Source organism: Gymnogyps californianus, chromosome 27 (assembly GCF_018139145.2).
Source record: "Gymnogyps californianus isolate 813 chromosome 27, ASM1813914v2, whole genome shotgun sequence".
In the NCBI taxonomy this organism is placed as follows: domain Eukaryota; kingdom Metazoa; phylum Chordata; class Aves; order Accipitriformes; family Cathartidae; genus Gymnogyps; species Gymnogyps californianus.
The window spans coordinates 5,201,456-5,270,975 of NC_059497.1; the positions used below are offsets into that span (position 1 = coordinate 5,201,456).

Sequence of the window (69,520 nt, forward strand, 5' to 3'; positions counted from 1 at the left end):
ACACACTCCATCCCTAGGGCACAGTTTCTCCCTCTTTTTACAGAGGCGATAAATCAAGGTCTTCCACAGATGAGTTTAAGAGCCATTTTGTTCATTAGCTTTTCATACCCAGTACAAGCTTTTGAAGCCTTAGCTGTTTCTGACATCTTTGAGCACAATCACCTCTTTTCAAGGCAAGGTAATACAAGAAGCAAAACTAACAAGAAGCTACAGTTTGCAAATTGAAGGCATTAAAACCCCCAGCACGCCAAGAAGCAGTTACTTTTTAGATGCAGGCAGTGGTGACTTTCAGCTGTTCTCTCCTGTTATTTGGACTTCAATGATGACTCACAGCAGCAGAGGACAGGGTCCCACTCTGTTACGCTGCGTAGAGAAAGAGAAGGGTTTTGACACAGGAAGCCAAATGTTTTCAAAGCAGGCTTCCATATCCCATTCAGAATGTGTCTGTCTTGCACAGTACTGCTAACGAGACTCATCTTCCTCAAGTTTGAGATCAAAAGGTAAGTGGCCTTAAACACAAACCCCTAATGCTATTTATTTGCTGTGACATTCTGTACTTACTAGCTGGTGAAGACACCATGGGCTCTACTCCAAAACATGCTTAACTTGCAGCACTTAATGTCTTGAGTCTTAGGCAGGTACTTGAAAGCAAGCACATATGTATCTTTGATATTGCAAGGCCTATTACAGTATTAAGAAGTAGTTTATTCTCCGAACACATACAGAAAGATCAGGACACTGGGAAATCTGGACAGTGAGAACTTAGCTCTCCCCATCACTCCTGGCTTGAAGCCCCTGGAAGGGAACAAAGTATCCATAGGAAGTTTACAACAGCAATTAATACTGGCTGGTAAGACTTCAGAAGCACTAGAGCTACAGTTACCCTGAGATACACCATGGCAGGCTGTTACTCACCAGTGACCCTGACAGGTTACCCTGGGCCTGCAGAGGTGCTGTCTTAGGTATGTTTTTTTCGTCTATTTTCCTTTTGTTTTTTTACTTAAAGCACACCCTAAGGGGGACTGCGCAGGAAAGCCAAGCAGGGTTCATGAAAAGGCGAAAGAAGGGCAGCAATGCCCGAATTTTAGCTTATTTGCACCGGAGGTTTATACCGGGGCCCTCCAACCCGTGAAATACCCGCCAAGGCGCTACCCCACGCTGCGCTCCCCGGAGGCCCCGCCCCCGCGCCGTCCCAGGCCCCGCCCCTTCGCCGGCCCCTCCGCCCCCTCCCCGCGGGGCCGCTCTCGCGAGAGGCCGCCGCGCTGGTTCCATATTGGGTCATCTCTGCCCTCGGCGCCTCAGCTCTCGCGAGAGCGGGCGTGACGAGCGATTGGGCTCCGCCGTCGCGGCGGCGGCGGCGGCGGTGGGGGGGAGTGGGGGGTGGGGCCGTTGCGCGGGCCCAGCCCGGGCGGGCGGGAGGGGTGGAGGCAGCGGCTGTGGTGTCGCTTGTGCCGCCCTACCTGCGACGGGAGTGTCCCGTTCCCCCCCCCGCCACTGCCGCCCCGCCCGTCAGCTCTCCGCCCCGCTCGCTGCCGGCTGGACGGCCCCCGCCGCACTTCGCTTCACCTCGCCTCACCTCACGGGGCTATCCCGCCCCTCGCGGTCCGGGGGAGGGACGGAGGGAGCCGGGAGAGAAGGCGGGGGGGGGGGGGGGGGAATAGGCGGTGACGGAGCCCCGAGCACCCGGCTGTCACCGCGCCCGCCCCCTGAGGTGAGGTGAAGGCGGGAGGGGGGGAGCGCAACCGCCCGCGTGAGGGGGCGCGCGCGAGCGGGCGGGGCGGCGGCGGGGAGGGCGTTGCTGTTGCAGGGCCGCCCCCGCCCGCGGGAGAAGCGAGGCGGGGAGAGGAGGAAGGAAGAAGCCGCGGCTGCTGGAGGAGGTGGCGGCGGCGGCGGCGGCGGTGGTGGTGGTGCTGCAGCCGCGGGCAGAGCCTCCCCCTCCCGCCGGGCCGGGCGGGGCGGGCTCCGGAGCCGAGATGTCTCAGGAGCGGCCCAAGTTCTACCGGCAGGAGCTGAACAAGACGGTGTGGGAGGTGCCCGAGCGCTACCAGAACCTTTCCCCGGTCGGCTCCGGGGCCTACGGCTCCGTGTGGTGAGTGCTGGGAGGGGACCGGGTGTGTGTGCGGGGGGGGGTCGCGTCAGGTTGCTGCCCACCCCCTCGGCTGCTGCCCGGGCTCTCCGCCTGGAAACCTGCCCCGGCTTGCAGGGACCCGCGGCGGGATGCGTGCAGGGCGGTCGCCGCGGGAAGCCGAGCGAGGAGAGCGGGGCTTGCTTGTCCTCTCCCCCAGCTTTTTACCAGTCTACTGCAAGAAACACTTTTCCTCCCGGTTTAAGAGCGATACTGCCGGGAAGCCGCAGTCTTGTCTTTGGAATGCGTCGGGGATTGCACCACATGGCAGGTGGCACTAAAACATTTTTGCAGGGGAAGATAATCATGTCCCAACCCCCCCACCCCCCCCCCGAATGATCTCATATAGACATATTTCACCGTGCCTTCTTGCAGTTAGTAGGTGGGGGATGGAGAGGGATGGAGGCTGGCAAGTCCCCCGTAGCTGGCTTTGCAGAGCTGAGGGCCTGGCAGCTCTTGTCCCAGTTTCTTTCTGGACCTGAAGGTTAGATTGTATTTGAGGCAATTATACTTCTAACTGGAATCTGTTGATAGGCAGGGAGGGTAGAGGAAAGGCTATGAGGGCTGTTTTTGCATCCCTGACTTGTAACAGTGGGTTTACAAGTATTGATATTTTCTTGGCAATAGTAGATCAACACAGGAAAACTTGTTTTATTGCTGTAGAATGAGAGAATTACTGCAGTGTGCACTGCCTGGGAGAGTAAAGTCCTGGTATGAGACCTGCAGAAATACAGAGAGCTTGAAGATAAGAGTTTAGTTTTTAATGCTTACCTAATGGGAACAAAACATCTGACAGGTTACACGTGCGAAATACATACTTCCCTAATTTGTAGTTTCTCTGCTGAAGTATGTTGGATCATTAAACATAAATTAACTGGGTTGCATACATTGTTTAATCTTAAAGACAAGGTTATATTCGAATCAATTTTACATCTAGACTTTAGCAGTCATATAGTAGAGCTGTGTAAAAGTGTTCACAGATTACTGTGTCCTTTTATTAAGAAATGTCTTCCACATGAACATTCTGGTTTTTATTCTCTGTTCTTTGGCTCTGTCAAAGTGTGATCAGAATTTTCAAATATGGGTGCATAATGATTACACATCTGCTCTGCTGCTGTATTTGAGCAGGCATGCATATTTTTTCATTAACATAATATGCAAATTTGTATCATGAATATCATGTTGTCATAAGGAGGGATGCATACTGCACTCTACTAGTACAGAAAAGGAGTTGCTTTGCATACACTGCAGTTTTAAAGATAAAGTTCTCAGCTTTTCTTAAACTATTGTTATAAAATTGTTAGTAAGTTCAGCTTAAATAACATACATTTCTTAAAACTGCTGTGCCTCAAGTATGCAAATGCTTCGGTTTCGTAAAAGACAAAGGCTGGTCAAGTCTAGTAGCATGATTAACCAATGTACTTGCCGATTTTTTTTTAAATAGAAGGATATAGTTCTGGTGAAAGAAGGGCCTCGCTGCCGTAGCTGATAAATACCCCTGTGAGTGCCACAGAGTTACGTAACTCCCCGAATGTAATAGGAAATGAATTTGCTCAATGCCTTGTCCCATTGTATTTTTAAGGTTGACCCTACACTGTCTAGCCCATTCCTCTTCTGTTTTCCCCCTCCCCACAATCTCCATTGTGCGTGTAACACTTCCAAAGTTTGTTTTCACAACCAATAACTAAAGAGTTTGCATCATGAATTTCCTGTTTTGCTGTGTCAAACTTTCAAAGATTGTGCAACTGTGTTCAGACCAGATGAAACAGTTTTGATTTGGAAGCAATTTCAGACATGTGGCACATGAGTCTTTTTACAGTCCATGTTAATGGTTTTCTGTATGTTCTTCTAAAAGCATGTTTCAGAAAAGATACAGTTCAGCAAGACTAGTGATATGGAAAGTATGCCAGAATTAAAAAAAAAAACCTACAAAAACAACAAACAAAAAACCTTGCATACATATGTAATGCTATTAAGCTGCAAATGGTGATGCATAGTATTCAGGATATTCCTAAAATGACTTGTTCCGCTCTCTGTCCCTTTAGAGATTTTTCTCTCCAGTAAAAAGTTACCTAGCTTCATTTGAGAGTTTGAGTTTGGTGTACCTCTGTGTTGGGATAGTAAATTGCAGGGGGTTTAACCCCCCTTAAACTGAGGGGTTAAATATACTTCCGTGTATGTCTACCCCATTATTATATTAGAATGTAATAAAATGCTCTGTTGCTTATTTAGTTGTCAAGATGAGGCATTTAAAAATGAAGAATTTCTAGGAAGTGGGGGAAAAATTAATAAAAAAGAAGGAATTAAGCCAGCAGATGAATCATTTAGACAATGGGGCTGTCTGCTGTAGGCTACTTTAAATGTCTAATGTGACTATGACTCGGAACACCCTAATATAAGAACCTGACTTTATTTTGTAGTCAGTGGATGGAGAGAGGGAGGCATTTTCTGCAGGCAGCTTAAGGCACCCAAGGTATGTGCTTAAACTTAGAGCAAATATTCCAGTGTTTTCTGAAGTGTTGTGTGCAGTATTGGAAGAAGGGAGTTCAAACGGCCAACTCAGGTATTTTTCAGGATCTGTTTTTTAAAAACTGGAAGTATGTGGAGATGCAAGTAGGGATTCAGTTCCAAAACTTCGAGAAACATCGATATGTATCCTCAGATTGATCATTACTAAGTCACGTAACAATTGCTGTGACATCTGTTGCGTGAAATGATATTTCATTTATTCTTGCAACAGTTTTGTACATTCATACAACATAGTCTTTTGCATGAAAAGGATTTTGTAACCAGGTCTACACTAAAACACACGTGGGTTCATGAAGTATCGGTCTTGTAATACTTCATGTAAGGAGGAGAGGGGCCTAGATAGTGCAGCATCTTGCAGTGGGAAGTTGCTGAATGGAGATGGGATCGATCGGTGACTGACAGTTTAGCTGGAGGATCGCTTCATTTCTTGTGTGTGCTGGAGGGAAGTCTCAGCAAATGGCATTAGTTCAGCCGTCTCTAAGCTAAGCAAAGAGGTGTTTTGACAATCTTTGCCATCAGTTTCTAAAATGCTGTGAAGGCAGACTCAGTATACTATTAGGAGTTTACTTCATTGTTATATTTTTTGCAGCAGTTCTTTGTGTGTTGTATTGATAGCTTTGTAAAAGAAGGAGTTTGGTTTAATTGCTTAAAGGCTATCTGTATTGCCTTATTTAATTTGGAAAAGAATTGGACAGCCAAGACTTACTCTTCCTCGGAATCTTGCATAAGAGTTTTTTAGCTTTTTTTTTTTTGTTTGTAGACTGTCAGGTTATATAGCCCCTCCAAAACCTGTGGTTTCTTCCCATTTCAACCCACAGTTGTACCATCACTGACTCTGAATTTCCTGGGTATTATGAAGACACTGAGATAATTCCCCTCTCTTTAAACTAACAGAGAAACACTATGGATTTAAGAAATTTTAAAACATTAGGCTCCAGACGAAATGAAGTAACAACCCTAAATACCACCTTTGTAGTAACAGTTCCTCCGTGGATTTTTTTTTAACCAATGTGCGCCTTTAGGCTTACTAATCCCTTATCAAAGTGTGCAAGTGCCTGCAAGGTATGTATGCACTTGGAGGGACAGGTGCCTGCTTCTCCAGTAAGGTGTGGTAGATATGTGAGGAGTGGTATGAAAAGAACTATAAAACTGAGTGGGATGAAGCAGCCGTACAGGTAGGATTAGCAGAACGCATGTGAGGAAGGGGGATCGAATAGGAGATGGGCGTCCACAGAAGAGCGGTGAGCAGAGCTCTGAAAGCGAAGACAAGTAGTTTGAACTTCACAGGAACTTTGTATGTTAAGAAATGGAATTAGTGTGAGCACATCTGTCCTATAGGGAGATTTTTATTGCAACTTTCTTAGAAGCAGAAGCCAACGTAGCAGAGGAGAAGACAGACAACTTTTTATAGTGTGTTGGGAGGGTAACTGATTGAAATGCATGTATAGAATGAACTCAGAAGTGACTGGTGTTAATGATAAACTGTCAGGTATTAAGAACTGTGGTTTTTCTGTCTATAATTAGGGGTGTGGAAATTAACTCCAAAGGTACCACTGAAGAGATTCAGTTAGCTTGGGTATTTGCATAGGCGCTAGCGATGAGCAGCATACTATTTAGCAAAATAGTCTTTGCACAGAAATTAACATTCTGATTATCTAATGTTTAAATAAATTGCACTCAAGTAATTTTGTGAGTATTTCAGTTCCTCAGACTACTTCAGATGTTACTTCTAAGAAGATGTAAGTTGAATCAGTGGATAAGTTCTCTAAAATAATTGTTTTATTCTAGCTCTTATGTTCTGGATTCAATTCAGGTTAGCTCAGAATTGTAATTTTAGCTGACTTAGGGTGAGGTGGATGCAGTTCGTGTGCCATAGTGCAATACTATGTAAGAGGTTAAAAAACGTGGCAGCTGTAATAAATTCTGAATTTGTGCTGATCTTGTTTTAAAAGGCATTTAAAACTGTGGATCATGCAATTTTTTCCCAATTGGCCTTTTTTAGCTGAAATATGATCAGTGTAATGCAGCTGTTTTAAGTCTGTGATGAAAGCCAGCTTAGTGTTCTTTAAAACGTTCTCCAACATGACAGCTGTTCTGTAGCTCTGTGTTCTGTACTTGTGAAAACCATTAGGCAGTTATCTATATTGGCAGAAAATTACTCAGCATGTCTTTATCTGTAGGGAAATAGTCTTTAGGCCTCAAATATGACCGAACTTAGAATTCTTCTGACTTCAGGAGTAACTCTAGATTGCGAATGTGCAGTAACACAAAATTTTCTTTCCTGGGCTTGTGCACAATGTCATTGTGCTGGTTAAACAGTTTCTCAGTTCTGCTGATTGCAATTCTCCTTGGAGGTTGTACATCTACTACAGCAGAATGATGACTTGATACGACCCCAAAAATGTCACTAAAAATAAGGTGAAACTGAATTTCCTTTGGAGTCTGAAATAGCTTATGTTATGTCTGGTGGCTCCGAAATCTTCTCGAAAGAGAATCTTGTGGAAACCAAGAGAGAAGTCTTACTATGTAGCTGTGAAGGTGGTTAATGTGCAGGGATCCCCTTCCTTTCAAGATGAAAGACATACTGGTATATGCTGCCTTTTGTACCTGAAATGTTTGAAAGCTGGTAAAGGTTCATGACTAATTCACAACAGCATGTCTTGAATTATGATGACTAATCTTACTTTTGCTCTGAGTCCTAGAAAACACCTTGAGTATCGTTAAAATATTGTCATATAATTACAGCCTGAATTAGGTGTGTTTGTATATTGCAAAATAGTGTACGTGAAGCTTAAAAAAAATGGAATTCTACGTTTCATGAAGTGTTGCAGCTTAAATATTGATATTCTAGTGGTGTGTGAAAACTGGCCAATTTGAAATCAAGATTAAAAAATGAATGCTTAATGGCTTCTTTTGTCTGCTCAGGCTGAGTGAGGTGTAAAGGATAACTCGTATGGAAGTGGTTGATAACGGGCATTCTTTGAGACGGTATAGTGTAGCTTGAGTAATTCAACTATGGCAGTTTGGTGCTCCTGTGATCTTCTGTCTAGCAGTATTTTTGTATCTTTTCCAGAGAGCTCTTTCCACTGTGTGTATGCAGGTGCCCCTTTATAGAGAAGGAGATACTCTTCTTCCATCGTGCATAGTGGGTTTTTCCATTCTCTTGCAGGACCGAGGGGAAGGATCGCTGTTCGTAGAAACAAGCTTGTAGTTGGTTTTCTGTTTCTCATAAACCTTGTATAGCAAGTTCCTTGGAAACTGAGCAACTTTGAGATAAGGAGTCTTTTTGCAAGTTAATTCCAGTTAGTTACTTTAAAAATAAATGACAACTACATTTATTTCAGATAGCTTCTTTGGCGGGGGTGAAGGGTAAGAGTTGTGTAAGCAATTGTGGGTTTGTTCTAGGACTACTTTTGTGATTGGTTTTGAACTTTCTGTTTGTTAAGCTGCTTCACACTTTACATTTATAAATGTATAGCTTTCCTTTTCACTTGATGTTTATTGGGAACTAGTGCATACTCACTTTTAAATGGAATCAGGAGTTCGCCCTGAATCAAAATGCAGCAGGAAAATAAACAAATATTGTCCTTCTCTGACTTTCTCCATTCCGTACTTTCCCCTTGTTTGTTATCTTGAATCAAGCATAACCTTGATTTCACATCCTCTCTTTCTCCTCCTCCTTCCTTTTTGACAAACCAGAGCTGCTTTAGATAAGAACATCAAAGAAGAGAAGAAAGAAGAGTAATTTATTTCACAGCTAAATACCTACATTTCTTTAGTTCCTCACATATAAGCCCTAAGCTCTGGAAGACTTTATGCAGTGTATCAGAAATTTAACATAGTTCTTCACGTGTTAAATTTTTGGTTGTTTCAAAAGTATCAGGCTTTTGCTTCTTAATATTATAAATAAATAGGTTGTAATAGGACTTACTTCAAAAGATGGTTTTACAGTACAAAATATCAACTCTTTATATATATGAAGTTACCAAATAGGATGGAGTTAGTCTTCATGGGTTCTAAGAAGAAACACTATTTATATGTACAGGTTTTATGTATAAGTTTCTGCTAAAGGGATAGGTTTTAGTAATGTACAGCTAAATATCACTTACATGCATTTTTGTATAACAGGAGTTTAGGATTAGATGCGATTTACCAAAGAGGTTTGATTTCAGCTTCAATTGTGATTAACAACCGGCATAGTTGATTTTATTAGGCACAGGCCTTGGATTTTTGTATGGACTTAAACCATAAAAGATAGTGTCTTGAGTATAGCATATTGTGATGAAGTGTGGTGTATGAAAATATGTTTAGGAATACAGATAATATATCTACAAGTAGTCTTCCTCTCTCCAGGCTTTTATTGCCATATTTGTGTTTAAGAGCACAACCGTTTTTAGACAGAAAAATCATAAACATTTCTTTTTTTCTACAAAATTTCCCTTTAACGTGTGAACAAGACTCATCTTTTAAACATTTTCTGTAGAAACCAACAGTTGTGTAAATATGTGGGGATTTTGGGTGGGGGTGCAGGTTGTGGACCAGGATACCTAGAAATTATTTTCATTGCAGAAATGGAGAAATGGCTTTGACTGTGACTCAGTGTCCAGATAGCTGCTATCTGGAGTTGCTAAGTGTGGATTTGAAGGTGTTTATAAATAATTAACTTTGATAATTTGATTACTCTTTATTGTAGTTCTGCCTTTGACACAAAAACTGGGTTGCGTGTGGCTGTAAAGAAGCTGTCCCGGCCATTTCAGTCTATCATTCATGCCAAAAGGACCTACCGAGAGCTACGGCTACTTAAGCACATGAAACACGAAAATGTAAGTTGAAGGTGATGGTATGAAAAGTTGGTCTAAAGTTGGACTATACAGTGAGCATCCATCGTGATTGCATTTAAGGATCTTGTTGCATGCTTTTTTTTCTAATACTAAATACAAAGCTTGCAGTAGTCCAAGGGATTATAATTGTAGAAAAGCATGCAGATAAAAAACCCCCAAAACAAAAAAATACATAACCAATTTTGTATTAAAAAAATCTTAATATTTCCTAGAATAATCTGGAAATTACTGCTTAGCAGGTTCATGCTGTCTTAAGGATTTAGGGGACAGGTGCTGTTGCTTACATTGTCCTGCTCGCTTGCTGTAGTAAGCTGTAGTTTTTGTTATGTTAAGAATTTATTTTAGAAAAGAAAATCTCAAAGTTTGTTTTGAGTGTCTTCTGGAGAGTTTTTCATATTTGTTTGTTTTGGCTTGCCTGGATCAGAAGGGTGTGGAGTAGGTGTTCACTAGATTCCTGTAGGTAAAATAGGGAGGAAAAAAGGGGGTGGTGAGGGGGTGGAAATCAGATGGCTTTTCATACAAGCCATCCACTTAAATCATCAATGGGGAAACAAAATAGGATGTGACAAATGTTATGTTGAACTGTTTTTTGATGTAACCTCCATTTGGTATAGAAAACAGTTGGTTGACCAGTTCTGTGTGTTTGTGGCATTAACACACCAACACATTTATATTGCATGCTCTTTGGAGCAAAAGTTACGTGCAGCGGAGCAAAAAGTCTCATAACCTGCCCTCTGTAGTGCTGTCAGAATGTCAAGAGGAAAGGAAGGCTCTTGATTTCTTTTGTCCAAGTAAACCCCAACTTAGCAGAAGGGAAATACTGTTTTGGAAGTGAGCTGAGGAAACCTAGGACCTTTAGCGCAAAAAGCCAAACAAGTGTAATTTCGTTGGAAGGTTCTCCTTGGATGGTCTGTTCAGAACTTCTTCTGTTGTGACAGTGGTGGTTGTGTGTTGTGGCTTCTGCCCACCGCAGTCAGCAGCTGGTATCCCGTAAATCTTGGCGTTTTTAGTGTGGCTAACATAATTGGAACTTTTGATGCATATATGTACTATTGTCAATAGTTCTTCCTCAGTGCCTCTGTACGATACCATTGTCTCAACAGTAGAGGTAGCATTCGATCCTGCTTAATATCCATCCCCTGCAGTTTTTTCTGGACCTTTTCTCATAGCTGAGATATTCTCCAAACAGGAAAGCTTTGAATATCTGTTACCAAAAAAAAAAACCAAACAAACCCAAACCAAAAAACCAGCATATCAATCCATTTTTTCTAAGCTAATAAGGTTAAGCAATGAAAATCAGATTGTGACTGGTGTTACAACAGTTCTGCGTCTGGCATTCATTAATATTTTTGGATTAATATTGCAAAGAGCCTATGTACCTTTAAGAGTAAGGGATAAAAGGAAGTTAAGTTGTTTATATATAGAAATATTCATTATCAGTTCATCATACCGTCATCTATCTGTGGGAAGTTTATCTAGGTTGTGGTTTAAAAATCCTGCAGATGCAGAGATGTTCAGAGCCAGTTCAGGCAGGCTTATTAGTGCTAGTGTCTTGACTACTCAAATCTCAGTTCAGAAATAAAACACTTGGTTTTACGTGGCACAGAACGCACCAGCAAATCTGGAAGGTATGGCGGTTTAAGGGGCTTGAGCACAGGATGGTTTTCTATATCCTGTATCTTGTCTAGTTCGTGATGATCTTGAGCAAATAAATGGACCTGCGGAGCACTCGAGTGTGTCTGCATTACATTTTCAAGTTCCAGGAGGCCTTGTTAGCTTGCATAGAGCACAACGCTGAGCAGATGGGAGAGCAAATGGATTTGTTGTCATATGAAGAAATTAATAAGCTCTGTGACGTCCTAAAATGCTGGGAGGGGAAAGCAAAAGGTTAGGAGTTGGATTCTGAATTTACTGGTGTTCACGATTCCTTAGAAGTGAGTCAGTGATGCGCTGCAGAATAACTGTATTTAAGTGTTTGTGAAACTCGATGATAGATATGGATAGTTTGATACTGTGCTTTACAGTGTAGCAAGATAAAAGTGATAAATGAAAAAAACCTGAAGTCTAGATAGCAGAGTCAGTTTTTGTCTTTCCATGCTAAACTGGGTGGATAATGTTGAATTTTTCCATCAAAACTGATATGGAAGAGTCCACTGGAGGAAGAAACTGTAAGCAGAAGAATTATTATACAGGATGGATGTGAATGTTACAGTTTGAAGATGATGTCTGTCTAGAAATGGAGTTGCTGTGATGTATATCAAGAGAGGCAGGAAAGTGTTTTTTCTCTTCAGTTTCCTCAATAAAACGTAATCTATAATGTATAATATAGATTGGACAGAGGCTTTTATTTCCTACCCGCTTGCTCTCTTTTCCAAAAACATAGTCTAGGTTCCCCAAAGATTTTGTCTTTAATTCTCTGCTTAAAGGTAACTCGATTGATTCTGACATCCTTGACAAGTGTAAACAATGGCATAAAAAGGATGGTGCAAAGGGGAACACGGGGATGCAACTCTTGGTTTCGTATGCGCGCTTGAACCATTACTGAAGCTGCTGAAATGTGCGTGATCCTTGTGTATCCAAGACAAGTGAGATGCTGACTTGAAAAGGGAAGAGGAGTTTTTTGGAGGTGGATGAAGAGAACCTGTCTCTTTATCTCATATATTCATAAAATAAAATACTGCTTGCTATTAAGAGAAGGAAAATAAGGTTTAAAAGCACATTTCGGTGAAAAATAGAATAAGCTTTATCAACCAGATGGTTTGGTTTTGTTTTTTTTTAAATGCTGTAAATGACCTAGAAGATAATTATGGGATAATAAGGTATAGTTCTTTTCCACAAAGTAACACATGCATATCCTTTTACTCTCTACTGACAGAACAGTTTAGCTGTAAAATGAAAGGTGGAGTAGCTGCTCTTTGGGCAGAAAATACAAATGACAGTGTGAAGCTGTCAGCTGTTTGTGAAAACTGGGTCCTCAGTGCATTGCACTGTTTTCCTGACTTATTTTCTAGTGTAGTCATTATTATTCATTGCTTGTGCTGCAGATCCTTGAATATTTCTAGCCATTACTCAGTACAAGTGAAACAAATACAGTTTCCCAATTCTGATTTTAGTATGCAGTCAACAGTATAACTAAGAATTGAGCAGGAAGCAAACAGTTCTGTCTGGTGGTTGGTTTTTTGCTTCTCTCATCCATTTATTTCCTGAACAAACTTCAGGTCGTTTTTGAAATAAGGTATTCTAAACCAGTGTTTACACTTGCCTTTTGTTATGGCTCCCATTTGATGCTTTAAGTGGATGGCTGGTGTGAAAAGACAGCTGTGTGTTTTTAACCTTAATTATTTTTTTTACACAAGAATTGAACGTTTGTTTCTGATCTTGTATGAATACTAATTTGTCTACATCCAAATAATTCATGTAGTTGGAAGTGAAACATCTACTGGAATGAGTAGTTTCTGTTCCACAAAGGATCTTAGTAAGTGTATCATATTATACTATGAATGTATTTCACAGTTTTTTCACTTTACCATTTTCTTTCTAGGTGATTGGCTTGTTGGATGTGTTCACCCCTGCCAAGTCACTAGAAGAATTCAATGATGTGTAGGTAACTTCTCTGAAGACTGCAACAAAACATCTTTTGTATCTTCCTTGCATCGCCCAGATTATTATAGAAATATTTGCCACCTTAATTTGTCTGCCATCGTTCTCAAACAATTCTGAATTCCAACACAAAAGATACTAGCACATCCTAAACTATTGGACTCTTCAAACTTGTTCTCTTGTGTTTTATTGACCAGTGCTGTAGGAATCGGCATACTAATCTGCTACGTTATTTGAAGTGTCGTGAACTATATTTCATTCAGCAATACGCTTTGGGACAGTCAGCCCTGCTACTGGGCTGGGAATTTTTATCCTAATCCTGTTGAAGGAATTGCTTCATAGCCTATGTGTTTCCTTTTGTTCATAGGTACTTGGTGACACACCTTATGGGAGCAGATCTGAACAACATTGTGAAATGCCAGAAACTCACCGATGACCATGTGCAGTTCCTCATATACCAGATTCTTCGGGGACTGAAGGTACTTGCACCTGTCCTACCTGAATGTTGATAGCTCATCAACAGGAGGTGGAAGTTCTTGATGAATGTATATCCTCAGAGATTCGTATGAGTACACAGTGGGGCTTCTCTAACTTCCCTAACGTATCGTGGAATAACCTATTATTATTGTTCTTTCACTTCATACCTCTTTGGAGCTCTGTATCAGTAAAGTTATGTATCATTTAAGAAGATATTTTTACACATTCCCATGGGCAGAGTCTGGAAGATTAGGAAGTATGCTGCCCTCTAATCTGCTCTGACTATGAATCTTCCATTTCTTCAGTTTTGTTTACTTGTGCTGTTCCACTCGTGGCAGTGCTTCTGGGTGTTCCTAAGGAGAGACAGAGTGAAACAGCTACCTGCTTGAAACCCATAGACACACACTCGGTTCCTCCTGCAGACAAGCTGTAGCATTTGAATTGTGTGGGAAGGGGTAGGGCAGTATTGCCTAGTGAAGAAATGAGAAGGAGGCTACTTGGGCTGTTATATAAAATTTGTCATTTTGCCTTACAGTACATCCATTCAGCTGACATAATACACAGGGTGAGTATTTATCCTAAGATTGCTTCCTGTACTGAACCAATATCTTTAAAAAATGTAGCACAGAATCTTACAATGTAGCACCTATAGAAACAAGAAGAAATTTTCCCAGAATTATTTTGGTTAAACAGTCAAAAGGTTAAACATGGGAAGTGGTTGTGAAGATCCTTAGTTTCTGTTCCTGCCTATGTTTGGCTTGTATCTTTGTGAAATAGGTTCTTTATTTGTTAAATATACATCTACAGCACTGGTGTTGCAATAAGCCTTTATGCATTTTTGCTTGTATGTGACACCTCTGAGGACCACAGAAGAGATAGCTGACTCTGGGATAAAATAATTTTCCCAAGTATGGAGAGTTGATATTTACAGCCAGTTAGAATCTATTTTCTATCTGCATTTACATTTTTATCTACTTTAGACTTGTGAAATGACATATATACCACTGTTAATGCTGATGTTTAATTTTTTAGGATTTAAAACCTAGTAACCTAGCTGTAAATGAAGACTGCGAGCTGAAGGTAATGTAATCACAAAGTCTGATTGGTTTGACTGTGATTTGAGTGAATGCTTTGTGGATGTCCCTTGGAATTAAAGGAACAAAATAATTCCTTATGGAAATACTTTTGTGGCCCAAAGTAATAATGTCCTTCCCGGCTGTAAGGATGTTTTTCCTGTATCCGTTCCTGTGTTTTTAATGAATCATCGTGAAAGTGAAGACTTAACAGCTTTAGTTTGGATTTAGTTGTTTTACAGACAAGATATCCAGACGTAATTCTGATTGTTGAGTCCTACCCTGTTCTAGGCTAGTGTCTTTTAACAGGTTGTGAAATTTAGTTTCATAATCTGCTTTTGCAGTTGCACCACCTCTCCTCCACCCAGTCCAATAACTGCCTAGTTATTTGCTCTAACTAGTTTGCATTGTTCCACTGCAGTAGTTGGTGGATGTCTTTTTCTATTCTATAGATCCTGGATTTTGGCTTGGCCCGACACACAGATGATGAGATGACCGGGTATGTGGCTACCCGGTGGTACAGGGCTCCTGAGATCATGCTGAACTGGATGCATTACAACCAGACAGGTAATGCATTTAACTAACACCAGGCTTTTCTGTTCCTGAATTGTGGAAGAAAAGAGGTTGTCCTTTGTACGTGCTCCTTTCCATTTGATCGCATAAGTTGGCAGTCATGGTAATTACGCTTCAGTAAGGGTGAATAAAAGAAGGAAGGCATAGAATTAGTATTTGAACCACACTCTGCCAGATGTAAGTTAAGACTCATTGTGATAGCATTCACAAGACTTCTTTAAACTTGAACCTTTGAAATTGTAATCGGCAAAATATTGTCAGCACTTATCCCTTATTTTTTCTAGCACAGTGGTTTTTAAAGTAAGTGAATGGAATGTATCTGGATGAGGAGAAGGTGTGTTTCTAGGAAGCTGCTGGGAATACACTGAAAAATGTCTGGAGTTAGGGTGTGAAGAAATGCTAAAAATTGTATAAATCTGCCTTCCTTTCCTCTCTTCTTAGCCACTTCTTCACGGTTTTATCTTCCTCACGGTTTCCAGTATCTTCTCAGCAACACACCGTGCTTCCCTACAATACTTCCAGATCAGGCACAGAGAAGAAAAGCAAATGCTGAGAATAGTTCTTGTGCAGGAGAGCATATGGATCAAAGAAAATAATGTGCTACTCTAATTTCATACTTCACTACTTTTTCTTCTTTTCTCTTTTCCTCTTGCATGTATATGGACTTGTCTTGTATCTGTAGTATAATAGTTGGTGGTTGTTTGGGTAGAATTTATGTAAGGTCATATGCAAATTCATTCCTCAGAGTTGTCTTGAACAGGTTTCTTCCTCTTTGATTGTGTAGGTTCCTCCGCAGCTCTTTGGTGTTCAATGCATGTTATGCTCTGGAAGGAGAATTTGCCTGATCTAGTATTCTGTTACTTGGACAAGTCTTAGACGACGTAGTTACTGAACAGTATCAGTTAGCTTGCAGCATATCTCAGATTGTTTCAACGCCATAAGACTATTTAAGGATAAAGTTGTTTGTACTTGTTGGATAGGGTGATTTTATTGAGACTGTTTTTCTGCATTACGTTCTGTTTTTTATTTTGTTTTGTTCAGTTGATATTTGGTCAGTGGGATGCATTATGGCTGAACTGTTGACTGGAAGAACATTGTTCCCTGGTACAGACCGTATCCTTTAAAAGTAATATATTTTTTTGAAATGGAAGTTAGAGATCTTCACTTTCACATACTTCACAAGAAAAGAAGTTCTGGGTTTGGTTTTGTTTGTTTGTTTTTAAATTAATGGCTTCTTTGACTCACAGTACGATGAGGTGAGTTCTTGATTTTGCTGCACATGAAACAGTCACAATGTGCAAGAAAGCGAATCTATTCCTCTTTATTGTCTATTAGCATCACTAGAATTACTCACATGCTGTTTGTTTCTGGGAGTTACTTTCCTTTAAGTTTATTTAAATTCATTGCTCTTTGAGTTTGTAGAAAATAACTGCATGGAGTAGGCTGTCTGCTAAGAATCCTCTCACGCTTCAGGTTTCTAGCAAATGTGAAGCATCCCTTCTGGCCTCTCTTCTGTATCCTGGTGGTATGCTGTGAAAGCAGTGGGTTTGCAGATTCTTTAGTGCCAAGGATCTCATTCCAAATTGCTCTGAAATGTTTAGGTTCCGCTTCCATGCTTGAGTGTAAACAGATTGTGAGCCTGCTTTCCCTGTATGCTTGTATTAATCTGAAAAATCAAGCTTGAATAACATCTCTTTAAAATTATTTTTTGGCTGCACCAAAGTGGGCTGGGTAGGACGCTTTGGCAAATTTATGAGAGCGCACTTTGTGAAAGTTGGTCACGTTTTTCCCCAGGAAATTATAACTGAGACTTGATGCAAATTGTTATACTTACAGCTTTTGTTCGTTCAGCCGCACAACATATAGGGGTAATTTACTACTGGCAAGATTTTTCATTGCCTAGAAACTGGACTTTATTTGCCAGAGAAAATTATATTGCCCACCTTTTACCAAAGTTTATTCTTTCAACCACAGTTTGTTTATTTTAATAGCTTTTATTAATTTATTAGTATTTATATCTGTTAATTCAAATATGTTAGCATTTGATGGAAAGAAAACGAGTGTTGGAAGTGCTGGCCTTCCGTGTACTACGTTACTTCTGGAAAGCATCTAGATTCCAAAACTCTTTTGCAGGGTGGGGGGTAGGCTTTCATTCCAGTTTTGACACAGTTTCACCTCCCTTTTCAATGTGCTTTAACTTTACGCTTTTTTCTATTTTTCTGCCTGTTTCCATCTCATAATCTCTCTCCAAATTTGTTGAACTTGCTGTACTCTACTGTTTAGTCATCTCTGCTGTATTTTTCTGTTGTCAGAGACAGAAGCAGAACTAACACGAAAGTGGCTTAGAAGCTAGAAAAAAGATGCCATGTTTCGATCTGCTGATTTAGCACGTGTGATTTGGTTTGGGCAGGTTTTTTTCATTTCTTTCAAGAAAAAATGAGAAATCAAGAATTATTGGCAGTGAAGTATAGCCAATCATACCTGCAATGCAAAATAAAGCTTACTTTTAGGATCTTAATTGTTTGCTTTGTCATATTAAGATACTTTACTAGTTTATATCTTCCAGCAGATGCTTGTGATTCTTTACCTTTAATGCTCGATTTCTTTCGCAAATGGTAGTAACGCTTTTGAATTAAATGCTTTTTCTGTTCTGAGTTGGTTAGATTTGAAGAAAAATAAGGCCCAATCCTTTCCCATTGTAGATAAAACTTTGTAGTACTATAGTTCTTACAGTTTGTGTGTGCGGTTCCCCACTTTAAGTAACGTATTTGCTGTTTGATCATGAGGTTAGAGCTATAAGGGGAGCAGGGTTTGCGGTTATGAATCTTGTTTGTGCATGTAACACTTATCCAAGGATCTAGAAAGGCACCAAGCTGTCAGCTTGCACTCCAGTTTTGCTGACATCTAAAGACAGCAAGCAGAAGTAAGATAACAATCGGTTCTAGCTTCTTCCTGTCTTGGAAGGCTCTTTGAAATCTTTATATATGCATGATTTTTGGAGAAAGTTTTAGGAATTTTTGAGATGTAGATCCTGTTGAGTACTTCTGGGCTCTTAATAATTTCTTTGTACCCACAGATTTGCTGAGGCCTGTGTTCTTCCTGCAGTGTCACTATGCAACTGCTGACTTACTGACTTTGCAATTAATATTAACATGCTTAAATCAAGGTATTTACCATGCTTCTGGTAGCCAAGGATACAGTATATCCAAATCCACTGCAGTTCTAGGGAATTCGCTTTGCAGTTGGAGGCAATGTGACTGTATTCTGTGTATTCAGGAAGCTGGAAACTGCTCCTGTTTGACAACTGAAAATTTGACGTTCTTCTTGCTTGTTGGTCTCAAGACGTTAATTTTCTCAACTATATAGCTTCACATTTCCAAAATGAAATAGATAGTGACAGAATAGGTAATGCCTTCTCAGGACGATCATCCTCCTGTTCAGATGGTTCTCTTGTTTGAAACGTCGGTCCCTTTCACCAAGGATTTAGCAGAAATGGTGTGATGTTATTTATGGTCTATCAGATCTTTCTTTATATGGCCCGGAGATGCATATATCACTTGTAAGGGGCTTCAGTACAGGCAAACTGTACAGTTAATTTAATCTGGTAAGTAATAAAGTTGTATTCTGAGATGATGATCTTCAATGCTGTCTATGATGATTATGCCACTGATAAACTAATGCTGAGTTTAGTTTTAAATTCTGAAGGACCTAATCTGTAGAGATTCTGAACATGACTGTCATTGACTTAAAGCAAGAATTATAGATACTCTTAAAAAAACCCCTGTGATTTATATGAGCTTAGCTCTGCAGGATTGTTACAATATTCCTAACTTAAAACTGAATGTAAGCTAATAGAACTGTTGCTATTGTAATCTGTGGGTGGAAATATTTGGATGAAAGATGAATTTCTAATATTGGTAAAACCTCTGCCAGGAGGTGGAGAAGGGGAGTAAGATTGCGGGGAAGACTAGTCAGAGACAAAAAAAATTGAGGTAATGAAAATCAGAGTCCTTCGGGCTTTTAATATGAGGCATAGCTAGAGGCTTTCTTTTTGTTTTTATCGTATCTGTCTTATGCCAACATCAGTTTCTGTTAAACATGTATATTCTTAATTTTTCTACAGCTCTTGTAATGTGAATGATTCATACAAATAAGTAGGAAAGTTGACTTTAAGTTTGACAATTTGACTTGCGTAAAATGATATAAAGTACAAATAAGAATATCTTGAATGTTTTGTACTAGTTTAGCCAATTTTCTTTTTCTGTATGTTTTAAGTTGACTGTATTCCCTTTAAACTCTGAAGAGAATTTTTATTACTATTTTTATTCAGTAGTATGAGACTTCCATGATAACTAACCAGTCTGAAATTACATATGCTTCTGATACGTCTTATTCTTGCTTGTGGTGGCAGCTAAAACAACTCCTGAACTTTGCTTTGCCTGGATAAGCTCTTACAGTCTTGCGATGCCTGCTACTGATGGTGATGGCAGGTTTTCTTCTGAATTTTAGAATCACTGAGACTCATCAGTCCTTGGGGGTACCTTGGTGATGGCACTTGGGGTTTGCATGCTGCGCTTTCCTTCTCCATGCACATGTGTTTTGTTTTCTTTTGCTTTGTATTTACTAAGTCTTTTTCCCGTCTTTAATTGCTTATGGCTCGTTTCTCTGGGACGTGTTAGGCCCTGTAGTTAAATGAATGCTGCAATTCAGCAGGTTGTAGATGGCAGGGCTAAAACTAGAAGCAGGGGTTGGGTTTTGGCATGCCTATGGCAGTGCCAGTTACGCATTCTGGGTTTTCTCTTGTTTATCTGAGAAGTCACTGAAGCATATTACGCAAGTATCTTCCAGTAACAATTTTCCCGGGGAAAAGAGCTGACAGCAAACTGGGTAGCAATATTGTTGGCACACCTGGTGCACATGATTTTAGATGCCTTTAAAAGAATTTAAATATTTAAACTGAGGTATGGCAAGTGACTTCTGAGGCATGTTAGCAGTCTGAAATTTGCACAACTGTTTCTGGCACAAGAATGAGTGAAAGATGTAAGGGCTGTTTTAAATGGCACCGAAGAAAAGCCAATTTAAATGAGCTAATTGTGGTTAGTATGGCACCCTCGGCTAATTCTCCTACACCAGTGGATATACTGATTTCATTTTAAGCATTGACAATTAAGAGTTGGCAATTCAGCAGCTAAGCTAAATCCAACTAGATACTCTTAGATTTCGAGTGTTTAAGTAGGTGGGAGTTGGCCAAGCAACTTGAGAAGTGAGAAATTAGTTCAGCTGTTCTGACAAAGTACTATTTCCAGGGCTTTTAATTAATTTCATATGTAAAACTTTAGACCGAAGTTTACGTCAAAAGATAAAGGTTTTAGCGGAGTATTGGTGATTTCCTTCATCTACAGTTTGCTAGTATTACAGGAACTCTGAAGCTTTTTTAAAAAAACAGGAGACAGTTTTTGAAGTTCTTGTAGTACCCAAATTAAAAGATATTCTAACAAGGAATTGTAACTGTATCTTAAAACATCAGGAAGGCATTGATCCTGGAAAAAACATTGTCTAGTAAGTAGACTACTCTGATCGAAAGGAAAATGTGTAACTAGCTTGATATAATTTTAAGGGCAAATATAAGCATTACAGACACAGTCTGAAATCACTAGTAGGTTTTGAAAGGCAGCATGGAGGATAATTCAGAGAAGGAGGGAGATTATTCTTTTAATGATTTTAAAAAGATACCTTGTGTCTCCTTACTATCCTGAGTTTTAGACATAAAACTGTGTCTTTAGTCGAATTTTTCCCTCAAGTGTATGTTTTGTTACTTATGCCAAATATTTAATTTTTCTGTCTTGTTAAAGAGGACAGCTCAGATTGGTACATGGCCGGGTGGAAGTGCTGTTCTGGATAAAACATTTTTTGCATCTGCAGTGTTATGCCCTGAGAGCTTTCTACCTAGAGATTTTAAATCTGAGCCCGTATCCTGTCTCTCTCCGCTGCTCCAGCGGGTCCATAGGGCAGAAGGGAGATCCAGGTGCTTTGGCCTCCTGCCCTGCTGGTCCCGGGGAGCTGGCGGGGGCGAGCACCCTTTGCCGGCTGCAGCACCCCGGCTGCTCTGGGCGTGAGAAAGGTGCACCCCGTGTTCAGGTGGAGGGATGCTGTAGGTCACGAGCAGGGTGCAGTCCTTTTCTTACTTCCTAAGTTTTAGAAGTGGCTGAATTACCTTGGAAGGTATTCACAAAAGGCCTTGACTTTTTATTTTAGTATTAGTGCCTACACTTTTCAGCCTTCTGCTTTACTTCGTCTGTCACTAACGCAACCTAATCCTGCTAACTGCTTCTACTTTGGTGTGGGGCCTGAAAGGGTGAAGTGAGCATGTAAACTGATCCTTTGCCAGTGGGGCGAAAGCTTTGACTTCTGCTCCGCCATAGTTAAGGATGCAGTGACCGATTCAATGCATGTGGTGTATTTGTAGACAAGTTGTTCAATCTGTGTGATGCAGACAGAGCTGTGTTATACGGGGGTATGCAATTGTCAATGAGAGGAATGAATACAGTTTGCTTAAAATAGCTTTTCAGTCAAGGCCTTGGCAGGCGTTAACTTTCAACATTAATAGGCTGATATGTTGCGCTTTTTCATTTTGATTTGTCCCAGCATTTTCCTTTATGGTCCATCATTAGATATTGATCAGTTGAAGCTCATTTTGAGACTCGTTGGAACCCCAGGGCCTGAGCTTTTGAAGAAAATCTCCTCAGAGTCTGTGAGTTTACACTTTGATTGTAATATCTGCCCTTTCGGAAGTCCCAAGTTTGTGTGTTGCCCTCCTGTAGTCTATCTGTAGTATGTGTTGGGATTTATTTGCTGTTATTTTTCTTCCTTTGTCATTCTTTGCTCTTGGATGGCTTTGAGTTCTTACGCTGTGTGTATCTGATCTTTATTCCTCTTACCTCTGCCTGTGGTATGATTTCTTCCTTCCATATTCTCATCTTACTGCTTCGTGACTTTTCTTTCAGTTTGTGGGTTTATACTTTGTGATATATTGTATGATCAGATGCTGCTGGGGAAGTATTTTTCACAGCTAAGAGCTTGAGGCTCGTCTTGATTATTATTTCTCCAGATTGCCTACCCAGGGATCTTTCTTAACAGGAGCAAGTGTGTTATCCCCTGAACACACGCAGTCCCTTCTGTAGAATGATTAATTTCTGAAACGCTACTGCCACCATCTTTGTTTTTGTAGCATAAAATCCAAAATGCCTTTTAGGTGCTTTTATGTGGCAGCTGTTTCCAGGGCACGCAGTATATAGTCTGCTGAGAATATAACTAATTGTGCTATGTATTTAAAGGATATTGCTGTATGGGGCCCTTTTATCAAGGTAATAGCAAAAAGCTTTCTGCAGCCTCCTTTTTAAAGGGTGACCTCTATTTTCAGCCGTACTGCCATTTCTGTATTGTTCTAATCTTGAATTGTGAACTTCTGCAAAGACAGTATTAAATGGCATTTAATTTTACCTGTTTCTGAAGGTGAAGTGCATAAAAGTTAGAGCAAGAGATGCCGTAACGGTACGGATGAACAAGTTAATGCCTAGTGAGCAATGAGCTTGCGTAGAGGTAACTAGCAGCATACTTTAGCAAGTCACTCTGCTGTTTCTGATACGTAATAGAGGATCAGCGCGGTGGAGAGCGATGATAAGATTATTTTGTACTGCAGCTTATGTTCTTTTTCATGTAACAGTGACGGTAAATGCAAGATGTGAGGTTAGCCTTGAATTACATTTGATGAAGGTAGACGTACGGTGCAAGTTGGAATCATCAGTTGGTCAACTTGCTGAATATCGCACCAGTTTAAAAAGCCCTGGGATGTTCTACCCTTGGAAAGGTTAGAACTGAGTAACGCAGGTTGCTTTGGGTGCCCTGTGAACTGACCTTAAGGGTAGTCTGGTATTTGAAGTACAGGGGATTAGCAAGAGAGATAAGCTTAAAGGTTGACTAAGTTAAGCAAAAGATTAGTTTGCATACGTAAGATTGAAGTGAGTCCTTTTTTTTTTTTTAAACATTGCACAATAAAAGGAATAATTGGTCTTAGCCAGGTCCAAATCAAGAGTCTGTTTAAAAAAAAAAAAAATGCAGTAATGTACTATTTCTATTATTTTTTTCCATTTTATTGAGATAGCAAAACTATTAAGTGTTTGAGGGCCTTTAGTGTGTCACTGTAACGAATTCTGTTTTTCTGCTGCATTACTTTATTTGCTCTTACTTTCTCTGTCTGTTCACTGACATCAGCTAACTCTGTCTTATGCAATGCTAATGTTTTGCTAATTTTGCATTTATTGCCTTCTGTCACCTCGCCCACACATCAAAGTGCATTCAAAGCTGTTTAGAAGGAGGTGTCAGTTGTGAGCCGATTTCACTTTGCACCACAAGGAACTTAAGTACTTTCTATGCAGCAAGAAAAAAAAGCTGGTAACCAGTGCAGAGGATACAATTTTTGTTTCTGTTTTAATTTTTGTGCCTTTTCCTGAGGCTGTATGTAGCTGCAGCAGCCTTGGAAAATTTTTGAGGAGTAGCTTCAGCCAAAGGAAACGTCTGCTCTGGTGGCTTAAAACTGTTGGGAAATGTGAACGCAACCGTGGTGTAGTGTAATGCTACTTATGGCGGACAGAAATACTTTCTGTACTAACACTGTTACCAACTGATTAGTAATTCTCTATTGTTTTAAGTGTTCACTAGTGCAATTGCTAAACTTCTCACAAGTATTTGAAAAAAATTAGTGGACCCTGCCTGTACGGCTTTTGCCTTGTGGTTTGCAGAAGAGATGCTTTGTATGCAGCTGTTTTCTGTTTAAAATGGTTTTTGCACTGTTTTTAACAAAGCCCTTGACTAGGCACTTAAGATATTAACCAGCTTCAGCAGATCATGCGTCTGACGGGAACACCCCCTGCATATCTCATTAACAGGATGCCCAGCCATGAGGTGAGACCCGAGCAGATGAGGGGGGTTTGCAGGGCAGGTCTTCACTTGCAGTGTTCGCCGCTTCCGTAAATGATGCGCTCGCATGTGGCATGGGGTGGGCAATTAACTACCTGCTCCTCAGCAAGATTTTTGTACTAAATGAAGAGTTGAGATTTGGACAGTGCGTACTCAACCACAGACTTCTGAGGCTCAGGAGAGCCTGGATGTGAATTGGTTTTGCATTGTGTGCCATGCTGTGCGGCTTACCAACAGACACCGTACTGCACGCAGCCTTACCGGGGCTCCAAGGCAGGCAGCTCTTGCAGCACCTCTTTGCTTTTCAGTCTTGCATGAACCCCAAGTAACGTCAGCTCTTCCTCTGCTGTCTTGAGTGCCCTTTAGTTGGGAAGGGATAACGCTGATGGGCTTAGTAAGTATCAAAATAAGTAAAGAGAAGGCAAAGTGAGGAGGCAAACCATAATAACCGGTGCTTCAGGATGATTGAAATGTACTTTGTCTTGGTGGCTGGATTGTATTGTACTTCAACGGAGCGTTTATTTCCACAGGCAAGAAACTACATTCAGTCTTTGTCTTACATGCCGAAAATGAACTTTGAAAATGTGTTTATTGGTGCCAATCCACTAGGTAAGGCTTGCCTTTTAAATGTTGTGCTCTTCCTGAAGCTGAAGCTAGCATGTCCTGGGACACCAGGACTTTTCCCAAAGTTTTGTTTTGACTGCAGAAGTAGTTCAGAACAGAGCTACGTACCATTTTCAAAGTTTACAAAGTATGTGTGGGCTGTAGGGTATAAGAAGAAGAAATTGTGGATGATGGGTGGAAACTACAGGTGCCTCATATACATTGGGCTTTTACGAGCTTACATTTCAGAGCTCACAATGTAGAATCCTTTCTTTTCTGTTTTGGTGCTTTTGCAGCTGTGGACTTGCTAGAGAAGATGTTGGTACTGGATACAGACAAACGAATTACTGCAGCAGAAGCGCTGGCTCACGCCTACTTTGCTCAGTATCACGACCCGGACGATGAGCCAGTGGCAGACCCCTACGACCAGTCTTTTGAAAGCAGAGAACTTGAGATAGAAGAATGGAAAAGTGAGTTTGGGGGACGGGGGAGAGAGCCAGCCTGCTTCCCCTGCGGTCCGTTCCATAGCTGCGGTTCAACTAAGCCGTGGTAGTTAGAGGCACAAAAGAAACGGATAAAAATGTGGGCATCCCGTTCGTTCCGAGGTCCTTGTACTGAGTGAATCTGTAATGTGCTGTGCACATAATTAGCATAATCCCTGGTAACTAATTATTACTATGAGCATACAAACATGTAGGCGACATAGTTGCTCATGTCTTTATGTTTTCAAACTTATTCAGATCTCCTCAATGCTCTGGAAGTATCTTTTATTGTGTATGTTAGTCTCTGGGAATGGTGTAACCATTCTTTTCTTTTTGTTCTTAATTAAACCATGTTTTTCATTTAAAATGGTGTTAGAACCTTTAAGATAGTCGCAGGTTTTCTTGCGTGAGGGATGTCTTCAGTACTGCCTCTTAAGTTTCTGTCACGCTTTTCCCGCCAGGCCTGACTTACGATGAAGTAATCAGCTTTGTGCCACCGCCGCTTGACCAAGAGGAGATGGAGTCCTGAGAAACTGCTCTCTTCTGCTCGTCCCACTTCACTGTGAGGGGAAGGCCTTTTCATAGGGACTCTCCAATTATCGTTCAAGTGCCTCGTCACAACAATATTCTCCTTGGTGGAGGGGTTTTGTGTGTGTTGAATTGGGGAGGGTGGGGGGAGGGAAGAAAGCTGAGTCTATGTAAACATGCTGCATGCTCTTGTATTCTGTGTACAGCCTGGGGCAAGCCTCTGAAGACCTGTTCTGACTGCTCTTCGGTCCTTCCAGAGTAACAGTGCTCAACCAGTTCGCACTGCTGGGGCAAGGCGGGGGAGTTGATGTTTAAAGTTTGGTTACAATCGTTGCCATTTATCAATTCTTCTACAATGAAGTAACCTCAAAATAATGGAAGTTGTTTTATAGGCTTAGAGAGTCCTCTGTTTTCTTCAGGACTGAAGGTGGGGTTGAGGGATGCCCTTGTTCGATGCCAGATGGCTGATTTACGTCCAGATCTTCCTGGTACAGCAGAATGTACAGGCCTTCTAATGTCCGATTCTTGGAACATGAAAAGGTTTTGTTTGAAACTGTAAATATGTTTGTGCCTTAAAAGAATGGGGAGAGAAGGGAAAGGAAGTCTGGAGTGGAAATCTGTGACCCGCTGTTTTTCAGGGTGAAGGCCCTCAGATAGCCAGGCATGAACTCGATGTAATCGGGAAATAACTTTCCGAGGCAACAGCCTCTACCCCCGGATTTGGGTATTCCTGTATTTTTCCCTCTTCCTCTCCTTTCGTTCTGAGGCTTCCCAGCATGAGCTCCCAGGAGACAGAGGCTGGAGAAGATTCTTGCTAGCCACACGTTTGTGTATTTTGTTCCTTAAAAGGTGGGGTGTTTTTGCATGTCGTAGCTGTATGTGCATGTAGAGCTGCTTGATTTTTGTCATTACTTTTTGGGGATGGCACTGGGGCCGTTAAATCGTCGGTGAACTATTTTACTGAGTACCTCAGCCAGTGCCGTGAAATCACAGTGTCCTTCCTCTTGTGCTGCAGCTCGTTGTGAAATACCTGCCATTCTGGAGGCTTTGACGAGGAAAGGATAACATACACGGCGTAGAAACATGCACCTTTTTCTTTGTGTTCTGATCTTCTGGTTTCAGAGGAGGAGAGCTTGGGACGGAGGGTTTCTTGTGAGATCAAATGTAAAAAATGTTCTTCAAAGAAACAACTATGGCATCTTGTGCCAGAACTTAAGTTATTTCCTGAAAAGAATTTTTTTAGAAGTATTGGAATCCAAAGCAAAGAAATAAGCATGCATAAAACCACAATCTCCCTTTCACTGTCTATATCTATAAATATAAATATTTATATATATATATAAAACTAACATTTACTAGAGGTTTTTTTACCCTCTCAGATAAGAGCTTCTTGGCTGTTTTTTAGCAGGTTGATCTCTGCCTGAGGAAACATGAAAAGGGAGTCTCTTTGAATACAAACATGGCTCAAATATTTTGTATTTTACCGGACTCTGCAGGAATGAAATGCCCAGACTTAGAGACTGGCAGGAGGGAGGTTTCTCGGCATGTTTGTGTGCTAGAACTGTACCTGGGGAGCTCAGGAGCCCGATTTTAGGACTCGTGGAGGAGACGTTTTTAGACGTTTTATTTGTTGCAGGCATCCTGTGTGGACAACGTACCTGTGTATGTGAGGAGAAAGGCTTTTGCAGTATTTTGTATTCTTGTTACCTACGGGACGGAGAGGAACTGTTTGTAGTGTTTTTACCCTGTGTTGGAAGAGGCGGCACAAAGGGATGGGACACGGATGACAAAGCCATTGATTCTTCCTAGGCTACTTTCCAGTGATCTCTTCAGGTCAAACACTTAATAAAGGTCTGGGGTGAGGTGAAGAGAGCAGTTATTTCATGCTCTGGGATTAAACTCTCCTCAGACCACCAAAATCAAGACAGAAAACCTCCCTTTTCTGCTGGACCAGCAGTCCAGGTATTCAAATGAAAATGTAGATATACTATGTAAACCTACAGCAAGATTATTTTTATCAGCCATTTTATGTGTAGATGCTACAGTGTGATTTCATGCGGAAATATTGCTAAAGATTTTTAAAAATATAGACGTTGTGTGTGCGTGTGCGTGTGTGTGTGTGTCTGTGCGCGTGTGTGAGTGGGAATGTTTCATTCGGAGTCCGTGCTCTGACGGGAGCCCATGCGGCATGCACTCCCTGCCTTCGGTGCAATGCTGTTCAGCTGCCTGCAGACTGAACAGGAGGACGCACTTCAAAGAAGAGATCTGCTATTTTGTTTCTATCCATGAATTTTGCTGTAATTGGTTATGCCGGATAAGATGTCACAATACCACTGGTTAAAAATAAAACCTATTTTTCAGATTTACTGCGCTGATGGTACTTACAAACCTCTTGCACTCGAGGGTTAGTGTTAGCACGGTGTGAATTTCTCCCTCGTGCCGTACGGGACCCTGCCTGCGACGGCTGGGGCGGGGGGGCCAAGGCCGGGTGACTTGTTGACTGACTCCGTCTGCTGACGCTGGGCTTGTGGCCGTATTTGTCCCAAGTGAATTCTTTGCTGCAAAACTAGCTTAGAGTCTGACCGTGAGTACTGACTGGGCACGGAAGAAATACTTTTGTTTTCTGTTTAGTGTAGGGAAGCGCTTATTCAACACAATAGACCAGCGTTCTGTGACTTGCCTGCGCCTGGGAGCCTTCCCCGGTAGTACTGGTTTGTGTTTGCTGTTTAAAAGTGATTTTTTTCCTCTTCAGCTGCCACCTAGTTGGTGGTGGAAGGGTGTTTATGGGAGCAGGAGCATCGTGACTCTCCGTAGTGGAGATTTTCCGACGTCTGTTGTGTATCAGTGCCATTCGCTGGGACGAATGATTGACCAAAGCTGCGTTCTTAACACAAACGGAAGCCTCAATGACTGACGTTCCCAGGCCTTGATAAACCAAGGCGGTTCGTGCTGATCCCAGTCAGGTAGCCGATACCCACAACGTGTACGCTCCCCTGTCAGAGCGCTGTGCAGCAGCTGATTTGAGTAAGTACAGAGAAACGTGGGGGGGTGTTCTCTCGGCTGTGGGGAAGCTGCCTTCCTGCTTGGTTTCACCTTCTGCTTGCCTTGGTACGGATTGAGAGGAGAGGGGGGAAAAAGCCTGAACAGGACCTGTCATCTCTTGTTTTCTGGGAGGGGAAAAAAAAAAAAATTCCCCAAACCCAAGACAGACAATTCCAGAACGTGCTCAGTTACAATATGTCCTGGTTAGCAAAAAAAAAACCCCAACCCTAAAATCAGTGAGAACTGAATTGGGGAAAAAAATAAACTACACGTACAAAATCAAGTTCCTTAACTCAAGGTTTCCTATTCGATTTGAATCGGTCACATGAATTAATTCATTTTTCTACAGCCAAGACATGCCCTAGATATTTAGAACTCCTTAATTGTGCGCCGATTACCTGCGTGTGCACACGTAGTTGAGCAAGAGTTGGGTTCATAAAATAACAAATGAGTTACATGTTTGCTTATGTACCAGGAGTTTTTGCTGTGACACCTCTTGCTCACAGGTGTATTTATAGAATCAAGCCAATCGTCGCTTTATTTCCTGACTTGGCTGTTGCTACAGCCAGGGCTTATTTACACATACACAAGGTTAAAAAATCGCCGTAGCACCTTGTCCTTAGTTTGTGTTCTATAAAACAGCCGACCTTACCTTGGCGATGTGAAGAACGTAAGGGCCGGCGCTGATACGTATCGCAGCGGTTGCCTGTAAGCAGGTAAAATGAATCTTTCCTTTTTTCCGTAATTCCTACTTATCAGGTAACTCGGCTCTAATCCCGCCGCACAGACGTGCTCAGAGCAGCGACACCTTTGCGGATGACGCGTATGGAAGGAGCAGAGGCTATGGGCAGGGTCGAGGGCTGGTGGGGCAGAGCACAGGGTAAGCAGCTGGGCTGGCTCGGTAAGGCGCAGCTTAGTCACTTCCTTTGGGAAGTATGTAGGATGCACCTGCCTCCTGTGTGGGAGCCCCACCTGAGCCTCCTAAAGTTGGAGCAAAATGTCAAGGTGTTCTCTGCTTACCAGGAGCTGACCTTCTCGCAGGCTGGGTTTGCTGGTCTGGCCTGGTCACGGTAGGCACAGCAGTGAACTTGGGCTTTGTGCTCTCCAAGAAGACCCGAGAAGGGGTTAGACCTTGCTGCGGGAGATGAAACCAGACCTAGCAAAGCCTGGGGCACAAACAGTTCTCAGGATGGTCCCGTCTCGCAGCTGCTCCTGAACCTCCTCGCTGCGGTCACCCGGATGGAGGTGGAGAACCTCAGCCTGCTTTCACCACGTGCTGGGAGAAGCCAGGCTTGGGAGAAAATCGCCATCGCTTCCTTGCTCTTCTGTGGAGGTAACACCCTGGTGTCCTTCGTCACGAGCCTGGAGCTGTCCTCCATCAGCTGGAAAGAAGAATGTCCCCGCGTGTCTGACGAGGCGCTGTGGCTTGTCCCCAAGATTCCCCGGCTCGACAAGTCCTTACTCATCCGCTTGTTCACAGCAGGGATTTCACGAGACCCCCTCCGAGCCCCACGAGGACATTTCTCGGCTGGTGGCCCGCTGGAAGCAGGAGAGCAAGAGCTGTAGGTGACGGTGGGGCTCGCGGAGGTGTGCCTGCCGCCGGGCTGGCTGCTCGGCTCCTGTACCGGAGTCCAGAGGCACCTGTACAAGACCGAGGCGTGTCGGGAAACCTGATGCCTCACCTCTGCCAATGTGGAGGCGGAGGGAGGAGGGCCCAAAGACATGTCCCTTCACGCTCGCAACAGCTGAAAACGGAGAAGGAAACTCGCTAGAGCCTTTTTTTACCAGCGCAGGAGGCCTCGCTGTCCCGCTCTCGCCCCAGAAGCCCTCCCGTACGCCAGTACTCTGGGGGGGTGGCAGTCCCGCACCCGCCGGGCGATGAACATCGCAAGGAGAAGAGGCTTTTACAGACAGGAGGTGAACAAAACCATCTGGGAGCTGCCCAGGAGATACACGTCTCTCCACCCCGTGGGGTCCGGAGCCTACGGCTCGGTGTGGTGAGTGGGGTCCTGCCTGCACCGCAGGCAGCAGCACGGGGCAAGCTGGGGGTGTTTAAAGTATCGCGCCGGGGGGGAAACGAGGAGGTGCTTGTCTGCACCCCTCCATTATTAGGAAGGGACATTTGCATGTGTGATGAAGGCAGTTTGCCTCCTGCTCCGGCGCGGGCAGCGGGTTGGAGACTCGGTCGCTTGAAGAAACCGAGATGTTTCCTCCTGTGGTCGCCCCGGGTGGGCAGAGAGGGGAGCGTTTCCCATCCGAACTCGCCTCGGCGGGCGTCCGTAGGCAGCGGCTCGAGGACCAGGTAGGCAGGGCTGCCAGGTGCAGCGAGGCAGCTCGGGGTGTCACCTCGACGTCGGGGGTCAGGCAGCTTTTGAGATTAAGATTTCTGTCTGGCAGCAGAGAGAGGGGAAAGAGATACCTGGGTGTCTGAAAGCAACGTGTAGATGATGACGGAGGTGGGTGCTGGAACAGGGGTGGCTGCAGCGTGTCCTCTGCAGCGTGTCCTTGATGCTTTAGTCCAAGGCAGCTGACGCTGGGCTGCCTGGGGAAAGGAGCTGGACAATACGACCCCTGCCTTGATACTGCTTCCAGCTTGAAATCGTAAAATAGATAGAAATTATTTGTAAACCAGGATCAGTAACAGCCTGGGACTTCCTTCCCGGCTGATGATCATCCTCAACCTACGAGAGAGCGGCACGAGCTGCTGTTAATTCATCAGTCGGGCAAAGGTGCCGGTAGTGAGAGCAAGCAGAAGTCAGATCTTGCTTGGTTTACATTGGTGAACCGGAGGAGACGGGCGACTTTTTGAAAGGTTAAATATGAAGCAGCCCATTGATAGGATCTGAACGGAGCCCTTGTTTCATAACACGCCGAGCTAAAAAAAAAAAAAAAAAGGTGTGTCCCCTGTTGTAGGTGTTGGGCAAAGTCTCCCTGACGGCTGTCACGGCACGCATCCTGAAACCCTGGGGCCCGGGTTCCGTCCTTGTCCCCTGGGTGCCTATTTACAAAGAGGCACCCAGTGTCTCCTTTCCCCATTTTGCTGTCCAGGTGCATTTAAGCTTCTGAGATGCTTAAATGAGCCCTGCAAAATCAGGCAAGACTAAACTTGACTTTTTTTTTTTACATTTCTACAGTGTTTTCTGGGTTTTATCATAAAGGAAAGCAGGAAGACTAAAAGAAAATAAGACAAAAAAGGGAAGAGGGAAATCCTTGCAGAGTTTCCTTGCCCACCAGAAAAAAAAACCAATAAGACAAATCTTTTACTGGTCCCAGGGAAAGTCTCGGCTGCTCTGGAGGTCGCGGGGAGGGAGGGATGGGGGTCGGGGTCGGGGTCGGGGGGGGAGGTGGTATCGCATGGACAGTGCCCAGCAGGGAGGGCTCGGTGCTGATTCCCGTACAAAGCAGAGGTGGAAGCGTGTGGAGTTAGGATTTGCTGTCCTCTACTGGGAATTACTGGGAAGCTTTCCTATCGCAGCATTATTTGGAGCTGCTGGCTTTTACACCTCCCTGAGCAGCTGAGAAACTCGCTCAGGAAAAAGAGCAAAGACGTGTTTCTTCCCTCATTAATTCTGCCAAAATCTGTAGCCATTTGGCTTCCAGCTGAATATAATGGTGGAAGAAGAGTCTTCTGAACCCTCCAACGCTGGTCTGGCCGATCCCTGCCAGCCGAGGCAGGGACACAGCTCTGCCTGCCCGGTGTCATCCCGAACTTCAGCCATTCATTAAACCTGTGCTGGGAAGAACGTGGTGGGCTCGCCCGGCTCCTGAACGAACTCTTAGCTGTGCCTTTCGGCAAGGGTGAACGTAGCGCTGGCTGGGCTGGGCAGGCTGAAGCTCCATCACCCAACTCTCCTGTGTTGAGTGGTGGGGTTAGGTGCTCTGGAGGCCAGCAGCTGGGAAGGCAGGGAAGAACACGCACCCTCAGATTAGGAAATCTGCCTTGAATTCTGCAGAAGCTGTTTGACTATCTGGTCCGAGTCCCTTCCTCTCACTTCCCTGGCTCCTCGGAAAACTTTACACTGTGCTGTCCCCTCTGCCGACACCTCCTGAAGTCCTGAAACTGAGACAACTCGTCACTGTCCTCCTAAGATGTCCTATGGCATCTCCAGCGCCGCAGCTGCCTCGTGTAGCTGTTCCTGCACCTCTTTTGCTTTTCCCGGCTGAACGCATCAACGAAATCGCCGTCATACCAAAGCTCCCAAAGGATGTTTTTTTTGCTCTCATCACGCACAACTTAGAGCAACTGGAAGGGACCTCAGTGGCCAAGAGCAGGCAGATTGCCCGATGGCATTGGGGAGGTTGATGAGAGCTGTTGATAGCCCAGACTGCCGGAGGACGCACCAGAACTGATCGCTTGTGGCTGACAATCGGAGAAAGCTGTGCGAGAGACTTCCAAGATTTGCAGCAAGGAACCGGTAACGCCTCCTCAGCATTGAACCAAAGGGAAAGCCGTGCGGAGCTGGAGATTCCCACCTCTCCTAATGCAATCAGCCCTACACCCAGCAAAATGCACCGTTTGATTGCTTTATTATTTTAGATGGCATTTCCTTGTTTAGTTATGAAGTCTTGTCTCTGAGTGACGGCCCTGGAGGTCACGGTATCGCTGCTTTGCAGCTTTCTGGTACCTGCCCCTCCCCGACTCGGGTCCTCCAAGAGCCTTGAGGAAGGAGCGGTGGCTGGAGCCTGGCAGCTGGGGACCGTGGCGGCGTGAATCACGCGTCCCTTTGGGGAAGGAAGCAGGGGAAATGTGTCTGTGCAAGGCTGGAGGACTCGTGCAAAGTGCTAATGCCAGCGTTCACGTGGGCTTGGTTACCCTGTGCAGCTAAAAGCCGTGGGACCGAACATGCCGATTTACAGCCCTTCCGTTTCCCCAGGAGATGAGATAAGGATTTACAAAGCGGTGGGAACTGCTCTGGAAACCCACAGCGCGATTTGGCAGGGAAAACCCTTTCTTCATCTGTTTGCCTCTTGGAGGGGTTGAGGAGGGGCTGAGGCGGCAGTGTGTAACGGGGTGCACTGAGACCCCCCTGGAGAACACCACCGAGAATCCCGAATTCCAGCCATCTCTGCCCGAGGACATCCCTCCCCACTTCCAACCTGGTGAAACCTGGGGCCGCCTTTGCAATCTGATCAAAGGGCCTCCAGAAGCAGAGAAAGTGTCGCGGGATCGCCCTAGCCAGCCGCAAGCAGCAAACGTGACCAGAGGGAATAACGCGTCACGTCTCCAGCAATGGCTGTTGTACCGTCTTTTCATTAGCTTTAGAAAAGACTCTCATTTTCAGCCAGACCTGCTTTTACACAAAAGAAGCATCAAAAATCCCAAATGCAGGAAAATTAACTCCAGCAGCCTGTATTTTCAGTGCATGACATCCACTTTCTTTGCTCCAGAATACAGGGAAGACGACTGATGTACCTTAAAAGACACCAACCTCCAAGCAGATGGCAAAGCAGAAATTGCTTTATTCCCTTATCACCACGCGTTAGGGAAGGAGAAGGCAGAGTTAGAACTAATCCTGACCTTTAACCATTTGTGTTTCCCTCTCCTCACGGCTCTGTTAGCTCCAGCTCGTTTCTGCAGGTTAAGGGGAATAAAGACGAGCCACTAATACGTTGCTTGGTATCCCATCTAGTCCTCCAAAGAGCACGGGCTGTGGTCTGCTGCCCCGGGTCATACAGGGTAACATCTGCGTGTGCAGAGCTCCGCTGGGTTCCTCGAGGGGCCTTTCTTTGCTGTTCTTCCGCGAGCTCCAGAATTAGCTCTTCTCTAGGGGAAGACCTTTGGTATTGCAAAATTTGTTAAAACGTACTGCCGATGTCAGAACTGGTTTTTATTTCTCCGCCGCAGTTCAGCCATAGACAAGAAGACGGGGGAGAAAGTGGCTATCAAGAAGCTCTGCCGCCCGTTCCAGTCGGAGATCTTTGCCAAGAGAGCGTACAGAGAGCTCATGCTGTTGAAGCACATGCAACACGAGAACGTAAGTACTCGCTTCTCTCCGTTCCCGCTGAAACAAGGCGGCTTTTCTTGCCACGTGGGAGCAAGTCCTTTCTGGTGGCATCACCTTTATTTTAATTGAGAGGTCCTGACATTTGGCACGTGCAGGCAGTCTCGGGGTTTAACTGCTACCTGTCTGCTGCGCCCAGTTGGCACCAGGCTGAAGCAGATGTGTAATGGGTGCTCCCGTGTATTAGTAAGAGGAAAAGCAGCTGCGCAGCATAGCGAGGAGTTCTCGGATTCCTCAGATGGGAGTTCTCGGTGCTCACCCGTGTGCGTGTGCCGATGGAGAGCTGCCACCCGAGTCCCACGTGCACAGCAAATGCTTTCCAGGTTTAAATGTGGACTTCTCTTCTCCATCAGGTCATTGGGCTGCTTGATGTCTTCACCTCCGCCGCCTCCTACCAGGGATTCCAGGACTTGTAAGTCTGGAGTTTGCGTTCGCTCTGTCTAGACTCAGCCATTGCCCAAGACACCGCTGACTTAGCAGCAGGACAATAGATCAGGCTGAGCTGCAGCCCAACAGACCGAGTTGAAAAGGGGCCAGACTAAAGCCAGCCGTCCCCAAATAACAAGGAGAATCAAAAGCACAAGTCAGTTCCCATGGCTAAAACACCCAGAATACATAAACAGATCCCATGCCATGCTCACAGCTGGGAGAACACAGTACATATAGACCAACGTATGTAACAGAGGCATTACATTCCATGGCATATCACATGTAGCATGATCCATGCTAACGCACCGCCTGTGTGACTGCTGAGCTAAGAGGCTGCACTTGGAATAAGTACTTGGAGAAGTATTGTTCATCAGGCCCTGGGGTAATTAAACTGAGAACTTTAAAGATCTGGCTTTCTTTTCATCTTGATTCTGGCTGTTGGTTTTGGGGTTTTTTTTTTGGCATTTCCCTCAGCGTTGATGGTCAGGTTGGACGAGTCTTTTTCCCTTCCCCATCCTTGGGCACAAGCAGCCTGCGCCTGGGTTTGGGTTTTCGGCTGATGGCTGGGTATTTAGCAGCCTGCAGGAAAAGCGTCTGAAGGTTCTCGGAGCAATTGCTGCTGGAAGACCGTCAACTAATTAGCAGTCTCGGCAGGCAGGCCAAAGACTGAAGGAAGCTAGATGTTGTCTTCCGAGGCAGGGCTGGAGAACATTACAAAGATAAATTTGGGAGGGCAACGCAGCAGTTTTGCAAGACTCTTTAAAGCTGCGCAAGACGTTTCAGCTCCCAGATGGTGTAAGGCCGTCCAGAACTGAACATCACTTGAGGTTTAAAGTAAACTAATTCAGGATCGTTAAAGTTTGGAAGATCCTTGTTCTTACTTGACATCAGATATCTGATTTATGGGGAGGAGAAAGAGCAATTTTCAGAGCAGGCTGAAATCCCAGCATCACTGCAGGCTGTGCTAGTTAGCCAGGAACACCGTCACAACAACTCCTCTTAGTTACAGTAAGTTACACAGCCAAAAAAAAAACCCCAAACCTAAGTGAGAACAAGGCTAGCCTGGTTCCCTATGTTTTTCTTCTAGACTCAGGGCCTTGTCTTACTGCCTTTTAGCTACCTGGTGATGCCATACATGCGGACAGATTTACAAAAGATCATGGGACATGAATTCAGTGATGAAAAGATCCAGTACCTGGTCTACCAAATGCTGAAAGGGCTGAAGGTAGGTGGGTCTGGAGGAGTTTAGTGACTCCCCGTGTCTCCTCTACACATCACCTCTGGGTTGACCATAACTACACCCCCTTCCAACACCATATAGGAAGATTTGGGGGTTTGTGGCATCCCCCGAGAACAGATATTTGCTGTTGAACTACTTTTGTTCCGGCGCACATCAATAAAATGACTGCTTGTTCACATCGGTCGATCGGGTATCGAAGCAATCGGCAGTCATAGACCTTGCGATGGTTTTTCCGTGACAGCAGTCGCATCGCTCTTTGACTTGCCAAAACCCTCAGCAAAACTCTGCGTAGAAGGGAAGAGGCTGGTAGCAACGGGAGCTTCTGCTGAATTCCTGACAGAGGCTCTCAGGGGAGAAGACAGAGGGAATGATTTTCTGTTCAATAGAGTAAGGAAGGAATGTGCTGCTGTGACTGGCTTTGAGAGAGCAGAAAGCAATCACTGCAAACCCTGGGATGCAGAGACGATGTCTTAATGCTGCCCTCTGTAACATCCTTCACCTGGAGTCAGAGCAGTGGCTTAAAGGCATTAATCAGTTCACCTTAATAACACCTTTCCCCAGATCACTGTTATCTTGAGTTTAAATAAGGGGGGGAAGAACACACAGAAGGTTTAACTGGGGTGATAAAAGCCATGTAGTCAGTTGTTGCAATTTTGTGTTTTAATGATGATATTTTTTTTCACACGGTTTAACACCCTAAATAACGCAGTTTTCATGTCGCCTACTGACCGTGTTCCTACCTGTAATCCTGATGCCTTTGATAGTTTGAAGCTATTATTGTACTTGCTCTAAGGAACTATTGCTCCATTACCTCCTCTTCTGCTCTATGCCTCTTCTTTAGACTGGCAATATCATTGCAAATACTGTCAGAAATTCCGTGCAGAGATTTCTTTTCAAACTGCTGCCCTGGGGGCTGGGGACCCGCAGCAGGCTGCAGAGTTGTGTTCTCGGCAAGTTCTTGTTCGTAGCTCTCGTTTCTCTGCCGGAGAACAGAAAGTCTTGTCTGCTGGTGCTCACATTGTGGCTCCTCTTTTTATTGCAGTACATTCATTCAGCCGGCATCATCCACAGGGTAAGTTCACGTGCGCTCTTACTCTGATTTTTGTCTGTTTAGGAGAAACACAGCCTGGTCGTAAAGTTAATAAATTCCTAAACATCGTTTCACTAATAGCCTCATCTGCTCTAAGGTCTCTCTGGCGTCCTCCCTCTTTTCCCTCCTACACCCTGTACTGTTTGGATTTGCTCATTTGCGCAGCATTTTGAGGAAATGCTGTATTTTCTGAGGAGCCAAGAAGCATGTTATGATGCTTTTTGAATGAAAACTGTTTCACAAAAAATAAAATAGTAATCTAAAGCTGTACAGTATAGCAGGCATGGTGTCTTTGCTGTGTCGATACTGGACTTGGGATGTTACCCCATCAAAGGCGAGCAGAGGTTTGGATGAGGCTCATGTTGATGCTTTGCAACTCAAAACATCCTTATTATTCTGCTCTTGTCTGTTGTAGGACCTGAAGCCAGGCAACCTGGCTGTGAACGAAGACTGTCAGCTAAAGGTAGGTGGAAAAGCACCACTCTGTAGCATGTAGCACATCAGATAGTGGAGGAACTGCTCTGCCAGCAGGAATCCGGCACCGTCATGTTTCCTCTTGCCTTCCGAGACTCGATTCGAGGCGTTTTGTTACTCAGCGGTTGCAGGCAGTGGGAAATACTCGCCTGCTGATGTAACTTGCTGAGTCAGGGCTCAAGACTTGGAATGAACATCCTGTCGCCGTAATTCCTGCGGCACGGCAGTTTGTAACGACTTCCTAAATAAATTCAATACTGCTGAGCAATCCTTGCGTTAGGTGAACGATCCCTGAAGGATAACTGGATTCAACCACAGTTACTCTTTGGTTCTCATTGACATGATGGTTGTGATTCCAGACAAAGTTATTTTCAGCATTGCTCTGAGGGGTTTGCTTGCAGCTCGCGGGCGCAGTGCTCTAGCACACGTTTTCTGTAACATATATTACCGGGAATGGCTCCGTTGCCTGTAAAGGTTGGGTCAAGCTATGTTCATCTCCAGTATTGCGGGAGAGGCCATCCCCTGTCAGCTGCAAGGTGTTTTTATAGGAAAGGGTGAGTCGTGGCGGCCTGGGAGCATGCCTTCGCTGCCGGGTTATAGAACAACTCAATTAAGTAAAGCTCATAGAGTTGAAACTTAAGCTTCAAGAAAGGAAGTGACCTTCCAGGTAGCACACAGCACTGATCCTTTCGGCAGGGTCTTCACACAACAACTGGTTTTGCAGCTGGCTTGCCATTTACAGTGGAATTAAGGCAATTTAATTCCTGTTAGTTCTTTGAACTGTCCTGTGGGTGGCTGTGGTGTAGTTGGAGCTTCGTTATTATCTGACTGGATCTGCTTCGTTTCCTCTTAGAAGTAGATTCTCACTTGCCTGTAGGATTTCTCTTTTCTTTCCTGCCCTTCCTTCTCCCTCTTCCTTTGGTGAACTGCAGATCTTGGATTTTGGCTTGGCCAGACACGCTGATGCTGAAATGACCGGCTACGTGGTTACGCGCTGGTACAGAGCCCCAGAAGTCATTCTGAACTGGATGCATTACAACCAGACAGGTGAGCTGCCTTGCTTCAGCGGCGTGACTGTCTGGTGACGAGCCCAGGGATCCCACTGTCACGCCTGGGTCAAATCTCACGTAATCCTCCAGATGTTTTTCTTCTTTATCATCAACGTTGCCTGGAGCGGGGCGAGTCCCAAAGCTAGGGCCTGCGGGAAATGATGAAAGCAGAGATTTTAGCAGCATAGAAAGAACAGGGGAGGGTGGAAAATGGGAGTGAAATTTAAATCGGTGCCTGCTGCAAGCAACAAAGCAACAGCCCCAGCAACCATTGCTGCCTTTTTACTGTCCTTTTTTTTTTTTTTCTTCCCCCCCCCCCCCCCCTCCTTTTTCTCTCTGAACAGTGGATATCTGGTCTATTGGCTGTATCATGGCAGAAATGCTGACCGGGAAAACGCTGTTTAAAGGAAAAGACTGTATCCTTTCAAGCTGAACCTTTTCCCTGGGGGGAGTGATAATTCTTGGTGTGCGTGAAAGGGCTTTTATGAATGAGGCTACTGAGAAAAATAGGTGTCAGTCTGGTTTACCAAGAGATAATCACAGGGACCAGTCTTTTTGGTGGGGAAAACAGAGAGAAGGTAGGAGGGGGCCAAGCCACCCTTAGAAATACACCTCTGTGCTGGCCACGTGTGCTTTACATCAGCAGTCTAAACTTGCGTGGCCGTAGCTCCATCCCCAAACCCTTGCGTATCCCCCAAACCCACGGGCATATGCCCTGGCAGAGTTGTGCCAGCAAAATTAGCCGTTGATGAAAATGGCATCCCAGGACAAAAGCCTTGGAGCTCTTTTTGCCAGTCTAATGAGCCTCTGTTTGTGCAGCTCTCTTGGGTTTGTATCATAACCTACTCGTAGCTCCCACGGGTCCTCGGGCTCTCCAGCACCCAGCCCGCAGGCTGAGCTGTTGGGTGATGTCCAGGGCTCGCTCCTAGACGGGTGATCTTTAACGCGGCCTGCCAGACCTAGATCAACTGACTCAGATCCTGAAAGTAACGGGGCATCCAGGGGAAGACTTCGTGGAGAAGCTGGAGGACAAAGCGGTAAGAAAGTCCACTGTGGATTCAGGTCTCGCTGGCAGAGGTGTGGTGGGGAGAGGTTAACTTGGCCGTGTCTTTGAGATGGGAGAGGGGCTGCTTCTACGGCAGCAGTGACGAGGAGCAACAGCGGTCTTCCCCCTTGGCAAGGCAGATGTTTCTCTTTGCTAGTGGCACGTCTGATGGATTTGGCGTTGCGCTGGGAGCTGGTGCGGATTGCAGGGACTCCCGGGTGAGGTGCCTGACGCCCCAGCAAACCACCAACTTCCTCTGTTCTCCAGTCCAGCCCTTAAAGCAGGAATATTTCTGTATCTCGATTGATAAAAATAGTTCCTTGCAAACTGGTCACTGAAATGTGACATCTGGGATGATCTGCTGTTCTCTTCATTTGCCTTTGCTCATCTGAGCCATGACCCAAGAGCTGTATTTCACAGCCCCCTCGCGCTTGTCCCCGTGCAGTAAATGTGCTTTCCTTTCTCCTTCAGGCTAAGAGTTATATCAAGTCCCTTCCTAAAATCCCCAAGAAGGATTTGTCTGTGCTTTTCCCCAAAGCCAATCCTCAGGGTAAGTCATCTCCAGCGTTTTTCATGAGTTTTCACAGCTGGGAAGGAGGCAGGCTGACCGCCACACCTCCAATCTTATTTCTCCTCTTTCTCATAATTTCTTGCTACTTTCTCCCTTGCAGGTTGTGCCCCTGCCCCTCCCCAGGGCAAATACGCATGAATTAAAAGCAAAATGATTCTATATTGACATTACAATGGCGATGTTCTGCTGTTCTTGGCCATTTACTTTTTTTTTTAATTTTAAAATGACACAGCCTGTAACATACAATATTTAAGGAAGAGAGAAACTACTAACTCTCGTAGCAACAAGCCAGAAGAGAGCGGGTGTTGGATATAACGGGATGTCTAAGTTGTGGGATGCAAATCATGGGATTAGGACAGTTGCATATATCAGCTCCCCTTGGTATGAGAGTTGGGATGAATTTTGGCTGACAGTGGCTTCCAGAGGTTGTTGCTTGTAGCTGAGCAGGTGATATTATGATCAGTAGCATTTAGATAAACCAGCTCTTCTTTGTTCATTATTATTTCCCAGCCCCACATCTAAGGCATTATAGGTTTTGATAAAAGTGCTCAGAGAGCCCCGCAGTCCACTCCAGTAATTGGTTTTTTTGGGTTTGGTTTTTTTTTTTTTTGAGTAGAGCTTAGATCCTAACTGTTTGTTGAACACCTGGATCTATTGCTGCTTAACAGGCAGCTGAGATGTGCAATTTTCAGGGTAAAAAATGATCTCTTACAAGGAGCTCTTTTCCCAAGTAGATTAGAGGTGAGAGCGAGCAAAACTCTTCTAAAAGCTGAAAGGGAGAAAGCATTAAGATGTTAAAACCAAGGGGGAACGGGGCCGACAGAGTAGTCGGTATCTGAGTTTCCTGCCTTCCTGTTTACCAGGGATGTATAGATTTCTATATAGATTACTCATGTTAAGACTACTTTGAGTTGCGGGGGTCAGAGTGAAAGCAAATGATTAAAACTGAAAAATATCTTGAAGTTACTGGCTTGCTCTTCCCCCACCTGTGCAGCAAGGCTTATTCAAGGCTAATTTGTTATTTCTGCACAATTTACACCTCCAGTGCTGTTAGTAAGAGCTCCCTGAGGCTGCTGTTGGGCAGACTTTGCATCCCCACTGACGGGAGCTCCCCGCTACCTTGGCCGGGTTGAGGAATCTCTTTCATTTTCAGGTCTGGAGATGTAGTACTGGAAGCACTAGCCCCATCACTCGCAGGGTTCGTGCACAGGATGCCTGTTCTCCATCGCACCTTGCTTAGCCCTGTTCCTGTCTTCTCCTACAGCAGTGGACCTGCTTGACAAGATGTTGCAGCTCGATGTGGGAAAGCGCCTTACAGCGACGGAGGCGTTGGCTCACCCCTATTTCGACCAGTTCCGAGACATCGAGGAGGAGACGGAAGCGCAACAGTCCTATGATGACTCTCTGGAACACGAAAAGCTTTCGATAGATGAGTGGAGAAGTAAGAAGTTTATCTTCTTTGAAGTTCCTGTCTAGCACGGGACTTTCCTACCTCTCTCTCTTTCCTGTGCACATGCTGAGTAAGGCTGCGATTGCCTGCTGGTGCCTCGATCGTGCACATCTCCCTTGCCTTGCTCTTGCTTTTATGCATTCAGCAAAGATCCCTCCAGCTCTTCAGGCAGACTTTTTTTGCCTCTCTGCTTTGTCTGTCTCTTCCAGCTTGTACCTGCCATATCCTCTCCACTGAATACCTCCTCTCTGCACATATAACATTGAAACTTTCATTTGTGTCCTCTAAAATCACCCATTCATGGTTATTTTGTTCTGTTTTTCAAGAGCATATTTACAAGGAGATCTTGTCCTTCAGTCCCATTGCACGGAAGGACTCAAAGAAGCGAAGTGGGATGTCATTATAGCGACCGGTGCGGCTGTGGCTGGGATTCACTTCTCCTGGATGACGGGTCGGATTTTGGATGGCGACGGGTCGGATTTACTCCACGCTGCCTTGCTGGTGGCCATCGTTTGGCCTGTGGGACTTCTCTGTGTGCCAACACAAGGATGACACCGTGCTGTGGGCATTGGACTTTGTTCTACTAAAGGGGGAAGCACCCCAAACAGTTTTCAACACAAAAGATAAATTTATTCTCATTGAAACTTTAAGTGGGAGAATTTTACCTGGTGTTTCTTTTTTCTTTTTTTTTTTTTCCTTCCATATTTGTCCACTTGAGCGAGCAGGGGTTTCATTGCTCCCTTCTCATTAGTCCTTCCAAGCACAGGTTTTAGTACATTAATTATGGGTAAGGTAAAGAAAAAGGTAAAATTGTCTGGGAAGTGAGTCCCACGCAAAATAATCAGAAATAGCGAAATTCAGCATAGCAAGACTTTATCCAATCGAACTCTGAGTGTGTCCCCTTTCCCTGCACAGTCAAACAGCATCCAGCACAGCGAGGCTGCTGGGATGGTGTTGGCTCCAGGACACCATGGGAATCCAGTCGATCGTGGGATCGGTCTGTGTCCAGAGCAGCTCCAAACTCTTGCTGTACACACAACTCCCTGCTAGGGTGGTTCCTCCTCCGGACAGCCACTGCCTCCTCTTTTTTTGCTCTGCTTATTTCATTCCCTGGGTTTTGATCAGTGCTGTCTCCTCCTTATTGCTAGCTGCAAACACATCCTGGGAATTCAAGGCCAATTCCCACATTGACAGACCAGCTATCCCAAGGAGCTGGGTTATAATCTAACAGTCCTGCTGCCCTTCCTTTCTGCTCAGCCTGGTTTCCCCAACGGTTCTCTCTTCACCTCTCTTATCTTTCTCTCTCCACCACGCTTATCTCTCGCTGAGCACCCTCTCCCTGGAGTCACCCTGCCTGCCTGCCTGCCTGTTCCAGGCTGCCTTTATCTCTCAGCAGGGCAGGTGTTGCCTTACGCAGCCCAGCGATGTGACCCCTTATATTCTCATTCCTTCTGCCCTGCGGGATCAGTTAAACCAGAGATCTTCTGCTTCAGTCCTCTTTAACGGCTGCTCGTTCCTCAATATGAAGAGACATTTAAACTGATCATTTGGAAAATAGTCAATTGTCAGTCCTAAGGCTCAGCTCTCAAAGTGACTAAAAAAAAGTTCATATATTGGGGGGAAAAAAAAAGCAGAAAAGTATGTTGCATGAATAATCTAGCATTAGCAGAAAGAGGAACACAATAATTCAACTCAGTGAGCACAGAAAGTAAGTTCAGATATCTTAGTTTCTTGGTATCAGATTAGCTCCTTCAGTCGGCATCATTATAAATTGCATCTAAGATAATCTTATTAAATAGAATATCTCACAAAAACCACTACAGGCTAGGAAACATCCTTGTGAATTAGAGCTTCACAGATTCCCTTTACTGCACTTTCACTGAGGTTTTGCATTTCTTATTTGTCTATGCAAATTTTAATTCATTCACTTATTTAGTGAGTAATTCTTGATAGCTACAAGAAATTGCCTTCTCTGAGCTGCTCAGAGTCCTCGTGTGTGATGGGGTGGGACTGTGCAGGGCTGCTGGCACTCAGCGGGGGAGAGCACACGTCCCCAGCCAGCTGCATCCAGCCCTGCTTGAACACAGTGTCTTTAGTAGGTCTAGAGCTTTATATGAGATGAAAAACAACACAATAATCTCTTTTTTTGCTCCTGGATGTGGACAAGAAAAAAAAAAAAAGTAGGATGATGTGAGAAAATCCAGACAATTTGCCTGGATTTAATTGCTTTGGAAAGGTGTTCAGATAGCATCGAGATAAGAGGAGTATGATACATAAACCGAGGGAGGTTGTTTTATGAACGCAGACCAACCAGCCAGTCATCTGGATCCTCCCTCCAGGGAAAGTTAGTTCCATCTTTTGGTTCTACGATATGCGAAGTCATTCAAATTTAAAAGTATGTTTTGATCTTTAAAGTAATTTGATGTACTGGAGATATACTGATATCATCTGAAGCCTGGTATTGTTTGATGTGCATGCATCAGTATGTCCCAAGCCACGACTCAACTACATAGGTGTTTGCTGTAAGTGTTATTACCGTTAGAACAGAGGAGAGATGAAAAATAATTACAAGAACAAAATAACCGAATGGGATCGGAAAGTGACTGCGGTGTTATTACAGCTGTGTCTGCAGGTTCTTGCCTTGGTGAGTTTGGGTCTCGTATGAGCATCTAAACGCTCATGCTTCAGAAACCAAGCGTAACTTATCCCCAGGGTGGGATACGCCAGGACAGCAAATATGGAAGAGCAGGATTTGGGGGAGTAAGGGGACTCCAAGGTAGTTTCGAAGTCTGATACTTTTGTTATATAAATTCCTGGCGCTCTGCGACAGCCCTCTTTCTAATACATCTTGATGATCTTGTAGACAATACCTCTCGTTAGTCCTTTTGAAATACAGCCCGTATGCACTTGCGTGGCTTAATCTAAAGCAACATAACTGCTAGGTCTTGACCGCTGCTATCTGAGGTGGTGTCGTGATCCTTTGTCACTTGTGAGACCAGGAGATTGGACAATATTTTTTGGAGAATTTTTCCCTTCCTCCTCTATGCTTGGAAGTTCTCATTGTTCGTATGCCAAAGAGTTAATTGCCAAAGTTTCCTAAGTACAAGGGGATCTTTGGGGGCTATTTATTCCCCCTCTGCAGTGCTACAGAATAGATTTTTTTTTTTTCCTCTGACAGGCCTTTATTTATTCCTGCTCGAAATATGAATGAGTATGCTTCACTCCCACAAAAAAAATCTTTAAATATGTATTAGGACGCCCCCCAGCCTGTCACATATTCCCTTAAACATCACTTTGGTTAATAATCACAGTCCTGGAAATGCTAATTGCTAACCCAAAATTTATAGAGGTACTTACAAAAAAAAGACCTAATTTTCTGCTGAGCAGGATACAAGTGCACAGCCATCTGTAAAGAGTGATTCTCTAATCAGGCATCTACCTGCAGCTTTGCTGATGGATGGAAATTGTTATTTTTCCTGAATGGACTCTGATAAACCTCTGGATAGGTTACATGTCCCTACATATTAATGTACGTGCAGAGAAAAGCCTGAACAGTAACGGAGCTATGATTCACTCAGGTTCAATACCTTCTGTGCCCTGACAGAGTCTGCACAGGAGCTCAGACAATGGGTCCCTTTTGCAGAGGTGTTCTGGGAAGCTGTCAAGTGTCAGGCTCACCAGCAGTAACACGGGTTTGTCAGATGTAAAACGATGTAAAAAGTATGTATATGAATACAGATCTGTTTTGGACCTACAATTTTTCCCTATGATTGCAGGTGCTATCACTAGAGCTGCTTGGTTGCAGAAGTGCTGTACACAGTGACTTTGGTGCTGTCCAGCTGTCTTGCCAATGTATTCTGCCTGCAGTTGACAGCAAAACCTACAAATATCTCCAAATTACTGTAATCACATCCCAAATCCTTTCCTGTACATTGGTGGCAATGTACAGACCCACCCCGCAATCCAGAGGTGTGACTGCGGCTCGTGCAAGCATACCTGAACTAGCTTTAAGCTACTGAGCTCAGTATTAATAGCACAGTCTGTAAAGTAGCGAGGAGCTCAGCACAAGTTAGTCTGAACAATTACTCGGGATCTTCAGAAAGTTTTTCAGCCTGTGCTGAATCTGGTGTATCTGCAGATCCACAGCTTATTGATATAGTCACTAGATAGTTCAATGCTAGGCAGGTACGACTGTTAGTTGTGATAACACCTTTGGACTGCAGCATAAATGTCATCTTAGTTGGCATCTTCTTCCCTATTACGGTTGGTCAGGTTCAGCCGGTTGTTCCAAAGTCCATCCCGAGGGACATGTGCCAAGAGACAAGTGTCTTCTCTGTGCGTGAGCTCAGAGCACGCAGTCCCCAGGGCTACAGAAAAGTATTTGTTGAGAAGGCATATGAACTTAGTAATATATGCAGTATTTCTCAACACTGCACCCCTTCTGTAGCTGCTGAGTCATTTTGGTTTGGTTTAGCCAGGACATACACTTTCAGTATTCTCTAATTTTCTTCTTTACCTTAAGTGATATCCAGTTTTGCTGTACAGACCTCAAATAAGGGAAAACTGCAACATTACCAGAATTTTCTGAGCTCTCATCTCCACTGGGAACCGGACAAGGTGACGTCGTGTTTCTTGGCCGTCTCTCTGTTGCAGCTCATGCCGTGTAGTACTCAGGATAACCCTCCAGCGACTGTAGCTTTTTGATATGGCGGCGTTGATGTTATCCTGCTGTAGCTGCACAGACGCTCCGTGCTGATGAGATGCGGTTTCTCTTGGCTCATATCTCTCCGGGCCATGTACAAGCCCTTTGCCTCACTCCGCTCTCAGGTAGGGACAGTGAGCACGGAACCGTTGTGATGTTCCCTCAATTCCCTTGAAATTCAGTGTTTTTGTTACGAAGCACTCTGAAGAGCTGGGCTGGAGGACGTGCAGTGGTGTCCTGCTGACTCTGTCTTGAAGAACCCCAGCTTGGTGAGAGCAAGGGACCATCCTTTCTTCTTCCTAAGTGTGAGACAACCTGCCTTTTCCTTGAACAGTGAAAGGGAGAAGTTCCAGCTGCACCAGTCAAACAGCAGCTGAAATGTTGTCCTTTTGAACCTGGCATCTGACTTGGCTGCCATGTCCACTGCGTAATCTTTAACAGAGGTCAGAGAGGAGCTCTCTGTGGCTGCCATAAACATCTCGGAGAGCGGCAGACCTTTAGAGCTGCCTGATCCCTGGTAAAATGAGGCTTGGTGGTTAGCAGCGGAGGGTCATCGTCCAGGTGAGTGTATGCGAACGCACAGGGAGATGTCTCAGGACTGTGGGTGAGGCAGGCTGGCCTCCTGACTATAGGTAGCTATGGACATAGAGAGGCAGAAAAGAGTCTTAAAAGCCCAATCTTGTAGAGAAAATTTGAGTAAATCTATGGAGACTTTTGGAGTATAGAGCTTTCTTTCAGAAAGTCATCTGTTAAAGTGAAGAACCCTTTCCGACAGAACTCACAAACTCACATTAAATGGGAATTTAGGGTGTGATTTCTTAATCGTCTTGCCCCTCTTCAAAAGGGGATAGGCAGACCTGAAGAGGACTGGAGTTTGCTGGCTCTCTGTAATGATGGCTGAGGGAGAAAACATCTTCATGATAAAGTAATGTACTGAGCAGTCTACTGGTAGTTGAAAAGGAGCCTCCATAGTTTTAAAGAATAACCTGAGATGCCCTTTGGGAATTGTCTGTGTGACCAGAGGATGAGCACGGAAGAGGCATTGGGGACTTCCAATACAAACGGGTGTGAGAAGAACAAGTGTGAAAACAACCGAGTGGGGTACGTAGATTCTGCTGTTAGTGAGAGCAAGTCTTAGTCCCACTTGTTTCAGGGATAGCATGTAAAGTCTCTTCAGTATCAGTCTTTCTGCTGAATATACTTCCAGAAAATATTTCGTGTTTCAGGGACTGGGTTTCTCAGTAGGTTTTCTCTTCTGAGAGCTTACGCTGAATGCTCTGAAGTTGCGAGAGCAATCTCAACAGCTGGTGTGTGGGCCCCACGCTCTGGTTTCTTTCATTCACCCACCAACCCCGTACAGTGACAGCACACTGTCCAAGAGCCAAACACTATTTGCAGTTCCCAATATCCTGACAAGTGCGGGGAGCTGGTGCTTTGCAAGCCCAGGGACCCTGGAGATGTGCGTGTATTCGTTTTTCGTGGTATGTACCAGCCAGGAACTCAAAGTAGATAGCAGGAAACGTAGCAGGTTGGTAGCGGAAAGACAGTGTCTGCTTGTAAAGACCAGCCGTCCCAGTGCTCGTACAGCATCTGAGGACATGTTTCAATGAAGAGGAATGAGCTACTTAAAGGAAAAAAGAAATAATATTCACATTTCCTGAAAGGAGTTTGAAAAACACCTGCTCGACAGAGCCGGTGACTCAGGCCAAGGTTTAAAGTACTTCAAAACCAGCACAAGAAACAGAGGGAGTGTGTGACCCTGACAGACACTGTTAGTCAAAGAAGAAATTATATCACGTCGAGGCGCAGATGCGCCTGTTAGATGACCCACACTGACACATAATGGATGTACATTCCTTTCATTACGTTTTTTTCCCCTTGCGCAGTTTACATACTTAAAAATACAAAATTGAGAGATAAAAATCACTCAGCCATTAAGGGAACATCCAAAATTCCATAAATTAGGCCAGCCAGAAATGTGTTTGCTGTTTATATCAAGGATGTATGATAAAAATTTATATGGATAGAATTTTTGTGCCTGTCTCACATAACATACAGATGTTTATCTTGGAATACTATTCATTTGTTATTCCTACATTCATTTCTGAATTTATTATCTAAGCATTTTTTTTTAATTTGGAAAGTGAAGCCTTCATCGTAAACAATCTTTCTGTGTAAGTTGGTTTTGACAGCTAATTAGGTCTGTGAAGTTGCAGCTTTATGGGACATATTTATTAGGTACTTCCAGATGTAAGTGGGAAAGAAAAAGCAGATGAAGCAATGATTTTTCTTTTTTTTTTTTTTTTTCCTTTCTTTCTTAAGAAACACCACAAAAATTTTTAAAAGACACAACACTTGCCATGTTTTGGACACCACCTAGAAACCTTTCAGTGCAGAGCTTTGAAAATATCTACAGCCTCTTAGAAAACCATACGCTTATTTTATCCTATAGGAAAAAGAAAGAGAATCTGTTTTCTAGGTAGCAGACTAAACAAATAATTTTCAGGTTTTAAGTATGTGATAACGGGAGAGAAGAAAAACATAGACAATTATAAACCCATCTGAGAACTCTAGTGAGATACTGTACAAAGGATGGTAATACCTTTCCATATTTCCGTGTCTCACTCTTCCCTGAGCAACCAGGGAAAGCGTTCCTAATCCTCTGCAGCTTCCCGTATCGTGGGTGAGCGGAGTGTTGGCTGGTAACGTGATTATGGCTCTCTTTCTTTTCCCAACTAAGAGACACAAGACACGAAAGAGAAAGATTTGAACGAAGACCAAAACAGCCAGTACTAATTCATCTTCTTCCCCCAAACAGATGAACACTCGCTGCACTAATTGCAGTTATGTTCAAGGCTGTCAGCATTACTACACTGTGAAAATGTCAGAGTTTCCAGGTGAATGTGGTGTATGGGATGTTTTGCCCAATTTCTCTCTACAAGGCCATTTTCTGAGCACATGGGTTTATACAGCTTTTAATGCGATGTTCAGCCGGTGCTGCTTCACAACTGATTCAGTCAGCACTTCGCCTGATTGATAACTCCTTTTTTGTTGGATTGCGCTCTATTAAATAATACTGAAAGGTTAGTATATATCTTCAGCCCTCATTGATTTTCTGTTCAATGAAAGTGAGTTAACTCCTTTTAGCCAAGTTTAGTTGGAAAAATAAAAATTCTTCCACCACCAACCACAATTTCAGATCTGTCTTCAGAACACTTCACCTGAAAAAGTTTTAAAACCATGATTTGCGTGTTAAGATTAAAAAAAGAGAACACCACTGAGGAGATAGTGCTGGGTGCTCGCGTTGCCTCTCCGAAGCCAGTGAGACTGAACAGGGTTATATATACTCCACACAAAACGCGGGTCTCGGAAAGCGCAGCTGAGCATTTGCAAATCCAGCTGAAATAAACGGCGGCTGAGGCTAATCGCTGTGCGATATCAGGCTTTTAACCTTCAATGCACAGGGGTCCTTTTCAGCAATTGCATTAATTTCAACAATTCTGAAGAAAATGGCCACAGAACAAACAGCTGAAGCAGAACTACAACCGTTACTCTTTTTGTGAGGCTTAATGACAAACAAAAAAGGTCAGTTCTCAATTCCAAGTGATAATTTTCTCCCCTTTTTAAGTATGTTTTATATACTTGAATAAAGATGAAGAAAATTATAATACGATTGAAAGTGCCCAGCTCTGTTTGAGCTGTCTTGGCTGCTGCTTGCATTTGAAGCGACATCGTTGGTTTTGAACTTGCACCCTTTAAAAACCGGGAGAGCGAAGAAATTGAATTAAGTTGTGCCTCTGGGATTTGAAGTAAGTTCAGAATGTTTTTTCAAATAACACATTAGTTCCACAGCTCTATTATAAAACTAAATGATGGATAACGGGTTTTGATGTTGTAACACATGGCCCCCAATCTTCAGAGATGTCTGTACATCGCTTTGTGCCCGAGTCCTCCTACTGAACTTAATAGGGCTATTCACATGCTTGACATTAAGCATGTATGCAAATCTTTGCAAGACTGGAACTTAATGTGATTATAATAAGCCAATTCCAGTGCGAATCTAAGAGTATAAACTTTCAAAACTGAGGTCAAAATGAAAGAGTTTGCAAAAGTTTGTCATATAATAAAAAAAAAAAAGACACCAAAAGTGCTAGGAAAAAAATGCAAGTAAAACCCGTTGTTAAAATCAGACTTAAGTTCTCACATAAAGAAGGAAAATGAGATAGTGAAGTTGCTCATCAGTTATTGAAAGGATTTTACTTGCTGTTTAACTGTCTTCCCAACACTCAACTCGGAAGCAGAAACACCTATAGCTTTTTTTACTTTTTATCCTTCATGGATAGGACCATGGTGTTGCACAGCTGTTCTTTTGGGGTTAGGTGAGATCCTGTGTAAATCAGTGAGGGTGTTGGGATTTTATTTCTAAATCTTTGATAGTTTTTTTTCATGCAGGACAAGAACAGAATATTATTATTTATTTTTGAGTTCTGATATGTTAACAGTAGAGTCTTTAAAAAGTATACACAGAAAGGAGTACTTAGAGGTTGACATGTAAGACTGTTCAGCACGAAGTAACATGTTTTCCCATGCTTTTACGGCTTCAACAAGCTCTGGTCCAACCCGAGTACTTTGCAAAACAGACTTGTCATAGAAGGTTTGGCTGCTCTCAGATTCCACGGTTAACATATGTTAAGAGACAAAAGATCTATAGTTGGACTGTAAATGAGGGGAAAATAGCATTCATTTTTTCCTTTGAAAACAATTCAGTTAATTCTATAAATTCAGATGGTAATATTATGCAATACTCTGCACGATCTGAGTGGGAGGTGGAGCATACATATGCCCAAGTATGTGGTACGCTCTATAAAAAATAAGTGTAGGAGCTTCTGCAGTTCCTATCTCACCACTTATCTCGGTTGCAAACATAACTTCTCCCTTGCTCATTCCTCTCAGTCCCTCTCTCGCTGTCCTTCCACCCCGTCACACCTCCGCACGTTAGGAGGCCATCTGGACCTGAAGTATCAGACTACAAAATAAATACGGGCTCTTATTATTCCCACCGTTTGTTTGATGTTGCTTGTTTGGGCTAACGGTGGCAGAGACAAGGCTACGGGCGCTCTGGGGGTGCAGCCAGGTCGGACTCCGGTGCCTGGTGATGCTCCCGCTCATTTTGGGGGACCCCATGCCTCCTGCAAAAAAAGCGGGCGCAGGATGAAGGCACCCCAATAAGCCTGGGGCAAAAATCCAAGCCGCTCATCTCCAGTGGCCTGGGGGCTCCCGGGGGCAAGGCACCGGCCTAAGAAGGGACCCCCACGGCTGTACCCCGAGCACCCACGCAAACCCCAACCCCGAGGAAGGACGGGGGGGGGGGCAGTCCCTCTCCGGCCGCCCGGAGCCAGAAGCGGGGGCCGGGAGACCGTGGCTCCGCGGACACCCTCTCCTCTCCGCCTCGCCAAGCACGGGGGCGGGCGGTAGCGCTCCCCCCCTCCCAGCCATGAGGCCAGCGCTGAGGGACACCCCCCCTCCCTCCCTCCCGTCACCCCGCAGCCCCCGGGGGCCTCCCGCTCGGCGCGGCCCGGGGGTGGGAAGGGACCGGGGAGGGGCGGGCGGTCCCTGCCCGCGGGGAGGGGGGGCGAAACGCGGCAGCCCCCTCCCCCGTCTGCCCGCTGGCTGCCGCCTTTCCTCGCCGCTCGGCCGGGCTACGCTGCCGCCGCCACCGCCGCCTCCATCTTGTGCGTGTGTCCCCTGCTCCCCCCCCCCCCCCCCACTTCGCCTCCACACAGCACCGGGAGCGGCGGGGCGCTGGAGCGAGCGGGGCCCCGGGGAGGGGAGGGGGGGGGGGGCGGGGGGGAGGTGAGGGTGTTGGGGGGCGAAGCGGCACCGGGGCCGGAGCGGCAGCGGCGGGAGCAGCGGCGGCAGCGGCATGAGGAGGCGGCGCTGAGGAGGCGGCGGTAGCCGGAGCGGACGGAGCCGACATCTTGTGCCCTCCCCTCCCGCCGCCGGCTGGGTGAGCCCGTCCGCCCCAGGGGGGGGAGGGGGGGGAGGGGAGGGGGAGGCGGAAAGAGAGGATTTAAAAAAAAAAAAAAAAAAGGAGGAAAAAGAAAAAAAGAAAACAAAAAAAAAAATCCCCAAAAAGGAGGCGGCGGCAACGGTGGAGACCGCCGCGGCGGCGGCGCGCTGAAGCGGCCAGGTAAAGCGCTGCGCGGGAGGCCGCGACACCCTTCCCTCAGGGGGTCTCTCCTCCCTCACACACCCCCGCGCCGGGGTCGCGGGAAGGTGACCGGGCGGGCGGGAAGGAGCCGGGGGAGGCCGGTGCGCCGCACCCTGCGGGCCCCCGCCGCGCCCCCGCTCGATCCCCGCGCGGCGGGAGCGGCCCGCGGCCCCTCGCCGAGGAGGGGGCGGCGGCGGCGAGCGCCTGGGGAGGGGGAACGGGCAGCGCCGTATTAACCGGGCCCCCCCCTTGCCGCCATCTTGGCCCCCCCTCTTCGCGGCGCCCGTAGGGGCCCCGCCCACCTTCTCCCACGCTATTGGCCCAGGCGGGGCCCAGCGCACCCTCCTTTAGACCCGCAAAGCCTTACGTTGCTATTGGTGCTGGAGGTGGGATGGGCGGCGGCGACAGCCAATAGCCGCCTGGCGCTGCCTGCGCTCTCTCTCGCTCTCCCCCGCCCTGGTCCCGCTCTCCTTAGGGACTTTTGTCGCTCCCCCGGGGGCGGTGGGCCCGCCTGGGCAGGGCCCGGTGCTGAGGACCGGCATAGCTCATCGCACGCCCCCGCCGCGCCTTCTCCTCCCCCGGGGGCGGCTTTATTTTTTGTCCGGGTCCCTGCTGTGTCTTGACCCAGATCGCTGACTGCTGCTGGGGCTCCCTGCAGGGATCCCGTGGCCCTAGCTGCACAGGGGAGCTCCTGAGAGGAGCTCACAGCTGGCACCTGACACAACTTATGGCATGTCATGGTTCCCTCAGAGCGCTGCTGAGGCCAGGCACAACTCGTGGCGTGTCATGGTTCCTCAGAGCGCTGCTGAGGCCAGGCACAACTCATGGCATGTCATGGTTCATCAGAGCGCTGCTGCTGCGGCCAGATGCAGTTTATGGTGTGTTATGGTTCCCTCAGCTGCTGCTGAGGCCAGACACAGCTCTTGGCATGCACGATCTGTTGCCGAGTCCAGACTTTACCTTAAACTTCACCTGCAGCCCGACATAATGTCTCGCACCCTCCCCACTCCGGAGGGGCTCCCGTCCTGCGGCGTGGCCTGTCTCCGGTGTGAGCCACAGCTTGACTTGGTTACAGAAATATCAGGGGGTCGATAAAGATCTCTGTGTGTGCCAGGGCAGGCACTGGGTCGGCGGCTCTCCACGACTTCTGCTGAGCACTGCCACACTTCATTGTAGGCATCACCGCGAGCATGAGGAGCATAAACCCTCAGCAGATGCGTGGGGCGAATATGGGCCTGTGGAAAGCACGGACGTGGTGGGAAAGTGGAGGGACATCGGCGAGGGTGGCAGGAGCTTCACCTGGCATTTTTGGTTGCCAAAAGAAAGGTGGATAGGGGGCTGTGGCTGTTCCAGGCTGTTTCTTTCATCTGGCATCCGTTGCCTCTGTTTTACGGATGCATTTCTTAAATAGCTCCGTAGGTGTCTGTTCCCCACTGCGCAGGAAGGGGTTTTAAATCCCAGCAAACAGCAACAAGTGCCTGCCCAGAGCTGCGTGGCTGCCAGCGCGGGATGGCAATGAGGAGGAACGTCTCCAGACCTCGTTTTTGACTTGGTGCCCTGGAGAGAGGCAGTCTCTGGTAATGCAGGAACCCAAACTTTTTAGGGCTGTATGAGCTGTAGCCACTGCCGGTAACCATGGTGCACCGGAGTGGAACGAGAGCCATGTTGTTCCCATCTGCTGCTGCCCGCCGAGGTCCAGGTGGCCTTCTCCTCACTCCAAATCACTGAAGATCTTCATCGTCAAGGGACCTAGCTCTTCACTGGGATCCCCAAGCCATGCTGGAAAGGGCCAGGAAGCTCCCCCAGCAGCACTGCCTTGGGCTCCAGCCTTGTGTCCTCTGCAGGTTAGCAAAGAAAGCTGCTGCTGGAAAGAAAATCAATGGTTGTTCAGCGTGGGAAGGCTGGAAAGGAGGACTGCAGCGGGAAGGAGGGGTGGGAAGGAGACTGAGGTCTTCTGCGGTGCGAGAGGGTGCCTCTGACCCTTGGAAATGACCAACGCAGTATTACATGCATGTAAGTCATGGCAACATTTAGCCCTTCCTGTAGAGGATCCACTTGTGCTGGATTTTCCAGGCTGCGTGTATAATAGGGGCCTGTATTGTGATGCTGTTCGATACGTGGATCTCTCCAGGTTTTTTCAGTGGAGCTTTCCACCCCTTTGTAGTAAATTTAAGCCTCCTGATGACAGACTTGGTTTTTTAGTTGCCTTTTGCAGCCCCCCAGGCATCTCTGGCCCACAGGTGTGAAAGCTGCTGCTCAGGAGAATTGAACCGCTCCTGAGTAAACTCCTGTCGTAGAATTAAGTTCATCCCCAGCGGCTTTGTGCATTGTAGCCACGTTGTTTGCTCAGTTGTGCTCTCTAGGAACCTCACCCCCTGCTCCTGGCGCAATACCCAGCGGAAATGGATGATGGGAGGTTTTTGGAAAGCCTCGAGCACACTGTGGCGACGGCGAGAGGACGACTGTTTGAACTTTCTGCTTTCACATCAGCAACCTTTGTCCATGGTGGGACAGAATCAGCATGGGCTGAAATAGCATTTAACCCCGCTGAAGTCAGGTCTGTTTTGCATTTCAGCGTGCACGGGTGCTGTTTGCAGAGGGATTCTTTTTTATCTGTGGCTGGGAGGTGTTTTCAAGTGTGCCAAGAAGATCAAAACATTCCTAGATTGCTGCTTAGAAGTTTCTGTTGTTGCAGACAAGGTCGCAGTGTTCAGCTCAGTGTGTCTTGAGTTCATTTCATTGCTGCTTTCAAGGTATTTTGGAGGTGGGTAGCTGTGTCTCTCCTAATATCCAGGTGCATGTCTTATCCCAGGCACTCAGCTCTGGCTGGCAGCAATTTCCATGCCCTTTTAGATGCTTCTGCCTAGCGCCAAGTAATTGTGTGTTTTACAAATGGGTTGTTTTATGGCAGTCGATTGCTGTCGTGGAAAGCTCACTTTGGGTAATTTCTCTAGACAATATACTGATTGTTTCACTAAAGCAACGGGAACCCCGTACCCTGTCAACAGGTAAAATAACATTTCCTTCAGGTGCTTGTTTCGCTGAAATTTGCTTGTCCCTCAGCACTCCCAGCAGTCAGCTCATGCCTGGTTTGTCCTGAACACAATATTAATTATGAGTGTGGTCAGCTCATGCTGATTACCTTATCCTCCAATATCTTTGCTCATATATCTTTTTGCCTCCAATATCTTTTTTGCTCATACCCGCCTGAATTGTAAGAGAGCTGTTTGTCAGCAGGATTTTCTAGTTTTTTCATTTGATGATCAAGTTGCCTTTATACCCTTATTTTACAATTCTTTTTTCCTACTGGTTGAAGTCGTTGGAGCTCAGCTGGGACAAGTGCAGTTGGGTGTCTGCAGTCTGCTGATCAAGTGGCTGATTAGAGTTTTAAGGCAAAGGTCCTGAAATTTGTGGTACCTGTATTTGCAGGTGGAAATTGTCATCTCATATTTTGCATATGGAATTAAATTGTGCCTACAGGCTCCATCGGTATGGGTGTGCGTACTGAAACTGGGACCTGCAGCTTATTTCTGTGGATGCAAAGGAGAGTTTGGAAACTTTTCCCAAAGCCTGTCTGTTTCTTAGGACACATGTTGTATCATGGCTTAATCTCGTGGTTCACAGAGCCAGTACTTTCATGAAAAACGTGTTGCTCCTGGAATTTGTTACTTCTTTCTGGAATAAGCTTGGGACTTCTTGTAGGTCCTGGTCCTGCGAGGTGCTGCTTGCTCTGACTTACACGATTGAGGGTTTGTGGAGCTATGTCCTTCACAGAGCAGAAATAATGCAATGGCTAAGTACAAATCATGCGTTTGTAATGTGTTTTCTTGTCTGTGGGTCCCACAGAAAGGGGCTGAAAGTGTGGGTTGCTCTAAATAAGGGTGGTTCAGGCCTCTGTGTAGCAACAGATAAGCTTTGGGCTGACTTAGCTTCTCGGGGAGATTTTACGTTTGCTTTTCTTTGTCTCCTCTCCAGCTTGTTTCAGCCTCAGCCCGTTTCTTCCCATAACTCATGTTCCCATCCCTGACACTGCCCTTCTCACTTGCATTACTCACTTGGCTTCCTCTCTGCTTTCCTTCTTCGCTGCCTCCCTCGTTCGCCCTCAGATCGCCGGGCTCCTGCCGCCACGTCTCCATCCTCCCCCAGCTCATCTCACCGACTCCAGGCTTCTGCTCCGCTCCCCCTTGACGGGCACCTCCTTAATGTCAGGAGCCGACTCTCAAATAATTATCTAGGTTGCTGATTAGCAGTTTGCAAGGGCAGAGCTGGCTTGGGCTTTTTGTTAAGGCTCTGAGCAAATACCATTGCATTGTTTCTGGTGCGATCTAGAAGCTGTCTTGCTGCTCTCCTACTCGTACCCCTGTGGACCCTCCATGCAGAACCGGCTCAGGTGCCTGAACATGGATTGTGGCTCCAGAGGAGCTAACACTGAGCCAAAACTAGTAAGTCCATCTGGATCCATGCTGCTTGTTCCCATGCTCATTCCCCTTTGCTTCCTCATGGATCCCACCGAAGAGCAGAAGGGATGCACATCTAGTACCCGCTACGTTGCTCAGTTCATCCTCTGGTTCTGTTTGGGCTTTTGTGACCCATTTTGCATGTTGGGAAGGACACAGTCCGTTCAGTGCACACTGTCTGGAGAGGGGTGTAAGGAACAGCTACGTCTACGAGAGAAGGGAAAGCAAAGCTGGAGGATGATTTTTTATTACGGGACTTTTTGCATCCGCAGTGTGGGAAAGGAGGAAGTGGTGGTGGCAGCCCTGAGGTGGGAAACTTGGAGGAGCTCCCTCCTGGACTGAGGGAGCACTGCTAGTTTGCTCATTTGGAGCTCAGTGACAAAAAAAATTGGGAACTGCTTTCATAGGGCAGGAACAGTGCTTTCCTTTCCACCTGAAAAACATCTAGCACATTTTGTGTGCTATTGGGGATATAAAAGAAAAGGCACAGGCAAAAGGACAGAGGAGAACTCCTTGGCTTGTGTGAAGTTAGTATGTGAACGGTGCAAGCAGATGTGATAAGTGCTGTTTGAATTTCTGGAGTCTCTAGTAGAAATGTTGTTCTGTTGCAATGCTGAGTGAGTTTTTGAATCTGTGCTGTTCCTTGCTTGTCTCCTTGGCTTACACTGTCCTCTGTCCTGTTTTGTTACAGGGTGTCTAGACCGCAGCGATGAGGAAGCCTCGGAGGAGGTCCCGGCAGAACTTGGAGGGGAGGCGTTCTCCCTCGCCCTACAGCCTCAAGTGCTCACCGACTCGGGAGACACTAACGTACGCTCAGGCCCAGCGGATTGTGGAGGTAGACATCGATGGGCGGCTTCATCGCATCAGCATCTACGATCCCTTAAAAATCATCACGGAGGATGAGCTGACTGCCCAGGACATCACGGAGTGCAACAGCAACAAGGAAAACAGCGAGCAGCCCCTTTTCCCTTCCAAATCTAAGAAAGCACCTTCCAAAGGCAAGAAGAAAGAGTCCTGCTCCAAACATGCACCAGGGACGTCTTTACACTTACCCCAGCCCAACTTCCGTGTGGTGGACTCCTTGAGCCAGCCAGATGCCCCTTCTCTCCCTGCTGCCTACTACCGGTACATTGAAAAGCCTCCTGAGGACCTTGATGTAGAGGTGGAGTATGACATGGATGAGGAGGATCTGGCGTGGCTGGAAATGGTCAACGAGAAGAGAAGGGACGATGGTTATGGGACAGTTTCTGCTGACACTTTTGAGCTGCTGGTGGATCGGTTGGAAAAGGAGTCGTACCTCGAGAGCCGGAACAACGGGGCTCAGCAGTCCCTCATTGATGAGGATGCCTTCTGCTGCGTCTGCATGGATGATGAGTGTCACAACAGCAACGTCATCCTGTTCTGTGATATCTGCAATCTGGCCGTGCACCAGGAGTGTTACGGCGTGCCCTATATCCCCGAGGGGCAGTGGCTTTGCCGCTGCTGCTTACAGTCCCCTTCTCGCCCTGTGGATTGTGTCCTTTGCCCGAACAAAGGTGGAGCCTTCAAGCAGACCAGCGATGGCCACTGGGCTCATGTGGTTTGTGCCATCTGGATCCCAGAGGTCTGCTTTGCAAACACTGTGTTCCTGGAGCCCATTGAAGGGATAAATAACATCCCCCAGGCTCGGTGGAAGCTCACATGCTATATCTGCAAGCAGAAGGGCATGGGAGCTGCTATCCAGTGCCACAAGGTGAACTGTTACACTGCCTTCCACGTCACCTGTGCCCAGCGGGCTGGACTCTTCATGAAGATCGAACCCATGAGGGAGACCAGCATCAACGGCACGACATTCACCGTGCGCAAGACTGCCTATTGTGAGAGTCACTCCCCACCTGGGATGGTGAAAAAAGGGTCTCCAGCTGCTAGTGGTGAGGGGCAGGAGGACACTGTGAAGGAGGAGGGAGAGGAGGAAGCCAATTCTGGCCCTCCCAAAGGGTCTCTGAAAAAGAACCAAGTGAAATTGAAGCAGAAGATCAAAAAGGAGCCTGGTGATGCGACCAACGGGTGTTCGTCTGTGCCCATGGTGACAGTCACACAAATCCCCTCTTACAGGTGAGTGTTGCAGGTTTAGGGAAGGAGCTGGACAGCTGGAGCTGGACAGGGTCTGTTTTGAGAATTCGGTCCCTCTCGTTGTTGACCTTGGAAACACTGAATCTTCAGTCAAGACCTAGCAGTAACTGTGTTCAAAGAGTGCTCTGCAGAATCATTCCTGACCAGCGTTCTTCCACGTGAGTGTCGCTGGCACACTGTGGTTTCCCTGCTTTGCTGAGCAGTCGTCCCAAACTGTTGCGTAATGCAGAATCTGTGGTGGTCCCTAACGGCAAACACCCATTTGGCATCTGAATTCACAGAGATGGCTGTGAAGGTGTTTTTAAAATACTTCAGGCATTACAGGTTGGCAGGCAGATAGGGGTCATCCTGCTATTAAATTATTATTTTGTTTCCTCATTTCATAGTTTCTTAATTCCTCCTATTATTACAGAGCATGTCAAACCTGTCAGTGTTGCAAGCAGCTTTGAATTTGGCTGTGTATTTTTTTCTCCCAGCTCTCTCTCACGCAGAACTAGGTAGCGCTGAATTTTCGTTTGGTGCCTGAGGAAGTGTGGTGATGTGTCGCCAGGATTTTAACGTAAGCTTTGGAAAGCTGCTGATAAGGCATAGCGTATAATCTAACGAATGGTTTGAAAAGTTTGAAATAGGTGATATATTATTCTTGGACTCCTGTCAAGTTAGTTTCCCAGACTCCAGCTTAATAACATCAGACTTAAATTGCCCCCTGGAAAGTTCTTGACACTGAAAATAGTTTTGAAATTAAGGCTTGGAGCCGAATTGGTGATTGCATACTTTGACCGTGCTTTGGCAAGTGCTTGGTGAGAACCTCCAGCCGAGCTGCTACTCACATAGGGATATGTTGTGAAAAGTAGGCACATACGTCTTCGCAGTGAGGAGATCCCAGATTGTACCAGTTGCATGTGTAGTCCGGAGCGTGCATTGACACAACACTGCAAAGCTTCGCTGGGAACCGTGATGGTATCACCAGGGTCCGCAGAGTCAGGATTGCTTTGCAGTTGGCTCCATGACACCTCTTTGCTTCCTTCAGGCTGAACAAAATCTGCAGCGGCCTCTCCTTCCAGAGGAAGAACCAGTTCATGCAGAGGCTCCACAACTACTGGCTGCTGAAGCGGCAGGCGAGGAACGGGGTGCCCCTGATCCGGCGCCTGCATTCGCACCTCCAGTCCCAGAGGAACGCGGAGCAGGTACTGGTCCCCGGCTGAACCCGCGTGGGAGGACGGAGAGCTTGCATTCCGGGGGGGGAGAAGCGCTTGATGCATGGCTGGGAAGGGGAGTGAGGGTGAAAGGATCAGAGGGTGACCTGATTTAAGTCTCTTTTGGTCTCCTCTTGGTATGCTCGTGCCTGAAGAGCTGAGTTAGTATATCAGTGGGATATCCATCGTGCCACTAGAATTGGTGTTGATGAGGCAGCAGGTAAGAGTTTTTCCCCTGAGTCAGGAGACCCAGGATTGTGCAAGGTTGTGATGGGCCCTTGGAGGACTGATCTCTTAGATGAATCATAAAACCACGTTCCTCACGAGTGATTAAAGATCCCCTCCTCAAGAAAATGGGTGTTAGCTCCAGAGTCCTGGCCAAATTCCAGTTTGGGTCATTCTTCCTTCAGCTTCAATTTCTGACTCTCCCATGCACATTCATATGGAAGTTTAGACATAATCAGCAGCTCTGGACTCCTTTGCTTCCTCCTCTGAGCTGGCATCCAGAGTCACTCGACCTCGATGCTATTAAACAGCACTGCGTTCAGCACGAGAAGTAGTTGGTGAAATAATGAAGCAGTCAGACTCTATCCTCTAACAGCCTGTCAGTAGGTATTGTGCACGTTGTGCACGTATATTTTTACTGTAGTTGGAGGAATTTATAGGCCTTTGGTTTGCAGGAAGACTGCTCTGGGTGATTAATAAAAAAAATATTTCCCACTCATTAGTCTGGAGCTTGGGGAAGTGCAGCATTTCCTTGGTGTATTAAGTTGGCAATTTAGCATAAGTAAGTTCTTAAAAACAAATGTCCTATAAATATAAACCATCCAGATCTTGTGAGGCAATTGTCCTCTCTTGGCAATCATGCGAAAGTGCATGCACTTCAGCTATATCCTCAAAACCATTTAAAAAGCTACGGATTCAGGAGAGGAAGGATGATTGCGTTGCGAAGCCACTGAACTGTGTCTTGGAAGGTGTGAGCTCATCTCCCAGCGTTGGCTGTTCCTTTGTGTTTTGGCAAATCTCTTTCCATGGCTCTATTTCTTATTGGTTACAAAGAGGATAATAATAGCTCTTTTCTCCCATGCTTTTGCTCGCCTTGCCTTTATACTGTAAACGCTTTGGGCTGCCTCTTCGATGCACAGCAGCCAACAGAAAAATTTCCAGCCTATGTAATGAACTTGGATATAAAAGCAGGGAAGGTGCTTTTAAGAGCATGCACTGAAGCGTGTTCCCAGAGTGTCGCTACGGCATGATTTAGGCCTAACTTCACAGATAACGTAAAATCCAGAAAGGCTGATGTTGTGTTTGTTAGACAGCTAAATGCTGTAGGAAGGAGGGGACATAGTCTGAACAAGAGACAAGTAAACAGGAGGAAGACTACGAGAGCAGTTCACAGGGACACCTAGAAAGAGGAGGAAACGCAGGAAGCCAGTCGTGTTTTTCATCTCACCCCACTGCTATGTCTTACAGAAGGAGCAGGATGAGAAGACCAGTGCAGTGAAGGAAGAGCTGAAGTACTGGCAAAAACTGCGGCATGACTTGGAGCGGGCACGGCTGCTCATCGAGCTGATCCGTAAGAGGGAAAAACTCAAACGGGAGCAGGTAGGTAGTTTTGGCTGCCAAGCTGCTGCGCTTAGCTTCGGTCCCATGCAAGCACTCTGTGCTTCAGGAGGCAGAGGAGGAACACGACAGTTTTTCTTGAGCCTTTTCCTCTTTTCATAGAGTTTGGGTGTTGGATGTGCAGAGCAGCCCGTCTCTCCCCGTGTCAGTCACAGGCTCACACTGCTCAGCCTCTGCCCTCCAAACCAGGGCTGGGCTGCGGAGTGCTGGGAAAATGTATTTGCATAACTAATAGTGGATTTGATTCCTGACCTACAGCACCGCTTCTATTTCTGGGCATGGACCAGATGTTTTGCAGAGTAGAAGTTAGATCTCCTTTAATGATTATTTCAGGAGTTTGGTGACACCTACTCCAGAGAGAGGTCTAAATCACAATTCTGCTCTTCATTTCTAAAGCTAAAAATTCCTGCGTTTTGCCCTCTAAGTGCATTTTTCAGAAGAAAAACTTTTCAGATGGAGACCATTTACTAAATTTTCCAATTTCCTCTTTGATCTGCGTCCAGTTCTCCAAAGTTGCACCAGTTAAGGTTGCTTCCCATGCTTGCCAGCTTTGCCTGTTGAGGGTCTTTGCTTGCCATACCTGGTTGGTCGCTGCAGCCACAACTGTGCTCTCTGGCATGAGTATCTTCAAGGACAGCTTCATGAAAGATGCACCCTGCGCACGGTGAGCCTGTACACGTGGCCTCAGGCATTGCCTGGGTGCTCTCAGGCTGTCTGCAGGGAGCCAGGCAGAGGGAGAGCAGTATCCTCTGTGATCACAGCTCCTCTGCGAGCTATTTTTTCATGGCCAGAAACTGCCCACAGCTTTTCTGGAGTTCTTTTGATGCCAGCACTCGTTCATTTGCTGCATTGTCCTTGATTTACAGCAGCGGCTCAGTCCTGCTTGCTGTGTGGACATATTTTAGGTAGGAGGATCAAAAAAAAATCACTCTTGGGCTTTGTTTGCTTTGGTATCTTGATATATCCCTATCACAGTTAGCTAAATCCATAAAAGCTTGTTGAAACTATGGTGTGCTTTATAAAAGGATAAGATATCACAGAAAAGTGTATCTAATTGGAGCTCTATCCCAGCCCAGCTTTTAGGTGAGTGGAGAAGGATGCTCCAGAGTCCTGAGTCTTTGTTTGGCTTCTTTCCTGTTTTGGGGGAAGAGTGTGGTCTTTATATCTGTTTTCATTCATTCTCTTATTGATGCTGTCTTGTTGCTTAGCACATCAAATACAGTTTGCTTTGTGTAAACAGACTTGCTTTCCTTTGCTACTGAAGTGGTTGATGTAATGACATAATGAGGGATTATAAGATCAAAGAAATTAAAAAGTTAATGGAGAAGTAAATACTTCTATCCTGTTCCAGTCTCCTTTGAATAGAGTTTCAGTGTAAGAGATCAAACCGGTGCTACAACTTGTTTGCTTGAAATCAGACAGTATTAGAGACTTCATAAAGGATGTAAGAAACTGTATTAGGAATTTGCAGACACCTAACCACTGTGGCTTCTGCCTTGAAGTGTGAGAGCTTATGTCTTAAACTTTGTTTATGCTCTCTAGTCTAATTATGGATGTTGTTGTTCGTGTAAACACCTACATACTTTTAACTTTTGTGTAATGTTGTTAATTGGCATAATAATATCTTGAGGCAGGGAGTTCTCCAGGATAATTTACCAGGCATGAAAAGCTTCTTCCTGTTTTCATTTTTAGTTGTATTATCTTTTAATTTTCTGGGGTTTCCTCTTGTTTTGGCTTTATGAGATTGGATAAACAGGAGTCCCCCATACAAAAGGATTGGACTGCGCAGTTAGACTCTGCAAAGCGCTGTCTGCTAATGTGCATCCTGCACGTGGAGGGGACAAGGTGTTTGCCAGAAATTCTTCAGCAATGACTCTACCAGGCTAGTGGCATGATGACCTGAGGTTTCCACCACTGAGTAGAGCTGGGGTGATGATTCAGGAGAAAACCGGAGGGAGACACCACTCACATATCCTGTCCTCGATAACTGTGCTCATCGCTGTTTTCCCGTTCCCAGGTCAAGGTTCAGCAGGCTGCTATGGAGCTACAGCTGACCCCTTTCAATGTACTTCTGCGCACAACACTGGACCTGCTGCAGGAGAAGGATGCTGCCCAGATCTTTGCAGAGCCTGTTAACCTGAACGAGGCAAGTCTCTTTCCTAGAGGTGTCTAACGGGTTGTAGATGAAGTACTGCTGGGCAGAAGCTCATGTGCTATCATAACCCTGGAAGCACAAACCACCTTGTCCCAAGCTGCTGGTGGACTAAAGAATATCTCAAAGAGGACTCACAATGCGGGTATCCTTCCGGGCCAAAAAAGGGTATTGTTTTCTGGAAGCTTCAGCACGTCTCAGACAAGTAATGTTTTGCAGAGCCAGGATGTGTCTGCCTTGACTGGGTGACACAGAAATGAACTGCTGGCGCTGCCCCTTGCCGGTGGAAAGGGCATTAAGAGTGCTTATGATGGATGCGCTCTAGTTGGCTAGTAAATGGTTTTTGTAATTGTACAGGTTTTATATGTTTAGGTTCCAGATTACCTGGAATTCATTTCCAACCCAATGGATTTTTCCACCATGAGGCGGAAGCTGGAGTCCCACCTGTACCGAACATTGGATGAGTTTGAGGAAGACTTTAACCTTATAGTTACCAACTGCATGAGGTATAATGCTAAAGACACGATTTTCCACCGAGCAGCTGTCCGGCTCAGAGACCTCGGAGGAGCGATATTGCGTCATGCACGGCGGCAGGCTGAAAACATCGGCTTTGACACTGATGTGGGGATTCACCTGCCTGAGTCACCCAAAACCGAGGACTTTTACCGCTTTTCTTGGGAGGATGGTGAGTGTTTATTAACCTTGTTTTTTTCAGGTAGATCATAACTGTGTTCTTTGTTTTGAGCATGTCGCTCAGCCTGCATGGAAATCATAGCCGTCATTCAGCATACAAGAATTTTCCTATCCATCTGTTTACCTAAGCATATATCTAACTCCTTTAGAGCCTCAAAGAGCAGGATTTCAGGTGAGCGGGCACTCTGAGCTAGGTGCAGCTTAGCTCCAGCTTTCCTAGTGCATGTCTGTCTCGGAAGAGCCTTGTAACTGCCCATGCTGTTTGATTTATGCCATGGCTGTAGGACAAACTTGGTGTTTTAAAGAACAGCGCAAAGGTGGATCTAGGATTTTTTGCTCTGCGGAAAGCTCATACATTTCATTGTAAATTGGCAAGGTGTAGAGCAACTGGGTTAGAGGGGTTAAGGTACTGAGACCCAAGCAGTCCTTCTAGCTGAGACTTTCCATTCACAGCACGACTACATCCATTCCCACAGCCGTCTTGAGATGCAGCTCCAAATAATTGGTTGAATAACTTGGCTAAACTTAGTACAGAATACTGCTGCCATCCAGCACGCAGAGCTTTGCAGTCTGCCGTCTGATTGCTAAATGTTGCAGCCCTCTTGGATGCAGATGGACAGTCTGTTACGAAATTTGTGTTGGTGTATGATAGCACGTCTCTCAGCTGTCTGCCCTGCTCCTGCGGATGCCAGCCCTTCAGCAGAGCCAGAGGAATGGCAAACAAACACGTTATGTTTTGGCCAGTTCTGTTTGTGGTCTGAGTTTGTTGTTTAATCTGGCAACGAAATAGGTTTCTGCCAAGGACCTGGGCTGTGAGCTGTCTTGTGTGGGGTGCAGACACATGTCCTTTCACTGTTGCCCTTGGGACAGCAGTGGGAACTGGAGGGCAGTGCAAGTTAAATCAGCTGCTCTTTACCCAAAGGAAGGAAGTCCGAGCTCCAAGGTTAACAATTGCTAAATACCCGAACTAAAGCAGTTGGTTCATGAGTAGCATCAAAGGGAATGAGGCATAGCAGTGGTCCCAAATGCTTCTTCGAGAAGCCTTACTCCTTCCCTTCACTGTTACAATCTCTTTTGATGCAGTGGATAACATCCTCCTCCCAGAGAATCGGGCTCACCTCTCCTTGGAGGCCCAGCTCAAGGAGCTGCTGGAGAAGCTAGACATGGTGAGCACCATGCGATCCAGCGGCGCCCGGACGCGACGCATCCGGCTCCTAAGACGGGAGATCAACTCCATTCGGCAGAAGCTGGCCCAGCAGCAGAACAAGACCATGCCCAACGGGGAGCCTGTGCCGCGGGAAGAGGGGCTGGATAAAACATCAAGGGAAGGGGACGAGGAAGGGGAGAAAGGTGAGAAGTTGCAGCAGGATTTTAGCTCCAGCTCACTAGTGCGTGTCAACAGTCAAGACCTGCTGTTCCTCCTGTCTGTGGCCCTAGTGAAAGATGGGAATGGTTATTGGTAGTTCTGGGAATAACTCTTTCTAAAATGTTGAAGCAGAGTCTTTATTCCTTTAGCAGATGATGCCAAGCCCCCGCACCCTCCAACCCTGGAGCCCACAGGACCCGCACCCTCCCTCTCGGAGCTGGACTCTCTGCAGGACCCTCCAACACTCAAACCCATCAGTGAAAGCAAGTCCTTGAATCAGCTGCATAAGAGGGTGATGTCGGACAGGGAGCTCTTTGACAAGAAGGCTCTGCAGCGGGAGAGCCAAGCCTTCCAGCGCCTGCTCAGTGACAACGGCCTGAACGGACTGGCCTTGCCGCCTGCAGACACCCCTGCCAGCCCCCCCTTCAGCGGCGTGGGCCGACGGACATCTGTCCTTTTTAAAAAAGCTAAGAACGGAGTGAAGCTGCAAAGAGGCCTGGACTGCTCCCTGGAGAACGGGGAGGACCACGGGCAGAGTGGGCAGCTTTCGCCCTCCCGCCCGGACGGGGAGCGACAAGCTCGGAAGCGGCCACACAGCAGGACGTGCAGCGAGAGCGATGGAGAGAAGTCACCCAGGCAGGCAGGACAGAAAGGTAGTTCCTTGGGATTTCTCTTCCTTCTGTACCCTTGGAAACTGTGAGATGGGGCTGAGGGAGTGGGAATCCTGGGGCCGAGTAAAGACATCTGCATCCAGGCTACTCACCTGAAACTGAATTTATGCTTGGGGGAAGCATAGTCCCCATAACCAGACATGCCTGATGAAAGCTTCAACTCTTCCACAGATTTCTAAAATAAGGCAGACAAGACATGTCTGTAATGAGTTGCACCTCTCTTCTCCACTGACTCTACATGGAGTTTCTGGTAACTTAGTTCAGCTTTACACACCTCCATTTTAGACATTTAAAGGTACCAAGATGAAGCCCAGGGAGGTCACAGGTAATTCTTCCCTTTACCAGTCAGCAGGGCTACTGTAAGAGAGACTTTGCCATTTTTTGTAGGGCAAGCCAACATGCCCAGCTGCTTGCAAAGCTGTTGAATGGCCTGGCTGGAGACTCCAGGCTCTCCGGTAAGGGCTGAGAAGTGTTGGCATTCCTGCCCTCGTGGAAGGGTTTGCGTTGGCTCAGCCACTCTTAGGAGTGAATGTTTCCAGCTGCAGAAATGGTGTATTCGGTTGGAAGTGTGCAGTGGGCCAGTAACACAGCACCCATGTAAGATGAGATGTTAAACGTTCCTTTTAAATCAGCTGTACTTTCAGTTCTGGGGTTTAGATAAAATTAGTGGGAATACTGAGCAGGTTCCTTTTCAAATTAGATCTGCAAATGAGAATCAGCAGCGGAGATGAAATTTGGAAAGATACAAGGTGAAAAGGAACACCTGAGTGACAGCAATGTGATTTGTTTTTAATTCTGTTAACAGCCATTGTGGGACAGTTCCCATCTGTAAGGCTTGACTTAGCCCATACCTCAAATATTATCCTGAAGTTATTTGGCTGTCAGAAGATCACTAGCGAATCAAGAGTGGGAGGAAAGCAATTGAATGTGGGATTGACTTACCAGGACAGGTTAAAGGAAACACAAATGGCTTCTCCAAAGAGTTGAGGGACTCGCCGTCATCATCTGCCAGTAATTAAAGCAGAGAGGAGTTGCCCACAATGGATGCAGGTCAGAATGGGAGGTTGAAATTAAAAAAGGAAAAATACAGTGAGCGTGCTGGAAAATCACTGATAACTAGGCACTGACATTTTTCCTCTGCTGAAGCAGCACTGGTGGTTTTTTCCTATGAATTGCAGCACTGCTTTTGTGATTCAGCTCCTTCCAGTGTTTCAAACACAACTGATTTCTCCTAACTGGAGGGAGTATCTAGTGTGCCGAATCTGTGTTACCACAGGAGCAGGTCAGCGTGATCGGGATTGTCAGAACAAGATGTTTCCCAGAAACGTGCTCCTTGTGGCCATTCCATATTTACAGCTGGAAAAACAATAGGGGCCTTGGCATGAATTTGCCCTTTGTATGGCTGACGGGCTTTTGATGAGCCCACAGGGAACCTGGGGGTGGTGGGTCCCTGGACGGGGGAAGGCAGTGGTCATCTGCCTTCTTGCGCCTGCTCTGGGCTTGGGGCTGCTCTCAGGGGTCGTTCTCTGTCCATCCCTGCCGGTCCCTGGTTGTGGGATCTTGTCTAAGCTCAGAGGTGGTCCCAGCTCTCTGTGTAGGTATCCCTCCGGTGCACAGAGCGGGGAACCTGGCAGTGAAGGGAAGATTTCCAGCGCCATTGGTGTCTGGGGCAAAGAAGTGAAATATTCCAGTTACGGCTACAGTGACATTTGTACCGGCCAGAGAGGAAGGTGGTGGGGAGCCGCCTTCTACCCAGGGGAAATTTGTTTCCTCAGTGTCTGCTCTGTGCACTGGCATATCTCATTTCGAGAAATTGAAGCAACGAGTTTTTCCTAGAGTGGTTTTCTCTCAGCGAGGAACCTGTAAGCGAATAAGCTGTGGTTTTATATGCCTGCTCCCGTAGGCAGGGACCAGCCCGGCAGCCGCGCCCGGGGTGATGCAGGGAGAAGTCCCTGGCAGTCAGTGTGAAACGTTTGTGTCTTTTCCAAACGACATCTGAAGCCAGATGAGCAAGTGGTTCATTTCCTGGTCTCTGGGCTTCCCCAGCAAGCTGGGTGCTGCGTGGAGCTCTCCTATACCATCCCTGGGCGCTTCTCCAGCACTTGCTTCTTCAGAGACAGCCAAATTTTTCATGTGTC

General features: G+C 45.8%; 3 protein-coding genes across 11 annotated transcripts in view; all 3 read left to right on the plus strand.

Annotated features, from left to right (window-relative positions):
* Positions 1-1,949: 1,949 nt before the first annotated feature.
* Positions 1,950-25,938, plus strand: MAPK14 (mitogen-activated protein kinase 14). 3 transcript variants are annotated; one of them, XM_050911351.1, is made up of 12 exons: positions 1,950-2,089; positions 9,348-9,477; positions 13,037-13,095; positions 13,463-13,574; positions 14,108-14,137; positions 14,605-14,652; positions 15,098-15,212; positions 16,260-16,331; positions 21,890-21,969; positions 24,725-24,803; positions 25,094-25,267; positions 25,741-25,938. In XM_050911351.1, the coding sequence occupies exons 1-12, from the start codon at positions 1,974-1,976 to the stop codon at positions 25,806-25,808; spliced, it is 1,083 nt and encodes a 360-aa protein (XP_050767308.1). In that variant the 5' UTR covers positions 1,950-1,973; the 3' UTR covers positions 25,809-25,938. The 3 variants fall into 3 exon arrangements, with proteins under 3 accessions (XP_050767308.1, XP_050767309.1, XP_050767310.1); XM_050911352.1 differs by lacking the exon at positions 21,890-21,969 and adding an exon at positions 24,100-24,179; XM_050911353.1 differs by lacking the exons at positions 14,108-14,137; positions 21,890-21,969 and adding an exon at positions 24,100-24,179.
* A 41-nt stretch (positions 25,939-25,979) lies between these two features.
* On the plus strand, positions 25,980-42,848 carry MAPK13 (mitogen-activated protein kinase 13). 5 transcript variants are annotated; one of them, XM_050911192.1, is made up of 15 exons: positions 25,980-27,769; positions 28,560-28,831; positions 29,609-29,729; positions 29,873-30,846; positions 34,695-34,824; positions 35,205-35,263; positions 36,397-36,505; positions 37,563-37,592; positions 38,026-38,073; positions 39,017-39,131; positions 39,478-39,549; positions 40,091-40,170; positions 40,650-40,728; positions 42,014-42,190; positions 42,526-42,848. In XM_050911192.1, the coding sequence occupies exons 4-15, from the start codon at positions 30,728-30,730 to the stop codon at positions 42,603-42,605; spliced, it is 1,098 nt and encodes a 365-aa protein (XP_050767149.1). In that variant the 5' UTR covers positions 25,980-27,769; positions 28,560-28,831; positions 29,609-29,729; positions 29,873-30,727; the 3' UTR covers positions 42,606-42,848. The 5 variants fall into 5 exon arrangements, with proteins under 5 accessions (XP_050767149.1, XP_050767153.1, XP_050767151.1 ...); XM_050911196.1 differs by having other exon boundaries at positions 42,017-42,190; XM_050911194.1 differs by having other exon boundaries at positions 30,056-30,846.
* Positions 42,849-52,991: 10,143 nt separating this feature from the next.
* The window catches only part of BRPF3 (bromodomain and PHD finger containing 3), a 27,976-nt gene continuing 11,447 nt past the window's right edge, over positions 52,992-69,520 (plus strand). For 2 of the 3 annotated variants that reach the window (XM_050911285.1, XM_050911288.1), the window contains exons 1-8: positions 52,992-53,091; positions 58,261-59,663; positions 60,712-60,868; positions 62,351-62,482; positions 64,518-64,646; positions 65,025-65,337; positions 66,429-66,695; positions 66,861-67,364. In XM_050911285.1, coding sequence (XP_050767242.1) covers positions 58,279-59,663; positions 60,712-60,868; positions 62,351-62,482; positions 64,518-64,646; positions 65,025-65,337; positions 66,429-66,695; positions 66,861-67,364 — 2,887 coding nt within the window. In that variant the 5' untranslated portion in view covers positions 52,992-53,091; positions 58,261-58,278. The remainder of the gene's footprint in view (positions 53,092-58,260; positions 59,664-60,711; positions 60,869-62,350; positions 62,483-64,517; positions 64,647-65,024; positions 65,338-66,428; positions 66,696-66,860; positions 67,365-69,520) is intronic. The other variant, XM_050911287.1, reaches the window with a different exon arrangement.

Bases quoted from the DNA above. Each gene is read 5' to 3' on its own strand.
- MAPK14 (XM_050911351.1), top strand. From the start codon at position 1,974: ATGTCTCAGGAGCGGCCCAAGTTCTACCGGCAGGAGCTGAACAAGACG. The intron at 14,138-14,604 runs GTGAGTATTTAT...TTAATTTTTTAG, and splicing joins CAGCTGACATAATACACAGG to GATTTAAAACCTAGTAACCT. The intron at 25,268-25,740 runs GTGAGTTTGGGG...TTTTCCCGCCAG, and splicing joins TGAGATAGAAGAATGGAAAA to GCCTGACTTACGATGAAGTA.
- MAPK13 (XM_050911192.1), top strand. From the start codon at position 30,728: ATGAACATCGCAAGGAGAAGAGGCTTTTACAGACAGGAGGTGAACAAA. The intron at 39,550-40,090 runs GTATCCTTTCAA...GCGGCCTGCCAG, and splicing joins GCTGTTTAAAGGAAAAGACT to ACCTAGATCAACTGACTCAG. The intron at 40,729-42,013 runs GTAAGTCATCTC...CTTCTCCTACAG, and splicing joins CCCCAAAGCCAATCCTCAGG to CAGTGGACCTGCTTGACAAG.